Raw genomic sequence first — 69,397 nt, forward strand, 5'->3', positions numbered from 1 at the left:
AGGCTGGATGACATTCGGACTCACCAAAAAGCACACAAAGTACTCGTTGCCCAAGACAAGCTCCACTCTTTGGAGAAAGATTACCTTTTCCTGACTTAAAACAGTTGCCAATTTGAGGCTGGTGCTGTGGCATAATGGGCTAAGTCTCTGCCTGCATCCCATATGGGCTCCTTTTCTGATCCAGCTCTCTGCTGTGGCCTGGGAAAGCAGCAGAAGATGGCCAAGTCCTTGGGCCCTGGCACCCGCGTGGGAGACCTGGAAGAAGCTCCTGGCTCCAGATCTGCCCAGCTTCAGCCAGTGCTGCCATTTGGGGAGTAAACCAATGGATGGAAGACCTCTCTCTTTTTCTCTCTCCCCCTCTCTCTGTAACTCTACCTCTCAAATAAATAAGTAAAATCTTTAAGAAAAGAAGTTGCCATTTTTCCTATTCAAAAGGTAATATCAGGGCCAGTGCTATGGTGTAGCCAGTAAAGCTACCTCTGCGACACCAGTATCCCCTATGGGCACCAGTTTGAGACTCGGCTGCTCTACTTTGGGTCCAGCTCCCTGTTACTGCACCTGGGAAAGCAGAGGAAGATGGTCCAAGTGCTTGGGCTCCCACACCCACATAGGAGACCGAGAAGAAGCTCCTGACTCCTGGCTTTGGCCTGGCCCAGCTGCAGCCATTGCAGCCATTTGAGTCATGAATCAATGGGTGAAAGATCTTTCTCTCTGTGTCTCTTCATCTGTCTGTATAACTCTGATTCTCAAATAAATACATAAATCTTTTTTTAAAAAAAGGTAATATCTCTGTATTATAGAATTCACTATGGGACTTTTCAAAAACACAAATATATACAAAGGGAGAGAAGCTCCTCCGATCCCACTACAGAGGTCTCCACTTGTTACAATTAAATAAAATTGGGGTTTTATTGTAACTGCAATTTTGTATCCTACATGGTGAGCATTTTCCCATGTGATTGTTTAATACATGGAAGGAGGCGGGATTCCGGTATGTAAATTTGTTGCAATTTGTTAACCAGTATCTTAAGGTTGGACATTGGGGCCAAGGCTGTGGTGCAGTAGGTTAATCCTCCACCTGTGGCACCAGCATCCCATATGGGTGCCAGTTCTAGTCCTGGCTGCTGATTCAGCTCTCTGCTATGGCCTGGGAAAGCAGTAGACGGACCAAGTGCTTGGACCCCTGCACCCGCGTGGGAGACCCAGAAGAAGCTCCTTGCTCCTGGCTTCGGATTGGCTCAGCTCCAGCCGTTGCTGCCATCTGGGGAGTTAACCAGCAGATGGAAGACCTCTCTCTCTGTCTCTCCCTCTCGCTGTCTGTAACTCAACCTCTCAAACAAATAAATTTAAAAAAAAAAAGTTGAACATTTATTTTTGGTTTCTTGGTATTTATCTCGGGATTTTTGGCTGTTAGCGCTACAATTAACATCTTTGTTACAAAAATCTTTACGCAGATCCTTGATTCTGTCTGGAGTGGAATTGCTGGGCCAAAGTGTATTTGATATATATTGCCAGTTTGTCTTCTAAGAGCGATTTCAGCCACTTACACTTCTACGGGCAATTTCACAGGCCTTAATGGAATTGTTGGTGTCATTAACTGCCAAATACCTAACTAGAACTGCCGGCACCGCCTCTGGTCTTCACTTTTTCCCGCCCACTCCTCACAACCCGCCGGGAGGGCCACGAGCACCTTCCTAACTCCCGCACCGATTTTGCCCAATCAGAAGTAATCTTCCTCAGTAGCGCCACACGGTTGGTAAGAGGAAATGTCCGTCGCGCTTAGGGGCGGGCAGGGTGAGCTGACAGACACGGCGGCCGACCAGTGTGAGCGGAGGGCGGGGCGTGCGTGGCGTGCGTGGCGCGCTGGCCTGGCAGCTCTGGAGCTGTGAAGAGTGCGGGCTTGTGGCAGTGAGAGACTTCGGCAGACATGGCTCCCAGCGTGCCAGCAGGCGAACCCGAGCACCCTAAAGGCATCCGGGCCGTGCTGCTGGGGCCGCCCGGGGCTGGCAAAGGTACCCAGGTGAGCAGCAGGACTGGGCTTGTCGGCAGAGCCCGCGGAACTCCAAGGTCAGGGCGTCCGGGGGTCCGGAAGCGCTCTTCCCGCGCGGGAGCGAGGCCTTGGGGCGCCCGGCCAGGGTCTCAGGTTCTGGTGAGGCGTGTACGGGAGGGTCCAGATTGGAGGTCGGGGCAGTTTGCGGTAGTATTGGAGTGTTTGAGGGACACGGGCTTGAGGTGTAGCGTTGGGGGCGGGGGAGAGGATCGAGGGGCTCATCTCTTTAAGAGGTTGCAGACAAAGATTTGAGCGGTAGGGTGAGCCTTCTGGGTTCCAGGCTGAACGGAGGCAAGAAGCGTTAAAGCCCAGATTTCCTGCGAGTGGGAGCGCATTGCCCAGAGTCAAGGTTACCTTCCAGGCGCTAGGGTTAAGACTTTTTTTTTTTTTTTAATAATGATTGATGGCTGGGGGTAGAGGAGCACCTGCAACACGTGGGAGCAGAGTGGGCGCTGACCCGTGCTGATCAGGGGGGACTGCCAAGAGAAGTGGGGTGTGACCTGTGGGAGCCATGGAAGAAATCCCAGGGTCCTCCGCGTTCCTCTGAAAGCTGGGGATGGGTGTGTAGAACTGGGGAGCCTGCTCAGGGCCCCGAGTCCTTTGAGTAGAGCACACATTAAAGACTAGAAATGCTCGCAGGGTCCCTGCTTCCGGTGGGGTCTGAGGTCGCTGAGGGGTCGGCAGCTCAGGTGGCTCAGTCGACTTTTTAGATGGAAAGGGAAATCGAATTTTAATTTCCTTCATCAGCAAGTAAGAAAATAGGCCCGAGAGGTCAGGTGCTGACCCAAGGTGGTGAGATTGGTTTCGTGGCGCCTAGGCCTCCAGGGGAGTGGAGGCTGAGGTTGCCTCCTGCCCTGGGGAGCTGCGGGGCTGCTGTGTTTGGCCTCTGGCCCCCCTCCAGATATGGAACATAACAGGGCCATAGATCAGGGTTGGGATTTATTTCTTCCAGGGTGTGGAAGTTCATGGATTGCATGGTGCAAGTCCTGTTCCTGCCCGGGGTCTGACATTGCCCACCACCACCCCCCCAGCCCCGGGTCTTCTGCTCTTGCTTGTTGTTAGGCTCTGAAGAGGAAGTTCCTGGAAGACCACGTTCCCAAGCGAACGGGGAACTGAAGACTGGCTTGTGCCCACCTTTTTCTTCCTAGCATTCGCCAGGTTTAAGAAGGCCGCATACTCGGACCTGAGATACTGTGGCACCCAGAGTGTTATTGGCACGTGTTGGGGCATTGGGAATGAATGAATGACACAGGTGATGTGGGTGATTAGGAACCAGGAGGTCTGGAAGACTCCTTCGTTCCTGTGACTTAGCTTTCTGCCCCTGAGCGCTAGGTCAGCAAGGACCGCTTTCCCTTTTCTCTCCTTAGCCTGACCTGATCCTTCCTTGGAATTCGCCAGCACCCAGCCCCTTGTCCTCAGTGGCATTGACATCTCTCTCCAGTTGCTGCCACCCTCAGTTATGAGGTAACCTGCAGCCTGGGGACGCTTAATTCCCAGACTCTGCAGATTTTTGCTGCCAGCGACCAAACATGAGCAGAATAGCTCAAATGTGCCAATTTTTTTTTTTTCCTCAGCTCATATTGAAGTTAATGATTTCCATAGTTGTGCAATGGACAGCCCATCCCAGTGCTGAGGTGAGGGCCTCATGGTCAGCAAGCTATGTAACTTCTGAGCCTCAGGGTTTCACCTGAAAAGTGGGAATAATACTTACTTTACTCATTCAGCATTTCATGAGCACTTAACATGGGAGATAAGGCAGTGAGCCAGACCGATAAGGTACTTGCCCACCATGTAGTCTAAATATTCACAAGGATCCTGGACGACGAGTGTTACATATGTGTATAAACCATCTGCAAGGACCTGCGTGACAGCCTGGCATATAGTAGGTGCTCAATAATTATTATCTCCTTATCTTTCTTCCTTTTTTTATTTTTTGCCAGGCAGAGTTAGAGAGAGTTATAGACAGTGATGGAGAGACAGAAAGGTCTTCCTTCTGTTGGTTCACTCCCCTAATGGCCGCCATGGCTGGCGCTGCGCCGATCTGAAGCCAGGAGCCAGGTGCTTCTTCCTGGTCTCCCATGCATGTGCAGGGCCCAAGCACCTGGGCCATCCTCCACTGCCTTCCCGGGCCACAGCAGAGAGCTGGCCTGGAAGAGGGGCAACCGGTACAGAATCCGGCGCCCCGACCGGGACTAGAACCCGGTGTGCCGGCGCCGCAGGCGGAGGATTAGCCTAGTGAGCCGTGGCGCCTGCCTCTCTGTTATCTTTCTAAAACCTCTTCCTTTCCCCAACTCCGGCTTCTTTCAGTGTAAATGATTGTTTGGGAAGTTTTGGAGAAAATTGATGCCTGAGCTGACCGATAAGGTACACGCGTGATTGGAGCTGGGGAGAGAAGGCCTTGTGGAGTGAAGGGCACGGGTGGAGCTGGGACTGCAGGACTCCTGTCAGATCAGAACAGTCTCAACCTTTTCCACAGCTGGAAACAGCAGCATTGGCTATTGCTGCTTTTATGAGGTAAAAAATGTGCATAAATCAGGCTGCCAAGCAGCAGTACTTAGCCAGTGGCATTTAGCCTACAGACACACCCCACACACCCTAACTTTTTATTATGAAGAGTTTTAAATACATAAGCAGGATGGTATAATAAACCCCCTTGTACCCACTCGCCACTCCAACAACCGCCAGCTGGTGCCGTTCCTGCCATCCACTCTCCCTTCTCAGAGAATTAAAATGCATTCCCCAGGGGCCAGTGCTGTGGTATAGCGGGTAAAGCCGCCACTTCCAGTGCTGGCGTCCCATAGGGGCGCTGGTTCATAAATCTTTAAAAAAAAATGCATTCTCCAAGTGTCAAAACACTTTATTTATAAATATTTCAATGTGTGTATATAAAAGGTAAATATTGGCTGGCGCCGTGGCTCACTAGGCTAATCCTCCGCCTTGCGACGCCGGCACACTGGGTTCTAGTCCCGGTCGGGGCGCCGGATTCTGTCCCGGTTGCCCCTCTTCCAGGCCAGCTCTCTGCTGTGGCCCGGGAGGGCAATGGAGGATGGCCCAAATGCTTGGGCCCTGCACCCCATGGGAGACCAGGAGAAGCACCTGGCTCCTGCCTTCTGATAGGCGCGGTGTGCCGGCCGCAGCGCGCTGGCCGCGGCGGCCATTGGAGGGTGAACCAACAGCAAAGGAAGACCTTTCTCTCTGTCTCTCTCTCTCACTGTCCACTCTGCCTGTCAAAAAATAAAAATAAAAAAAGGTAAATATTAAAACAAAGTAATAACAGTTTTTTGTTTTTTTTGTTTTTGGACAGGCAGATTGGACAGTGAGAGACAGAGACAGAGAGAAAGGTCTTCCTTTTGCCGTTGGTTCACCCTCCAATGGCCACTGCGCTGATCCGATGGCAGGAGCCAGGTGCTTCTCCTGGTCTCCCATGGGGTGCAGGGCCCAAGCACTTGGGCCATCCTCCACTGCACTCTCTGGCCACAGCAGAGAGCTGGCCTGGAAGAGGGGCAACCGGGACAGAATCCGGCACCCCGACCAGGACTAGAACCTGGTGTGCCGGCGCTGCAAGGTGGAGGATTAGCCTAGTGAGCCGCGGCGCCGGCCTTGTAATAACAGTTTTTAATAGCAGTGTTCAAATTTCCATTTGTGTCTCAAGTGTAGTTTTTTTTTTTTTTTTTTTTTTTTTTTTTTTTTTTTAAGATTTTTCTTTTAAATTTACTTGAAAGGCAGAGATCCAGAGAGAGGAGGAGAGACAGAAAGGGGGAGAAAGGTCTTCTAGCCACTAGTTCACCCCCCAACTGGGCCCAACAGCTGGGGCTGGGCCATGCCAAAGCCAGGAGCCTGGACTGTCTTCCAGGTCTCCCATGTGGGTGCAGGGGCCCAAGCACTTGAACTGTTTTCCCCTGCTTTCCCAGGCACTCATTAGCAGGGAGCTGGATCAGAAGTGGAGTAGCTGGGACTCAAACCAGCGCCCACATGGGATGCTGGTGTTGCAGGTGGAGGCTTAACCTGCTCCACCACAACACCAACCTCTCAAATGTAGCAGTTTTGTCTCTTAATTTATAGGTTCCCCTTCTCTTTCCGCTCCACCCCTTTTTCTGTTGTTTTTGTTTTTTTTTTTTTTTTTTTTTTTGCAGTTTTATGGAAGAAACTGGGTTCCTTTTTTTAAAAAAAAGATTTATTTATTTACTTGAAAGTCAGAGTTAGAAAGAGAGGAGAGGCAGAGAGAGAGAGAGGTTTTCCTTCCACTGGTTCACTCCACAGATGGCTACAACGGCCAGAGCTGCGCCAATCTGAAGCCAGAAGCCAGGAGCTTCTTCCGGGTCTCCCATGCGGGTGCAGGAGCCCAAGGACTTGGGCCATCTTCCACTGCTTTCCCAGGCCATAGCAGAGAGCTGGATCGGAAGTGGAGCAGCCGGGACTCAAACCAGTGCCCATATAGGATGCCGGCAGTGCACGTAGTGGCTTTATCCACTATGCCACTTCACTGCCCGGAAACTGGGTTCTTTATACTGGGAGTATTATCCCTCATTTTGGACATTTTTGTATTTGCCATCTTCCTCCGTCCTGTTTCTTTCGTTACTTGGGGACACTTAATCAGATTCTGGTTTAATGTATTGAGCCGACTACTTCACAGGTGGTGCTGTGTTCTTCATTAGGTGTGTGTGATGTCTGCCGTCTCTGTGGTGCTTGTAGACCAGGGATGGGGAATGTCTAGCCCCACCAAGGCAACTGCAACTTTTTTTTTTTTAAGATTTATTTATTATTTGAATGGCAGAGATACAGAGAGAGAAAATCTTTAATCCATTGGTTTGCTCACCAGATGGCCACAACGGGCTGGGCCAGGCTGAGGCCAGGAGCTTCTTTCAGGTCTCCCACGTGAATGCAGGGGCCCAAGTACTTGGGTCATCTTTCACTGCCTTCCCAAGTGCATTAGCAGGTAGCTGGATCTGAAGTGGAGCAACCAGGTCTCAAACCAGCACCCATATGGGATGCTGGCACTGCAGGCAGAAGCTTAACCTCCTATACCACTGTGCCAGCCCACGTTAACTTTTGTTTTATTTTGTTTTTAAGGATTTGTTTATTTGAAAGATTTACAGAGAGGTAGAGAGAGAGCAGAAGAGATCTTCCATCCTCTGGTTCATTCCCCTGATGGCTGCAATGGCCAGGGCTGGGCAGGCTGAAGCCTGGAGCTTCATCTGGATCTCCTACGTGGGTGGCAGGGATGCAACCACTTGGGCCATCTTCTGCTGTTACCAGGCCATTAGGAGGGAGCTGAATTGGAAGCAGAGCAGCCAGGACACAAACTGGCACCCATATGGGATGCTGCATCTCGGGCAGCAGTTGCAGCAGGCTAATTTTTAAGTTCATAATGCTGTGTGGCCCATGAATGAAGTTATAAATATTCAAATGGCCCTTGGCAGAAAAAAAGCTTCCCCACCCTGGGTGTAGACCTTGCTGTTCAGGGCCTGGGCACAGTGATTCATCTTGGATGGCAGTATGGTGTTCTAATTATATCATTCCTTTTTTCACTTATTAGCTGGAATATTCCTAAAATGAAACACTTACCCTCATTTAGATTACCTGGTGGTGTGTTGTGTATAGAAAAGGCAGAATAAATGGTTGGTTTGTTCCCTTTGTCAGCTTTCAAAATAAAGTTGACCACTGGGTATTTTCAGTTGTGAAATTTCCCTTGAAAAGCCAGAGTTCCAGTTTCTCTTGAGAAATCAGATTTGGCAGCAGCCGCATGCAGCTGAGAGGCATTGCCACTCTGGGTGGTCCGTGCACTCTCCTGTCCCCTGCACTGTCCCCTCTGCTGGCTGTGGCTTACATTTGACTCCACATACATTTACATTGCCTGCCGGTCCCCTAATTGGCAGATACTTGCAATCTTTGATGTCAAATCCCTAACCTGGGATCAGTGCCTGGTATCTACTTTGCAATGTTTTCTTCCCACTACTACTTCCTGTTACACCTGCATAACTCATACTTTATGTGGATATGACTGAACCTTCCTTTTAAAACTTTACACATTTAACTAGTTAGACATTTGAAAAGTACCTACTTTTGCATAAGCATAGTATTTTAAAGAACATCTAGAATGTTTGTGTTTGTTATTTTAAATAACTTTATTTCCCTGTTTCCTTTTTGAGGTTGGATGTTCCTGCAGTATATCCAAAACCTAAGGTGTGGTTTTTGTTTTTGTGTCTGCCAGCCCCTCCTCATTTCTCTCTCTCTTCTTCAGTTTATTTATTTATTTGAAAGGTAAAGCAACAGATAGAAAGAGATCTTCCATCCACTGGTTTACTCCCCAAATACCTGCAGCAGCCAGGATTGGGCCAGGCCAAAGTCAAGATCTCCATTCAGGTCGTCCACGTAGATGGCAGGGACTCAAGTACTTGAGCCGTCGTGCACTGCCTCGCTGGGAGTGTGCGTTAGCAGGAAGCTGGATTGGAAGCAGAGGTGGCATTCAGTCCCAGCCACTCCAGCATGGGATGCAGGCCTCCCGCATGGCAGCTTAACCTGCTCACTACAACGCCTTCCCATGTTTCTTTCTCTTTTTTTAAGATAGTTTTAAAAATTTATTCATTTAAAAGGCAGAGGAACAGAGCTCCCATCCACTGCTTCACTCCTCACATACCCACAATGGTCAGGGTTAGGCCAGGGCCAGAGCCAGAACCAGAACCAGGACTTGAAATGCTGTCCAGTTCTCTGATGTGAGTAAGCAGGAGCCTAGCTGCTCGATGTTTCACTGTTGCTGCCCAGCGTCTGCATTAACAGGAAACGAATCAGGAGCCAGAGGCAGGTGTCAAAGCCAGGCACTCCAGTATGGTACGTGGATGTTCTAGCATCTCAACTGCGAGGCCAAATGTAGGCCCCACTCACTTCTTCTGTGTGTCCAACTTTTACCAGTTCTTTGTGGTCAGGTACACTTAATGCACTCAGTTGCTGTCTTCTAGGTCAGGCCCATCAGTATGAGTGCAGCGACACAACTCCGTGAGACCCACGGTCTTATTCCCTCTTTCTCAGTTGGAGAAACTGAAGTCCAAATAACTTGTTCTCTAGGCCACATGGCAAGTACTTGGCACAGGTTGCATCTGAATGACTTTCAAACCCACAGCTCTTTCTGCTGCTATCTACTGCCTCAGGTTAGATTTTTCTCCTACTCTGTGCCTATCAGGAAGTTACAGTAATTATGTCATAGCCACTTTTTGCTCAGTTTGTGTGACAGAACCCAAGCTGAAGACTTTATGTGCATCATCTGATCCAATCCTACAGGACTGGGAAGTAGGTCCTGGTGTTATCCACACCTTCTTCCTGAATAGGAAACTGAGGCCTAGGGGCTGTATTGTGCCCCAGGAAACAAATATGGTAGCAGAGGCAGGATTTGAACTCATGTCTGTCTGAGTCATCAGACAGACTTTACACGGTTGCTGTGTAATGTAGTTGGAGAGACAGAAATGAATAGGCCTACAAAAAATGCTAGTGCAAGATGCCACGTGAGACACACCAGATGAGTGACTTGTTAAGTGTTGGGTTAGTTCAGGGGTAGAACAAGAACTATAATTTGTTGAAGGTCTCCCATTCATCCTTCTACCTTCCCAGTAAGGTTAGAATAGTATCCCTGATAAGTTAGGAGGCAGAGCTAAAAGTCTGACTGTGATTTCTATGATTTAAAACAAAAACAAAAAAACCCTTAGTTGAAGTATAACATACGTAGAGAAATGTGGAAAAACCGTAAGCAAGCATCTCGATGCATGGTGAACAACTTGTGTAGTTTGCACTCATGAAGAACCCACACCTGCAGCACTGCGCAGTCTGCTCGTGCTGCCTCCTGTAAGGATAGGCACCACGGCTCCCTGGGTCGTCTGGGGTAGGGCTGCCTCCTGTCACGGCTGAGAGCTAGAGCTTGACCGCCTTGGGGCCCATTGCCGACTCTGCTTTTACCCCCATGGGATCTTGGGTAACTTCTGAATTTCATCTGTAAAATGCAGATGAAAAAAATAGCTCCTACCTTGTGGGTTTGTTACGTGGTATGCATTCTAAATACTATGAAACAATGCATGGAAAATTGCTTGTAGTTACCTGATATTGATAGGATTCCTCAGAGAAAGAAGGGATAGTTGGGAAGATTTTTTTGATGGCCCAAAAGTTTTGAGAATTTGACTAGAGAGAAGGGTAAGGCTTAGGCCAGTAGGGGAAAGGGAGTGGGTGTTCTCTGGGGTGACGAGCTTGAGCTGAGGTCCTTGGAGAGGCTTCTGGGTTACAGACTCTGGAACTCCGGGTAAGAGCATTTGTCCCCAGTGCTGCAGCGCAGACTTCCATGGCCTTGCAGAGTAAATACGGAGTGCCTGCAGGTGTAGGGGTTGATTGTGGAGAGCATCGAGTGCAATCTCAGATGTTTAGTCTTCTCTCCTCATGAACTGGGGAGAAGTTGAAGGCTTCTGAATGGTATGGGTAGCACTTCCAGCAGTATTTTAGGATATGATTCTGGTGGCATGTGCAGTAGTTGAGGAGGTAGTAGGAGTGGGAAAGATGACAGCAAAGTGAGAAAACAGGTGGGCTTGAGATTACATCAGTTCTCAAGAACTAGGAGTTTGCCTTTATTTCCTGGTTCCAGGCACAATGCTGAGTGTTTTCTACATACACTTGTTGAGTCCCTACAACTGCCCTCTGTTAAATAGACATTGTTACCTATACTCTCTGGTTGAAGAATCAGGCCTGGGGCAGGAGTTTAAGACACCTGTGCTGTGTATCAGATACCTAAGTTCAGTATCTACCTCCAGTCCTGGCTTCAGCTCTCTGCTACTGCAGGTCCTGGGAGGCACAGTGATGGCTCCTGACACCCAGGTGGGAGACCTGGATTGAGTTCACAGCTCTAGGCTATGGTCCAGCTCTGTCTCAGCCATTGCAGGCATTTGGGAAGTGAGCCATTAGATGGGGGAGCATCTCTCTCTATCTCCATCTACCTCTCCCTTCCCTGCAAATAAATATTTTAATTTAAAAACAAAAAAAAAAGAAACTGAAGCCTCAGGAAAGTAATATAACTTGTTCAAGGTGAAACTGAACAAAGAGTAGTGTCTGTGCCATGACAAAACCCAGTGTCTTGCCACTACCCCAGAGCTTCACAAATTGTATGTGTCAGAATCCCAGAGTGCTACCTGAGAACCACTCAGTCATAACTTTCAAGGGTAAGCCTGGCATTTGTATTTGAAGCAAGCGCTTCGCTGACAGATAACACAGATGCTCTTCATCTTCCATTGGGATTGTGTCCTGATAACCCCATTGTAAGTTGAAAATACCATAAATCAAAAATACATTTGATGGGCCGGCACCATGGCTCACTTGACTAATCCTCCACCTGTGGCGCTGGCACCCCGGGTTCTAGTCCCAGTTGGGGCGCCAGGTTCTAGTCCCGGTTGCTCCTCTTCCAGTCCAGCTCTCTGCGCTGGCCTAGGAGCGGAGGATGGTCCAAGTGCTTGGGTCCCTACACCCTCATGGGAGACCGGGAGGAAGTACCCGGCTCCTGGCTTCGGATTGGCGCAGTGCTGGCCGTAGCGACCATTAGGGGAGTGAACCAACAGATGGAAGACCTTTCTCTCTGTCTCTCTCTCACTGTCTATAACTCTCTCTCTAACTCTGCTTAACAAAAAAAAAAAAAAAAAAAAAAAATTTGATGACCTACCAGACACCCTAGCTTAGCAACACAGCACACTGTAGAGTGTCAGTCGTTTCTGCTGTGACCATGTAGGTAACTGGGAGCAACAGCTGGCTACTGCTGCCCAGCATTTCAAAAGAGTACCATGCAACATACCACTATTCCAGGAAAAGATCAAAATCAAAATTTGAAGAACACTTTCTACAGAATGCATGTTGCTCGTATACCTTCCTTTTTTTTTTTTTTTTTTAAGATTTATTTATTTGAAAGAGGGAGGGGCCGGCGCCGTGGCTCACTTGGTTAATCCTCTGCCTGCAGCGCCGGCATCCCATATGGGCGCCAGGTTCTAGTCCCAGTTACTCCTCTTCCAGTCCAGCTCTCTGCTGTGGCCTGGGAAAGCAGTAGAAGATGGCCCAAGTCCTTGGGCCCCTGCACCCCAGTGGGAGACCTGGAAGAAGCTCCTGGCTTCGGATCAGCACAGCTCCGGCTGTTGCAGCCATCTGGGAAGTGAACCATTGGATGGAAGACCACTCTCTCTCTCTCTGCCTCTCCTCTCTCTGTGTAACTCTGACTTTTGAATAAATAAATAAATCTTAAAAAAAAAAAATAAAAAGATCTACAAGAGGGGACAGAGTTGTGGTATAGGTTAAGCTGCTGCCTGTGGTACCAGCATCCCACGTGAGCACCAGTTCAAGTCATGGTTGCCCTACTTCCAATCCAGCTCCCTGCTAATGTGCCTAGGAAAGCAGTGGAAGATGGCCCAAGTCCCTGGGCCCCTGCCACATATGTAGGAGACCCAGATGAAGCCCCTGGCTTTGACCTGGCCCAGGCCCAGTCATTGAGGCTATTTGGAGTGTTACTGCTGGCCACAGACTACTGCTGAACCTGAGGAACAGGCTGATTGTGAGAACTCAGAGGGGGGAAGTGGGTAGAAATGGCTAAACACACTAGAGAGGCAGCATGGGGTTTCCCAGTCTTCCCCATTGGGGTGTGTGCTTCACAACAGCTATAGAATCCAATCGCCCATAACAGTGCCCGAGAGTCTTGCAGTGGGAGTGATGAAAATAGAATGGCTGTGTACTGTGCTAACAGCTCCTCTCTGGTATTTTGGTCAGCCTTTCCCCTTGGGCAAGCTTGACCTCCTAATTGTTTAGCCATGTCAGTTTCAACAACCAGGAGGAAGATGGCAGAAAGTGCTCTTCTCTGAGTGTATGGCCACAGTGCTAGCCTGCTTTTCCATTGCCAAGGGGCTTGGCCTTCACTGGTTTTCCACAGTTCATAGTTTTTAATGCCTTCCCATCTGGGTTCCATTTTGCAGTGAAGTCCTTTCTTTGCTTGAACTGAATCGTTCCGTGATCACAGGCCGGAATTTCCTTACTTGAGCCCCATCTGTTTCCCTTTATTGTGTGCACTTAAACATGCATTTAAGAAAACGCCCAGGGAACTTGTTTGAACAGGGATCCAAACCCACTTACGTTATAAAACAATTGAACCAGAAAGCTAAGTATTGAGCTCTTCATACTGATTCTATTCCCTGTGAATTTTTTTTAACCACTATAGAACCAGTGCTGAACTGTGCAGCGTCTCTCTCTCTCTCTTTTTTTTTTTTTTTTTTTTTTTTTTTTTTTTTTTACGGAGTGGATAGTGAGAGAGACAGAAAGGTCTTCCTTTTGCCGTTTGTTCACCCTCCAATGGCCGCCACCGCTGGCGCGCTGCGGCGGGCGCACTGCGCTGATCCAAAGGCAGGAGCCAGGTGCTTCTCCTGGTCTCCCATGGGGTGCAGGGCCCAAGCACTTGGGCCATCCTCCACTGCACTCCCTGGCCACAGCAGAGAGCTGGCCTGGAAGAGGGGCAATCGGGACAGAATCCGGCACCCCAACCGGGACTAGAACCCGGTGTGCCAGCGCCACTAGGTGGAGGATTAGCCTGTTGAGCCGCGGCGCCGGCCGCAGCGTCTCTTCTATTCTAATTCTACATTTTGACTTATAGTCCACCAAACTCTGACTCTTTGAGAATGGGGTCTGTGTCTCCCATTCATTTGTTTCCCTGGCTTCCAACAGGGTTCTTGGAAGAGGCATGAGTAATTGTTGTCTTTCTGTATGAATGAGTGTAGAATTAGGGCAGGCCTTATGGGAATAGCTAATGTTCACTGAGCCCTTCCTGTGTGCAAGGCCCTGCACAGGCCAAATTCTATATAATCTAATCAACCCAGTGATACAGGTGGTATTACTATTACCATCTCCACTTCACTTAGAGGAAAAGTTAAAACCTGGTAAGGTGAAATAACTTATCAGACTCTATGTGTAGTGATTGGTGACCTGGAGTCTAAAACCTAAGGAGTTTGAATTTCAAGCCCATGCTCTTAACCACCTTAGCTAAAACATGTAAATGCTTACCATTGCCAGGTGCTCTGCAAATACATCTCATGCTATCCTCACAGCCACCTTCTGACATGAAGCTGCTTTTGCCTTCATTTTAAACAGATAAGGAAGCTGAGCCTGTGAGAAGTTGAGTGACTTGGCTAAGATAATGCAGCTGCCTAGTGACAGGGAGGGGGAGCACCCCATGCTAGCCGGGGGCGAGCCCATGTTCTCACCCTTCACCCAGCGGATACGTTACATGATGATAGCACGTTCTTCTTGTGGCACGTACTCATTCTGCACATTAGCATCCTGCCAAGTTGATCTCGTTTAAACTTCACAACAGCCATGTGAGTGTTGGCTTTGCTGTATTTATGTATTCTTGTTTATAATGGGGAGCATGAGGCCCATGTGTCTAGTGGAAGCAGTGAGACTAGTTAATATTTGTGATGACTTCTGGCAGGCAGGTTGTACTGTTTTAAGTACTTTACATGTATTATCTCATGTAATTTCTGCTGTGACTCTGTAGTCATTGTATTAGATAAATGTAAGTTACTTTTATCCCTGTTACAGGAAGAAGGCATTTGCCTAAGTTTACTCAACCAACAAATGGCAGGACCGAGTTCACACCTAGGCAGTCTGATTCCAGGACCAGCAGTGTTAACTGTATCTTGTTTTTTGTCTTCTCCACAGGCACCCAGATTGGCTGAAAATTTCTGTGTCTGCCATTTGGCCACTGGGGACATGCTGAGGGCCATGGTAGCTTCTGGCTCAGAGCTGGGAAAAAAGCTAAAGGCAACTATGGATGCTGGGAAACTGGTAAGTTTATTAATACCAGTAAGGGTTGGTATTCCTCAGAGTCTAGATCTGTACTTCCAGTACGGTAGCCACCTACACATGTTGCTATTTTAATTTAAGATCCACGTGTTTGGTGCAGTGGTTAAAGGTACTGCCTGGGATGCCCACGTCCTATATTGAACTGCCTAGGTTTGAGTCCCAGCTCTGCCTCTGATTCCAACTTCCTGCTAATGCGCTCTCCGGGAGGTGGCAGATGATGGTTCAAGTTCTTAGCTCCCTGCTACCCATATGGAAGACTTGGATTGAGTTCCAGGCTCCTGACCTTGGCATGGCCCAATTACAGTTGTGGGCACTTAGGGAGTGAACTAGTAGATGAAATAACTCTGTCTTTGTCTCTCTGCCTTTCAAGTAAATATTTAAGTTTTCTGTTAAAATAAATAAATTCAGCACCTCAGTTGCAGTAGCCACATTCCAAGTTGTTCACCAGCCAATGTATTCAGCGAGCGTTTCCATTTTCATAGAAAGTTCAGTTGGGCAGCCCTGTGCTACAGAATGTTTTAGCAAACTGATAGATTAGGTGAACTTTTAGAGTCGCAGCTTACTGGGTTTGTTCTGATTTTATGACACTTAATTTATTGACAGTATTCTTGAGATTCCTTTGTGCTGATTTTTTTAATATGCTCAAATTTTAGAGCCAAAAATGGAATTTCCACCTGTAGGCCAAAACTTAAATATATTCAAGAAAGGTCTTAGGAAGTTACAGAAGTGTTTCTTGGGGGCCGGCACTGTGGCATAGCGGGTAAACCTGCTTTCTGCAGTGCCGGCATCCCATATGGGTTCTGATCCGAGACCTGGCTGTTCTACTTTGATCCAGCTCTCTGCTATGGCCTGGGAAAGCAGTAGAAGATGGTCCAAGTCCTTGGGCCCCTGTACCCATGTGGGAGACCTGGAAGAAGCTCCTGGCTCCTGGCTTTGGATCTGCACAGCTCTGGCCATTGTGGCCATCTGGGGAGTGAACCAGTGCATGGAAGACTCTCTCTTTCTCTCTCTGCCTTTGCCTCTCTGTAACTCTGCCTTTCAAATAAACAAATCTTTTTTTTTTTTAAGTATTTTTTAACCTATGTTTATGTGTTTGTCTAGTTGTTTTTGTTTTTCCTTTATTTATTTGAGAGAGAGGGAGCACTCCTATCCACTGGTTCATTCCCCAAATATCCATGTTACGCTACCCCTGCCCAGGACCAAAGCTGGGTGCCAGGAACTCAATCCAGATCTTCCACGTGAATGGCAGGAATCCAGTTCTTTGAGTCATTATTACCACCTCCCATATAGGGTCTACATTAGCAGGAAGCTTGGAAGCAGGAATAATAGGCATCAGAGTCTGGAGTCAAACCCAGGCACTCCTGGATGTGGGTGCCCTAACTGGCGTCTTAACCACTAGGCCAAGCACCAGCCCCTACAGCTGTGTGTTCTGTGTCCCTAACTTGGCAATAGACAGAAAGGTAATCCTTCCTGTCTGAGGATGTGATAGCATTTTCTCTGGGTTTTAGGTGAGTTGGCATGATTAGTTCCAGAGCTTAATTATAACAAGTGGTTCTGGAACTTGACCTCTGGGAATCACCTTTGGAAGTCATTTTGTGCTTGGCCTTCTGATCTTTTTCTGTCTAAGAATGTTGATTGGAGAAGGTGCTGGGCTTTGCTTTCAGCCCCAAGTTACCAAAGTCTTTGAAATTCTGTACCTACATCACATGGTACCTCTGCCAGCCAACCTGCCTGCCCTTTTCTTTCTAGTTTTCCCTTCCTGTTAGTGGGATCTTGCCTCAAGCCAGAAAACTAGATACTTTGCACATTGGTTCTTTTCAGGAGACTATGTACAGCAAGAATTTGGGATGTGGCAGTGAGATTGCTTATCTCCGGCTTTCACTTAGTTGCAGCCTTTATACTTTGTCCCCCAGTTTCAGCTGGTCCTGAAAGATAAGAGCATCACAGTTGCCCAGATGAGCAGCCCTCACTGTAGTCCTGGATGGGGACTTTTCTTTCTATAAAGGCCTGGGAGAAAAACCAGTTTTTGAAAGTTAGGGTGGCAGCGGGGTGTGTGTGTGTGTGTGTCCTTTATTAGGGTTTTTAGGGAGGCTCAGAGCTGTGTTGGGTTGGCTCTTCAGTTTCTTCTGGCCCAGTCTTGCCAACTCCGTGAACTTCTCTGTTCCCCTTCAAGACCAGAATGACACAGGTGCGTAACCCAGTGTAACCTCAGTTGGGTTACCATCAGCCTAGTCAAAATCATGCATCAGAGAAAGTTGTTGCCTTCATGCAGTCCGATCAGCCTGCGCTCTCTCCTGGAGCTCTCCTCAGGTGATCTCTCAGCCATGAGCCCTCACCTTTCCTGGGCCTTGAGGGCCGTCCACTGCTGCTGGGCTGCTGAGCTAACCTGATGGTTAGGCCTGTGAGTCTAGTGGCAGGAGAGGCCTTCAGGACCTGCGACATGGACCCCTCCTGGTGGAGTGACAGCAGAGGAATCCCTCTTCCCTTCCCAGGTTATTGGGACTCAGGGGAAGAGAATGTGTTTTGTGGCAACAACAGAAATAAGCATGATACTGAGCCTTCCAGATGGAGCCACTCCACATTTGCTCTGATTTTTGCTTCTTTGGGGTAAAGACAACCCGCTGTTTAGTCACCTGGGGTTGGGCTGTCCGCTAGTTAACTGATTGAAGGCCAAGGCTGTTTTGTTCTTCACTTCCAGGTGAGTGACGAAATGGTCGTGGAGCTTATTGAGAAGAACCTAGAGACCCCTTCGTGCAAGAATGGTTTTCTTCTGGATGGCTTCCCTCGCACTGTGAGGCAGGCAGAAATGGTGGGTGGTCTCATCTTTCTACCCTCACTGCATGGACGCAAACTCTGGCCCTTAAGCTCGTAATTCCTCTGAAGGAGACGGGTCTGACCGAGTTCTGACAGCTTAGGTGGGTCACACACTCTTTTGCAGCTTGACAACCTCATGGAGAAGCGGAAAGAGAAGCTTGATTCTGTGATTGAATTCAGTATCCCAGATTCCCTGCTGATCCGGAGAATCACAGGAAGGTATTTGTGCCCTGAGAGTCCCTTCTTTTCGTGCTCCCTCCGAGTTCTGTGGACCTGTAGTTGCTGTTGTGTAATCCCAGCCATTTCGACATGGATTGATCTTGTTTGGTGACATCCACCAAAGTGGTGACATGAGATGGGGACATGCAAATGGAGCAAGAGACTGAGTAAGCAGCACAGTCCTGTCCCTCCTCTGACCTGGATGTCTTCCTTATCCTCCCTAAGACTTCTCCTCTTCGTAGAATAAGAACACCGATACCTGCTTTGAGGAGCTGTTATTCACGGCAGATAACACGAAGTGCCTACTTGAGAGTCCTGCTCGTAGTAGCTGCTTCAGAAATGTCCGATTCCTTCCATATGTAGCTCCATGTTAGTGTTTTCCAAATCTGGTTTCAGCTGGAGTTGCTAAGCTTTATTGTAGGCTTTTTATTGATTATAAAATTATGACTATCTGTACAAAATTTAGAAAGTAGAGGGGGAAACGTATTCATAGTACAGCCACACTGTTCTTTCTCTGTGTTTTTAGCCTGTTTCTCTGTAATAGTTGACTTTTAACACAGAAATGCTTCTGAACAACTTTGTTCTAAAAAAGTAGCTGCGGCTGTGGCGACAGTTTCCTTGACTCTCACTAATCTCTCTGCCATCTGCTCTGTGCCTTCCAGAAATAACCACTAGTGGACCCTCCATTCTCTTCTTTACTGTGGGCTGTGGGTTTTTATGTTTATTTTGGTGGAGTCTCAGGAAGGTGGTCACCTCATCACTGTAGGTGAACTGTCACTTATTCCCTTATTGCTGTACATTTGTGTTTCTTCTGATTGGCCACTGTTCAGTTTGGTTCATGACCATCACGTAATGCATGTAAATTTTTGGATTTAATTAGGAAGAAAAGGTTTTCTTGTTTCAAATTTTATTGCTGTGATTTCCTAACAGAGTAGAATGCTTTCATGTGTCTATAATGGGTACCTTCAAGGAGAGAGGTAGCCATGAGACAGACAGCAAGGTGGTTTATAGAGACTATGAGCAATACAAGGGGGTCTACCTGATACTCATTTTCTTGTCGCTTTGCATCCCTGTTGTGCACAGAGTAGACAAAGCTGATGTAGGCCAGGAAGTGGTAAGGGACAGCCCCTGGCCTGGAGTTCCTGAGGTGTGCATTGTATATTAACAGAACCAGGTGACAGTGGGAGCCTGACTTGACGGGCCCTACTGCCTGAGGCCCTCCTTCCTGTATACTGTGGTACGCGGGATGGAAGAACACCTGCAACAACATCTTCATTGTCTTCGCCATTGTCTTCATCATCACTCGACTCGTCATCCTGCCCTTCTGGATCCTGCACTGCACACTGGTGTACCCACTGGAGCTCTAGCCGGCCTTCTTTGGCTATTCTTCAACTTCATGGTGGGGCTGAACAGGAGAGGCTCTAGAAGAACAATGCGTGGTGACATCTCTGACTTCAGGGAGCCATTTAGTGCAGAAGGGATGCGAAGGGAAGGCTCCTAGGACAGGCGTGTCATCAGCTCAGCCCTCCTGGATGAGGAGCATTTCAGGGAGGCTTTGCCAGAGGGGAGCAGAGGCAGGAACAGGTATGGGCTAGGGGAGGGGCTCTAACCTGGGCTAGTAGGAGACTTGTCTGCTCAGAGTTGGAGGAGTGGCCTGGGCCAGTAGAATGAGCACTATTGGAAAGATAAGACTGCAGCTGTTTAGCCCAGAGTCCAGGAGTCATGAACTGTCCTTGTTCAGAAGCTCTGGTGCAAGAGACTTTGATGAGGAAAGCAGGCATCAGTTAAATAAGCAAACACTTGGTGAACAGGGAATTGAGAAACCACACAACCCAAGCACGCTGTAGCTGTGGAGCAAGAGTTAGGCCTGCCTCTGTGCCTTCTTGGGTTTCTGGACTCCTGTGGTGTGGCCATCCTCAGTCGGGAACGTGGGCTTGTTCCCGAGGAGACTAGCACAGTTGCAGCCGCCAGCTATGTGGTTGTTCTTGGTCCCCATTCCACAACTTGTCTAGCATATCATTTTTCCTGGTGGCTTGAGTGTCGCCTGTGAAGGTTAGGCTGTCTTGTCTGTGTGATCGCTGTGCTGCGTTGCCTGGTGATGTTTGTGTCTGTGGGACATGTTTTTCCTCCTAGTACCTTTCTGGCTTTGTGATCAAACTAAGAGACGGGGGCTTTAATTTCTCTGTCTTTGGCTCCCTCTAGTACTTTGTACAAATCTCTGTTAAAGGATTATCACATTTGTTGAAGCTATTTCCACATTTTTCTCTGCTTCTAGGCACTGCTTGTGAGCAGGGATCCCTACTCATTACTTTGCAGTCCCTGAGTTCAGCTTAAACCCTGGTTGGGACTAGGTGTTAGTGTTCGGTTCAGTGAACAGGTGAATAGAATGAGTGACGTTGTGAGACCAGCACAGAGTTCCTTCTCTGGAGTCGTAAATTAGGTAGTTAGGCAGCAGTTTGCCTCTTTAGCCAGACACTCATTATAATGTTTGGTTAAAACACAAAACATACTCACTCTGCCATTGGCACGAACCCAGTTATTTTCCTGACAAGCCAGTTATTTTCCTGAACAAGCCAGTTATTTTCCTAAGCAAGAGATGCCTACAGCTGGGCTCTCTGCTGGGTAAAAGCCTTGCATCCAGCTTCTGTCCCTGCTTGTCATTCCAGAGATGCCTGGGGCTCAGAGCAGTACTTTCAGGTAACTGACTCATGTTTACTTGCTGTCTTGCAGGCTGATTCACCCCACAAGTGGACGTTCCTACCACGAGGAGTTCAATCCCCCAAAGGAACCCATGAAAGATGACGTATGTAAACTCAGGACAGGAAATTTCCTTTTCTATTCCTTTTTTGCTTCACTGTTGGCTTTTTTCCCCATTGTTCTGTCCGTCTTCCCTTTGTATCCCAATGTTACTAACTTAACCATGAACACTATCACTGTAAAGTAGATCAGACTGGCCCATGGCGGACCCATACGTCGTCTCCCCAGCAGGTTTCTTGCTTGACTGAGGTAGCTAGCAGGGCCGGCTGCTGCCAGTGCCCGGCTTGTGCCTGTCTTCTGTCTGGAGCAGCCCCTCTGGCGTCACGCCCATGGAACTGCTCAGCTCATCAGAAGGCTGCCTGGATGTGCAGCATTGGCTGGGGAAGGACAGTGCTGAAGAGAAGTTTGCTACCAGTTCTGCCCCAGGAGAATACCTGCTTTCACTGTGACCACTCTTCTGTGCCTGGACGTCCTGGGTTGCCATAAGGAGCCCGCTTGTAGTCTGTTTTAGATCACGGAGGCAACAGTAGGAATTTTGCGATTTATCTTTGTCATATGAGACAAGTTCACCAGATCATCCAGGTTCTAGAAATACAGGTTCCAAAACCATGAGGTCCACTAGTCCTATTCACACAGTTGGTAATTCTACGTCACAGAGTTCTTACTTTACTGGCCACTTTTAGTATGTTGGTGGGTGACACCCCAGTAAATATGCTAAATGTTTAGGCAACTTAGATTACAGCTGTAACGCATCTATGAGTTTGATGTATCCTGGTCTTAGGGGCTCTGTCATCCTTGCTTCTAACTACAAATAGGTGCATCTTGGAAGCTGGACAGCCTGAGCACAAAGCTGCCAGGGGAAGGCAGTGACCATCTCCCTCTCGTGAGCCTTGTTCCTCGTGGTCAGTGTTTCTGACAGGCTCCCTGGCTTCTCTGGACCAGCTGGTCTGCTGCTGGGAGTAGCAGGAGTCTTTGTCAGAGTCTAGATTGTCTGTGTTTCTGATAGACTTTGGGATCTGCATCTTAGGCAGAATCGGCCGCATCTGGCATAGCATAAGAAAACCTGGTCTTCACTGTCCCCTTCCTGTTCGCAGATCACTGGAGAACCCTTGATCCGTCGATCAGATGATAACGAGAAAGCCTTGAAAATCCGCCTGGAGGCCTACCACACTCAGACCACCCCGCTTGTGGAGTACTACAGGAAACGGGGCATCCACGCTGCCGTCGATGCGTCCCAGACCCCGGATGTCGTGTTTGCGTGCATCCTCGCAGCCTTCTCCAAAGCCACATGTAAAGACCTGGTTATGTTTATATAATGTTGGGTCCAAGGAGGAATTTCTTCTTCCTCTTCCTGTCAGGGAGTTGGTGGGAAGGACAGGGCAGGAGGAGGGAAGCTTCCCAGGCTAGCAAGAATGTCATTGGATGAATTGATTAAAAAAGGATTCACCTGATGTATCTTTGGCAATGTGCACCTCTCATCTGTGTGTGTGCGCGCGCGCGCGTGCTCTGCGTGTGAGTATGTTCCCTCTCCTACTTTCTAAATCTTGTCTAGGTTGCTTTACCACTTGTTTACTTCATTAGCTGTACTTTTGATTTTATTTTTCTAGCCAAAATAAACCAACTAGATATCTGCCAGGCATCCCAGCTCCAAAACTTATTAGTATTTACTCCATCTCCAGCAGCTGATTAGAAGTCCACATTGTTGGCAGAGGATTCCACTTGTTTCTGGCCCACAATAAAAAGCCCTATGAGTCAGGGATCATTATTTTTTTTCCCTAAATGGAAGGAAAAAAAAGGCACTTACATTACCGATTCCAGAAACTACAGAGAAAGAATATCACCATAGAAAGAGCCGGGCCAAGTTATTATTTTTGCAGTCTGCACCATGGTGCTGTGAAGTAGGGGTCATTTGGGACTTATATTTGAACATGAAATTGTTGCCAAAGAATCAAGCGAGCTGAGAGATCCTTTAGAATTCAGATTGTGTTCTGAGCAGCCAAATCCACTTCCCCAACGAGCTACCAGGGCAGGTTCTTCTGCTTTCATGTTTAATGTTTGCCTCAGTTTCCAAGTGTGAATAAGATAGTGATTTAGGGGTGATCTATTCTTGGATTCATTTTGGTTAGAATTTAGTCAAACCTACATTCTCTCCAGCACATGAAGCCCAAATCAAATGTGTCCCTGTTAGACCTAAGCCTTCTCCCTCCTAGATCCAATCCTTTCCCACTATTTCATGTCAGCAGTCCCCATAGACTCCCCAAGAACAGATCACCCAGAACTAGCATTACCCGTGACAGTAACCAGCTTTTAACTATAACCTTAGATCCCCAGCTATTAAATGTTTCCTAAGGTCCATGCTGTGTGTTTTGGTCTTCTGTTTGATCTATGGCAAATAGCTGAATTAGTAGGCTACTGGAAGAGACCATAAAAACGGCATCTTCTGGAAAAATCATTAGAAAGTCAGCAGCAGGTCCAGTAAGTAATGCTGCCTGTCTCAGCGTGATCTGTGCTGACTCAGTGCAGTGGACCCCAGAGTGCCCAGTCCCATCTGACCTGAGCCTTCCTGCTGTCTGTGCCACTACTGGGGGTCTGGTCCTCTGTCCACATGGAAACTGGGCATGGGTGTGTGGCCGTCTTCCCTCTGCCTGGTCCAAGTGAGTGCTGCCTCTGCTGTGCCTTGTTTCCCTGGCTCTAAACTAACTCCACCCACCCTTACCGGAAGCCCTGGCTGGCTTTGTGTGTTTCTGGGAAGCACATGACTTTCTGAGAAGGGGCAAGGAAGAGGAGTGAAACCAACACTATGAACTGTGCCTGTATGAGCCTGGGCTCTCTGAGGGAGCGTGGCCCCATGGATCTTAGAATTGACCTCCCTTTGGGGACAGTTGCAGGCACTTGCTCTCAAAGTTGAGGTCCTTGAGTGTTAACTGAATGTGCATGAGCCCTGTCCAAATACTTGCCATCCCTCCCACACATCCACATGTGGGTGCACACATATATGCATGTGAAGTGTGGGCTGCCAGGGATGTACATGCCCTTCTCACGTGGTCAGGGCCATATTCGCTTCATTTAACTCCAGTCTTCACCTCAGCAGGCATGAGAGCTTTCACCCTGCAGAGAAACATCCAGTGGTTAATGCATTTGGTTGCTGGGGCGTGCATGCCATCCTTTGCTGATATGTACTTGGTTTTTAAAAACCCATTTTGTTCTCTCTTGTTTCCTTTCTGTTTCAGCATAGTAACAGAAGGCCAGGCGAGACCGCACCACTGCTCATCACCCGCCACGTGATCCCTGCTCTTAGGTGCTGGGCAGAGGGGAAGGGTGGTCGGGGAAGGATGGAGAGGGGGGACTGGTGAGGGGCTCGAGGATTTGGAAGAGCAGCAGTGTTCTCGTAGGGAGGCAGCTTCTTTTACACACAGGTGGGCGTTTTAAAGGGGGAAGATTAATTAAAAAACACTGTGATCAGAGAGAGGGATTGGGTACAAATAGGGAGGCAGTCGTATTTTAAAGGAATCGAGTTTTCATTTACTTGAACTGGTGGTGATATTTTTTAAAGCCCATGCCCTGAGACCTCAGCTTTTATCTCAGAACCTCATGCGTTGCCAGGCCACGAATACAGGAAATTGAACTGAGATCTGTGTGTCCTGTAGCGTGGGACAGGAAGCATTTTGGGTACTGACCTTGGTTCCCCACACCATCAGATCAGAAAGTCATCTCCATGTCTGAGAGACCTGGGAGGTCGTGCACACAGGTGGTAGCTCAGCAAATCAAGTTTACTGGAGTCACAGGGAGGCTGGACTCGGTCCCTCCCTCTGACCTCCCGCTGATCTTGCCAGTCCACCTGCCCTCCTGGCTAAGTTCTCAGCAGCCACCCGACACACGTCTCAATGCTACACTCTTGCCTTATTCATCCGTGGTGTGTGAAGGGTCCTTGAATCAACGAGCAAGTGTCCTACGCTGTATCATCCAAAGACTGTCCTTTCCACCCTCAAATCCTGTGAATGGGATCCTCAACAGCACTATGATGAATTGTCTTCAATGAGGTGCCTTTCTTAATTGACCAAATGCTGCCTTGTTTGACCCTTAAGTCAATAAAGTATATGAAAAATTTGTATCCCCTGTTGTGGCATTTGTTAAGGAAATCTGGGCTAGAAAAATTATGTTGACATCTGGACCTGGCCTGGAAGCCCTTTCTTGTGGTCCCTGACAGCCGTGTGATCAGAAGGTCCAAGTGTGTGCTCCTAGAGGGGGCCTCCACCCTCTTGACCTTCACTTCTTAGGCAGGCTTTTCTTGAGCCCAGAGACAAGGCAGCTTGGTCTAGTATAGACAGCGCTGTGCTTGGGGTTCAAGGGACCTACAACAAATGCCAGGCAGTCATTCACTCTCCTGTTTCCTCTGAAAAAAGGGCTGGGAATGCCACCTTCACAGGCTGTGTCTGGCACACAGTGAACACTGGATAAATATTAGCTGGATCCAGACATACACAGAGAAATACCCACTTCCTGTCCGGCTGTGTGATTGTTGAATAGTCAGTTGTCCACGACCTGCAAAGCCAGCACTTCTGATCCCTAAGCCAGATCTTTGGCTGCCCTTTCAGCTGCTTCTGTAACACCCTGAGGAAATCACGGCCGAGAGAAGCTGCTCTGTGTGTCCTAGTTTAAATCCATTTTCTCCCCAGCGAAGGTGAGCTTCAATCATTTGTCCAGACTGAAACTCTCATGCTCTTGGAAGGACTGCCTTTGCCAGGGAGGCTTCTGAGAAGTGACTGCTGTTCCCAGAAGCAGAGGGAGCTGGGCCGGAAGCGCTGTTTTGTTCGGGCCTCTTACTGCTGGGAGAGAAGCAGAGTGCTGTCCCCTGAGCCAGCTCCTCTCCCGCCCGTGGTGCACTTCACCTCTGCAGAGGCATGCTCTGGTGTCCAGGGGACTCATGTGCTCTGGTCTTTTCTTGCCCTGAGCTAAAGGCCCCATGAAAACTATCTCCCCTTCCTTGATCATCGTACATCCAACCGGGAGTTTAGTCCGACCAGCCTGGGAAGCGGCGTGGGATAGTTGACTACACCAGAAGACTTGGTGAGCTGTTACCCATCTGCTTCACTGGGCCTTGAGTTTTCTCATCTGCTGGGGTAAGACTTCGCCGCCACTCCGGGGAGACTGACGCCAGATTCTGCTCAAAGGCTTCACACCCTCGGCCCCACGGAACCTCACGGAGCGCCATGCACTTGTAGCCGCCTCCTGTTTTACGGGAGAGGTGAAGGAAGATTCCTGCGGCAGGGCAGGGACTCGGGTTCAGTCCCTGGTACCGTCTGTCCCCTTGACCTTGCTGCTGAAGTGGTCTAGTGATGGGCAAATCTGCAGGCAGGAGGCGCCTCTGAGTAGGAGCCCTTCCCGGAAACACTCGCTCTGCCAGCCTGGAGCGCCCAGCTCTGTGTCTCCGGACCTGGTGTGTGCAGAGTGACTGGTAGGAGGAGCAGCCTCCGCGGGTGCCGCAGAAGAGAGGCGTCAGCAGCCGCTGCTCCGCGTGTCCGGAGAACGGGCACAATCCCTGCCTCAGGTGTGCTGGCGGCCGGGCGCTCCTGTGCTCAGACGAGGCCCTCGGCAAACGCTGGCCGAGAGAAGCTCGGCGTTGGTGAGAGCTGTTGTCCTCCTGTCAGGAACCAACCTAAGGATTCTTTTATTTTTTTTTTTTTAAGATTTATTTATTTATTTATTTGAAAGGGAGAGAGGTAGAGACAGAGAGAGGTCTTCCATCCACTGGTTCACTCCCCAAATGGCCAGAATAGCCAGAGCCAAGCCAGTCCAAAGCCAGGAGCTTCTTCCAGGCCTCCCACATGGGTGCAGGGGCCCAAGGATTTGGGCCATCTTCTACTGCTTTCCCAGGCTCATCAGCAGGGAGCTAGATTGGAAGTAGAGCAGCCAGGACTCGAACCAGCACCCATATGGGATGCCAGGGCTTGAACCCACTGCGCCGTGCGCTGGCCTCCAACCTCAGGATCCTTAACCCTCGGCTTCTCTCTGCACGGAGAGTTGTGTTGCTGCATTGTCATGGTAACAGTTTGGCTCTGCATAGGCTGTGTCACTCTTAGAACCCTGTGGAGGGGAGTACTGTCTCCTTGCTTTATCTCTGGACTTCGAGGTTCGTACATCTGGCAAGGGCAGAACCAGAGTGGGAGCCCGGGTCTGCGGCTCTGCACCCCAGCCTGTGACCTCTGGGCCAGTTGCTGGGGGAGGGGAAAGGTTCTCGTGATACAGAAAAGGCTACAAGCCGTGCGTCTAAAGAAAGGAGGAATTCAAGCAGGTTTGCTGTGTCTCGGTGAAGGACCTGGGGGGAGCGCAGCCCTGGGTGAAAGTTTGTTCTGTTCTGTCCTCTGCTGCTTCCTTACTGGTGGAGCCAAGGCTCTGATGAGCTGGGTTTGGAAAGCTTGTGACACCACCCTCACTGCAGAAGGGCTGGGGGACGAGCTCCTCCCGCTCCGCCCCGCCTGGTTCTGGGAAGGGTGGCAGCAAGGTGGGTGTGTACACTGGCTCCACAGTCCTCTCAGGCCGCGGCTCCGTGTGGCGGATGGCGTTGCATTATTCATAACTCCAGAGGGAGCGCCGGCTTCCTGATCCCTGGGGAGTGCGGCAGCTCAGCGCTCCCAGTCTCCGGCAGGGTGACGAGGCGATGCGATGCTCTGTTCCCGCAGGGCCCTTCCCCAGGCTGGTCCCCAGTGAGATGTCTCCAGCAGAGAGCAGACAGGGAAAAGACAAGGCATCTGTGATCCTGGCAGATAACCCAAACAGATCTGCACATTTAGGGTAGAGTTGCTATGGGGAGAATTACTGTATGCTGTCCCTTAGATCCAGACTTTTAGGACAAATTCCTCCGAGCTTAGAGCTAGGAGATGGGTTTCCTGTTTAGCTGATCTGCTTTCTCCTGATGGGTAAGAACACTTGATTTTCTCCTGTGCTGTCCTTTTTGCCCTGGCGAACGAAGGAAACAAAGCCTTGGGTTCAGTGGCCACCTCTGCCAGGGTTTCTTAATAAAATTCTTAGCCCATCCCAATCTGTTGTTTTTGTTTAGTGTTGCTGTGCTCTGTGTGTGTGTGTGTGTGTGTAGTATTGCTGTGGGTGTGTGTATTGTTGTGCTGTGTGTGTAATATTGCTGTGCTCTGTGTGTGTGTAGTATTGCTCTGTGTGTGTGTGCGTTTGTATGTAGTATTGCTGTCTGTGTAGTATTGCTGTGCTGTGTGCGTAGTGTGCTGCGTGTGTGTGTAGTATTGCTGTGTGTGTGTATGTGTAGTATTGCTGTGCTGTGTGTGTGTGTAGTATCGTGCTGTGTGTGTGTAGTATTGCTCTGTGTGTGTATTGTTGTGTATGTGTAATATTGCTATGCTGTGTGTGTAATATTGCTGTGCTCTGTGTGTGTGTAGTATTGCTGTGCTGTGTGTGTGCGTTTGTATGTAGTATTGCTGTCTGTGTAGTATTGCTGTGCTGCGTGTGTGTGTAGTATTGCTGTGTGTGTGTAGTATTGCTGTGTGTGTATAGTAAGCTTGCTGTGTGTGTATGTATAGTATTGCTGTGTGTGTGTATGTGTAGTATTGCTGTGTGTGTATAGTAAGCTTGCTGTGTGTGTATGTGTAGTATTGCTGTGTGTGTATAGTAAGCTTGTTCTGTGTGTGTATGTGTAGTATTGCTGTGTGTGTGTATAGTAAGCTTGCTGTGTGTGTGTATGTGTAGTATTGCTGTGTGTGTGTATAGTAAGCTTGTTGTGTGTGTGTATGTGTAGTATTGCTGTGTGTGTATAGTAAGCTTGCTGTGTGTGTATGTGTAGTATTGCTGTGTGTGTATAGTAAGCTTGTTCTGTGTGTGTATGTGTAGTATTGCTGTGCTGTGTGTGTATGTATAGTATTGTTGTGTGTGTGTGTGTGTGTGTGTGTTTTAAATGAGCCTACCTGGGGGGAGAGGCAGGTAGTAAAGGAGGGAGGTGGGGTCTGGATGGCTCCAAGCCGGGAGGGGTGTGAGTGGGTTTCAGGAAGGAGTGGAAGCCAGCAGAAGGCACAGAGACCCCTGGGGCTCGGGGCCTTGTGGCTGTGAGGAGCACATTGCCTGACAGCCTGAGTAGACTCAGCACCTGGGGTGGAGGGGGCGGACATTTGGCAGCCAAGGAAAGACCCCAGCGAAAAGCAGCCCATTCTGGTTTGGGCCAGGGTCCCTGGGGCTGGAGGAATGGTAGGGCACAGCACGGAAATAGGTGGAGATCGTTGTTCCGAAATACCTGAAGAGCATGGGAAAAGGAGATAGAATCATTGACTGGGTGGCTGTTTTTCTATGTATGTGAATTTCACCAACCTTCTAGATGGGTGCTGTGGATCCTCTTTTATTTCTAGATTTATTTATTTATTTGAAAGGGTTACACAGAGAAGAGAGACAGAGAGAGTGGTCTTCCATCCATTGGTTCACTCCTCAGATGGCCGCAACGGCCAGAGTTGTGCCAATCCAAAGCCAGCAGCTTCTTCCAGGTCTCCCACATGGGTGCAGGGGCCCAAGGACTTGGGCCATCTTCCACTGCTTCCCCAGGCCATAGCAGAGAGCTGGATCGGAAGTGGAGCAGCAGGACTCAAAATGGTCTCCATATGGAATGCCAGCGCTGCAGACAGCGGCCTTACCCACTACGCCACAGTGCCGGCCCCATGATCCTCATTTTAGACATGAGCTCGTTGTGGCTTAGAGGGGGGAAGTCGCTCCCAAGGCATTCAGTGAACCACTGTCAGTGCCCAGACCAACCACAGGTTATCTGTCATTCCCAGAACCCATGCACCAGGCACATGCTGGGAACAGGACGGACAGAGCCCTCCCCCGCCCCCACCCACAGCAAAGGTCGCCTGATTCATGGTCAAAACACAGGTGTGCCAGCCAGGAGGGAGGACAAGGGCCCAGCCTAAAGTGGGCCATCTGTTCTGTGTGTACAAATCCTGGTCTTCTAGGGCCTTGATGGTTTTCATTGTCAAGAAAGTACCATTGTCCCTGGTACTTTGAAAAACACTTTTCCAGCCAGATGGAGATTTTCCAAGACTCTAGGGGTTCCTGGCAGCCACCAAGCCCAAAGCTCAATGAGGAACATTCTGCAGTTGGAGAGGAGGCAACTGGAGCTGGTATTGAAACCACACCTAGGCCAGCAGTGCCTGCGCAGGTTCCACAGACCCACTGCGATGGCCGCCTGCGGGAACCGCCCCACTGCGGTCAGAACGGAAGCCCGGGACAGCCTGATGAGATCTGTGTGCTGTGCTTGCACCCGACACAGAAAGCCGCAGAATTTGTTGGCTCACATTTTGAAAACCTTTAAATGCTCCTGGCGTGTGGGCGGGGTGAGTCCGTGTCTGTCAGGTGCCTGGCATGGTGACACTGCAGGGCTCAGCGATCCCTCGCTAGCAGCTCTGGTTCAGCAATTCCAGCTTGTTCACGCATCCTAAGGAAATGACTAAGGGTGCACAGAGAGCATTTTTTTTGTACCATGTTAAGAATTGGAAACAACCTAAATTTCCAACATGAGGGGAGACTATGATTCATGTATAGGGTGGAGTAGTACACTATCATGAAATCATTTCAAGACAAAAACTACCTAATAAATTATTGGGTGAATAAACAGGTTATAAAACAATAGCAAATGGGTCCATATTTAAAAGTGAACTTACGTTGGGATAATTCTAAGTTTACAGAAAAGTTCCAGAGATAGTACAGAGAGTTCTGTGTACACTTACCCTAGAATCCCCTGACGTTAACATCTTATGTAAGCACGAAACATTTGTCAAAATATAAAAGATTTTTTTTTTTTTGACAGGCAGAGCAGACAGTGAGAGAGAGACAGAGAGAAAGGTCTTCCTTTGCCGTTGGTTCACCCCACAATGGCCGCTGCAGCTGGCGCACTGAGGCCGGCACACCACGCCGATCCAAAGCCAGGAGCCAGGTGCTTCTCCTGGTCTCCCATGGGGTGCAGGGCCCAAGCACTTGGGCCATCCTCCACTGCACTCCCGGGCCACAGCAGAGAGCTGGACTGGAAGAGGGGCAACCGGGACAGAATCCAGCATCCCAACCGGGACTAGAACCTGGGGTGCCGGCACCGCAGGTGGAGGATTAGCCTAGTGAGCCATGGTGCCGGCCAAAATCTAAAAGATTTAACATCGGTACGTAGTAGACTCTCTGGCTTTTTTTTTTTTTTTTTAAGATTTATTTATTTATTTGAAAGGCAGAGTTACAGAGGCAGAGAGAGGGAGAGAGAGAGAGGTCTTCCTTCCACTGGTTCACTCTCCAGATGGCCATAACAGCCAGAACTGTGCTGATCCAAAGCCAGGAGCTTCCAGATCTCCCATGTGGGTGCTGGAGCCCAAGGACCTGGGCCACCTTCTACTGCTTTCCCAGGCCTTAGCAGAGAGAGGATAGGAAGTGAAGCAGCCAGGTCTCGAACTGGCGCCCGTATGGGATGCTGGCACTGCAGGCTGCAGCCTAACCTGCTCTGCCATAGCACCCAACCCCTCTGTTTGGCTTTCACCAGTTTTGCCACTAATGTCCTTTTTTCTTATTCCAAGATTGAGCCATTTATGCATGTTTTACAGTGAGCTTTTAAAAAGTGTTTACGCCTAGAAAAGTATCAGAAGGTTATGATGAAAATCTTAACTATGATCATGAGTGGTGGGGATCATGGAGATTTTTATTTAAAATAATGTGTCATCCAGTTTTTCCATGTTCCATGTGTCACTTCATTTTTAAAATTTTTGAAAGGCAGAGCTCTCGATCTTCTGGTTTACTCCATAAATACCTGCAATGGCTGCCTGGGACTCGGTCTTCCACGTGACCGGCAGGAGCCCAGGTTCTTGGGCCATCACCATGCCCCCCCACCCAGGGTCTTGCGTTAACAGGAAGCTTGAGTCAAGAGCCATAGCCAGGAATCAGACCCAGGCACTCCAATCTGGGACACAAACGTCTGAACCTCTAGGCCAAACACCTGCTCCCTGTGCTGCATAACTTAAAAGCAGCAAAGCTGACGCCTCCAGGGTCACTAGGTACCCTCTGATCACTCCTAGAGTGCCTGTACTTACTCATTTGTCTTCCTCTGTAGACTGAGCTCAAAAGGAAGGACCGTGAGTCTCTAACTGAAAAAGATTTGCTAATGCAGTTTAGTCTCTTTCATCTCTCTTTCCTCATCAACAGAGGAGAGAGAGACTGACAATGCCTGGTTAAATGAATGGTCATGTCAGAGAAGTGTATTGCTACCAACGCTGAGATTAGCTCACATTAGCATTCTTGTTCAGCTCACAGACACACGAGGCTTATGTTTCCCACCCGGTTACCACAGCGCGAAGACAGGACCTTCCAAGCTTGTAGTCTCGGGGCTGAATGAGTCGCTGGAGCGACTCCATTGGCCACGCATAGGTTAACTGACCAGGCCTTTGGACGGCTTCCCAAGGAAAAGGCAGTGTTCTGCTGTCCAAAGGAACAAGGATGGGAGCTCAGCAGGTTGGTTTTTTGTTTTTTGTTTTTTGTTTTTCGAGGTTGATTTATTTGAGAGTGAGAGTTACAGGCAGAGGGAGAGACAGAGAGGTCTTCCATCTGCTGGTTCACTCCCCAGATAGCTGCAATGGTGAGAGCTGGGCCAAACTGAAGCTAGGAGACAAGAGCTTCTTCCTGGTCTCCCCTGTGGATGCAGAGGCCCAAGCACTTGGGCCATCTTCTACTGCTTTCCCAGGCTATTAGTAGAGAGATGGATCAGAAGTGGAGTGGCTCAGCCTAGACTCGAACTGGCTCCCCCATGGGATGCTGGCACCGCAGGAGGAAGCTTAGCCTGCTATGCCACAGCACCAGCCCTGAAGCTTAGCAGTTCAAATACAACTCCAGAGCTAGCCCCCAAAGCAGGCATTTCAACCCCTAATTCTCTTCACAGTAAGCTCCCTGATGAGAGTAAGACCGTAATAGTACCTTTCACTGCTAAACCCTTAGCACCCAACAGAGTGCTTGGCCTGTAGCATGGGCCCAACCAATAGATATGTGAAGAAATCTATCTCTTGGTAAGCCAAACAAAATCATTCAACTTCTCTCTTAGAATCGGGCGTACAGAGCAGAGGGGCTGGGCATAGGTAAATCAGCTTCCCTGGAACTACATGGTTTCCGTTTGGGAACTGAGGCTTTGGGGAGGCGGGAAGCAGCCTGGATCCTGGGCAGGTGACTGATAGGATGCGGCTCAGTGAGCACACTGAGAGCCCAGCGCTGCAGGAGTTCGGAGGAGCACCAAGGGCCTGCAGCAGGCAGAAAAGCAGCTTAGGAGAGACAGCCAACCGCGAGAAGTGAGGGATCTGGGCAGTGGGGAGATGGAGAGGAGGGAAGGACATCTCTCGGAGAGGCACTGAGCCTTTCCCAGGCGCCAGACCTCGTGCTGACCCCTCCCCATGCATCGTCTCAACCCTTTAACCACCTGCAAGGCCCTGTCATCCTCAGCCTCGTTTCACAGATGAGAAACCGAAACCCAGGGCTCACACGGCAAACGCTGCAGTCAGGACTTGCGCCCACCCTGTCTGGCTCTGGAGCCATGATGCTGGTGCGTGCAGTGGGCCGTGGTGAGGTGTGCGTGGCCCAGCCTCCGCCAAGCATCACGGAGGTAGGGAGGCCCGCGAAGCCAGGGGCCAGTCTCCCCTCTCAGCCTTTGTTCCTTCTCTCTATCCTGAATTCCCTCTCCACCCCAGCTGTCCAAATCCTGCCTCCCCACGGCACGGGTAACGCCAAGCTGCTCGGGCGTGAGGACGGCACTGTCTCCCCACTGGATTTCTCCTCACAAGAACCGAACTTCAACGTTCTGTCTTCAGGGCTGGGTGACAGAGCAGGTCCCTTGGTGGCTGCCTTGGGGAGCCCTGGGCGACGAGGACATCTTAGACTGCTAGGGCCCTCAGATTTTCCCGAGCGAATCTCTCGCTGCACACGGGAAGAAACAGGCCCAGGGAGGTTGGGAGAAACCCACGGAAGCAGCTGGGTTCAGAACCCGGAAGTCTGGACTCCCACAATGATGTGGCTAAAAGAACACTGTTGGCTCTGGAGCCAGACGGAGCTCAGACCCCAGCTTCTGTGTGACCTGGGCAAAGTCGCCGCCTCTCTGAACTCCATTTGCCTCATCCGTGGAATGGGCAGTTACAGTGCCTGCCTCTCAGGGCCCTTGGTGGAGCTCCAGCACAGGGCAGAGCCACAAGGCTTGGTCTGTGCACACAGGGGGCCCTCACTGGATCTGTGGGCTGGGAGGCGGCGCTGCCTGCAGGCCCAGCAGGCCCTCGGGGTCTCCTCTCCCACCCCAGTGCACACTGCTTCCCTTCAGAACAGCCGAGAGACAAAAAGAAATGGAAGTTGCCGTGACCTTGGGTTGGAGGTGGCGAGAGTCCCTCTTGGTCAGGGTGCTGCCGGCTCCCTCTCGCTCTCCCTGACGCCCGGGGCCACTGTATCTCCCCAGTTTCTGCCTCAGGCTGGCATGGGAGTGGGCTTGGCTGGAGCCACGTCAGAGCTCGTTCACATGCTCCGGGCAAGAGCAGGAGAGCAACGGGAATGACAGGCTGCCCTGGGCCCACGCGGCCCTCCATCTGGCAGAGGACACAGTCCTGGGACGCGGCTCCCTAGGCCTATCCAAAAGCCACACCAGATCTCCCATCCCCCACCCCCTGCTCCCTTTGCTTACTTGAAAGCCAGAGGGACAGCGTGAGAGGATGCACATGCATCAGCTGGTTCACTCTCCAAATGGCTACAAGATCCGGGACTGGGCCACCTGGAGCCAAGAGCTAGGAACTCCACCCAGGTCTTCCATGTGGACGGCAGGAACCCAAACACTTTGGCCATAATCCGCTGTCTCCCAGGCACATAAGCAGGAAGCTGGACTGGCAGCAGAGTAGCTGGGACTCCGACCAGGCACTCTGACGTGGGAACGTGGGCATTCTGAGCAGCGGCACACCCCGCTGCACCACAGCAGCCGGCCCAGGTCTTCCCTTGACTGGAGTTCAGATCCTGGCCTGCTTCTCCTCGACTGGGAAGTGATGGACAAGTCCCTTCTGTGAGTTTCGGCTTCCTGTGTTGCACGGAGGGGAATAATGGTGCCACCGTCAAAGATTAAACATGGCCCCCAGTGTGACAACGCCCTGTGCTGGGACGTCACTCCGTGGCTGCTCTCTGTGTGTTTGCCTTCCTCAGCTGTGCGGGGCAGCGGGGCTCAGAACTGAAGCACAATTCCTTTGTGTCCCAGGCTCTGCCCTTGGCCAGCTGAAACCGTGTGCCTTCCCTGCCCAGCACATGGCGTCCCTCAACCTGGCCTCGCTCCCGCGGCTGCCCCTTAAAAGGCAGCCTTAAAGTACCCCTCAGACCCTGGTGTGTGTGTTTGCCCCTTTGCAAAATAGACGCGATCATACCTGCCACATTCGTGGACTCAACAAGTTCACAGTTGTCTTTGATGAACGGGGCAGTGCCCGTGCCCGGGACCTCCCCGTCTAGCTGGGGAGACAGACGTACAATTTGACAGACACACGGAGAGCAGTAGGCGCAGAGCAGTGAGTGGGCAGCTTAGCTCGGGAAGCTTAGCTGAGGGAAGGCCCCTGGCTAGGGCACACCTGGCCACACCCTGGAGGATGAGTTGTCTCTGCCAGGCAGCAGGCAGGGGCGCAAGTGTTGCGGGAATCAGATAAGCCGTGTCAAATAATTAACTGTGTCTCATCTGGGCCGCCTCTCCGTGCTACGTTTGTACCTAAGCCCACACTGCTCCCAGGGGAAACAAAGAGGTTGCCCTGAAACCACCCCCACCAGGCCAAGTGCAGGGGACCGCAGAGGGCCTTCGCGACACCCTAGTCTAAGCTCCCCAGCCTGCCGCCCGGGGCCTATTTGCTTCTCTTCTTCCTTACGTTTTACACCCTGGGAAAACAGAGCCACCCGGGGGTCTCAGAAGTCAGTTCCAGCTGCTTCTTCCTCTCCACACCCGCCTGGCAACCCTTACCTTGTCTCCTGGCGACGTGATTGGCCTGCAACTCTTTTCCATTTGTAAAGGGGCAGACTCCTATCTCCCAAGCCACCAGGAGGTCTCATCTCCTAGGCCTCCCCCACCACTTCCCAGTGCCCAGCAGGGGGACTGAGCAGAGCTGTGGCTCTGCAGAGGAAGTTTGGGCTCTACTTCTGCAGACACCGAGTCTCTGCCACAGGGCTGCTGGTGTCAAGTCAGACACAGAGGATATCAGAATCGTGGGGGAGGGGCTGGCGCTGTGGTGTAGTGGGTTAAACCACCACATATGACACCAGCATCCCATATGGACGCCACTTCAAGTCCAGGCTGCTTCACTTCCAATCCAGCTCTCTGCTACGGCCTGGGAAAGCAGCGGAAGATGGCCTGAGTGTTTGGGCCCCTGACACCCAAAAGAAGATCCTGGTTCCTGGCTTTGGCCTGGCCCAGCCCTGGCTGCTGTGGCCATTTAGGGAGTGAACCAGTGGATGGAACACCTCTCTCTCCGCCCCCCTCTCCCTCTCTCTCTGTAACTCTGCCTTTCAAATTAATAAAATCTAAAAACAGCAGCAGCAGCATGGGGAACAGCCCAATCCTGGAAGCATCGTGCCCAGAGTTCACATGTGAGCAGCTCATTGCAGTGTGGGATGCATGCTGGGATGCAAGGACCCAGAGAGAGCGAGAGCGGCTCCACTCGGCCCCCCTTTAACTGAGCAGGGACTGCTCCAAGTCCCCCAGGGGATACCTGAAACCCCGGATAATAGCGAGCCCTCCCCCCAGTATGTATATGCCAAAGAAGTTTAGCTTATTAATTAGGAAGAGTAAGATATTAATAGCAAATAGTAATTGACAACTTCAATAATAAAACAGAACAATATAACAATGTACCACATGAAAGTTACTTAAGACTTATGACTTGAATGTTTCTGGAATTTTCCATTTAATATTTTCCAAGCTTGGTTGGCCTCAGGGAATTGAGACTTCAGACAAGGGGCGACTACTAGGCTGAGCCTTGCCGGGCAGCGGGGCGAAGCTGCTGGTTGAGATCTGAGTGCCTGGTTTGAGTCCGGCTGCTCCGCTCTGATCCTCTCTCCATTCCATGACAAGCACTAACCGATCACATCACCCTTCCCTGCTTGGAAAGCTTCAGTACTTAGCTCGAGAACACGTGCACACTCCTTAGCATAAGGCTAGGGTCTGCTTTCGCCTCCCCAGCCCTTCTCTCGGCCACCAGCCACTCCTCTCCTGTTCCAGCCGCACGCAGGTGCCTTGTGCCTGGCACGTGCTCTGCTTCTCCACGCTCCGTGCCCTGCAGGAGCTGGTGCCATTCCCTCTTTCACCACCCACAAATTCTTGCTCAGCTTCCCCCATGTCCCCTCCTGCTTTAAAAAATGCTTATATATTTATTTTTTATCTACTTGAAGAGCAGAGAGAGAGAAAGCTCCCATCTGCTGGTTCACTCCCTAAATGCCCACAACAGCCAGGATTGAGCCAGGTTGAAGCCAGGAGCCCAGGACTCAATCAGGATATCCCATGTAGGTGGCAGGTACCCAAGTATTCAGACCATCCCCTGCTGCCTCCCAATTGCATATCTTTTTAGATTTATTTATTTATTTGAAGGGCAGAGTTACAGAGAAGTGGGGGTGGGGGGGTCTTCCATCCGCTGGTTCAATCCCCAGATGACTACAATGGCTGGAGCTGATCCAAAGCCAGGAGCCAGTAGCTTCCTCCGGGTCTCCCCCATGGGCGCAGAGGTCCAAGCACTTGGGCCATCTTATACCGCTTTCCCAGGCCATAGCAGAGAGCTGGATCCGAAGTGGAGCAGCCAGGACTCGAACCAGCACCCGTATGGGATGCAGGTACTGCAGGTGGCAACTTTACCCATCACAGCAACAGCCCCCTCCCCCTGTTGCACATTAACAGGAAGCTGGATGGGAAGGGGAGCCAGGACGCAAACCTGGAGATTCCAATGTGGGATGCTGGCATCCCAAGCAGTGTCTTAACTGATGCGTCAAATGCCCACCCCTTTATAAAAATTAACATATTTATTTGAAAGCAGTGAAAGGCCCAGGGAGAGAGCTCCTGTTTACTGGCTTACTCCCCAAATGTGCACATCAGCCAGGGCTGGGCCAAGCCAAAGTCAGGAGTAAGGAACTCAATCCAGGTCACCCAAATGGGTGGCAAGGACCCACTTGAGCCAGCACCACTGCCTCCCAGGGTTTGCACCAGCAGGAAGCTGGAATTAGGAGCTGGAGCTGGGAATTGAACCCAGGTACTCCTACTCTCATTTGGGACACTGGCACCTTAACCACTGTGCTAAATTCCTGCTCCCTCTTTTTAAAGATACAAAACAGGGGCCGGCACTGTGGCATAGCGAGTTAAGCCATTGCCTGCACTGCCGGCATTCCACATGCCGGCCCTGGCTACTCCACTTCTGATCGAGCTCCCTGCCAATGCACCTACAAAGGCAGCAAAAGATGGTCTAAGTACTCGAGCCCCTGCACCCATGTGGGACACCTGGATGGAACTCCTGGCTCCTGGCTTTGGCCTCACCCAGTTCTGACTGTTGCGGCCATTTGGGGAGTGACCCAGCAGATGGTAGATCTCTCTGTCTCTCTCCTCTCTCTCTATAACTCTGCCTTTCAGATAAATAAAATAAATATTTTTTAAAAAATATTTTAAAAGCGTGCGTAACTTGGTAAGTGATGCAGCCTGAATGTGTCTTATTGACACCCGCAGGGTCAGTGCGTTCAGCCACTGAACTGTGTGGGCTTTCCTCTGCATCACAGTAGCAATAACGGTGCTATGCGGATGCCCGTTCATTGAGCACATATCCCACGCTGGGCTCTGCTCCGTGCACTCCAGACTGTTAACCTCAAGTCTAATCAGGTTCTAATCTGGTTGTCAAGGAGGGCGCTGTCTGTCTGGAGACTGTCCCCAGAGCCCATGGTCTTGTGCAGGCTCTGCTCCAAGTCTTGCTGGGTCTCAGCTGCCCACAGGGAAGTGGCCTGGTCACCTCCCCCAGACTGCTGACAGCACAACCTTTGGCAGGGGCAGCCTGAGCCTCATGCTGCTGTTGGCTGAGAGCCCGGCCAGAGGGACTGAACCAGGCTGCAGTGAGCAGTGGCAGGCCCTGGGCTCCTGCAGCCTCTCGGCCCTGGCTTCATGTGCTGGGGACCAGGCATCAGGACCCCTGGTGACTGACGTGCTGTAGGACCTTGGGCAGATCCCTACCTCTTCGTGGGCCTCCGTTTCCTGGAAGGTAAATAAATAAGATCAGCCCTGTCCTTGACCTTCCTCTTAAACGTTGCCTAAGCCAGGCTGATCATCTGAGATACAACCGAATAGCGTCTCCTGCCCAGAACCCGGGTGCCAGGTTATGCAAGATCTCTCCTTGGAGCCAGGCCCTGCTGGACACTGGGGCCACAGAGAGGAACTGAGTGGATCCCCGCCTTCCAGAAGCTTCTGGTTGGCTATGGCCGAGGGGAACAAAGGAAAAGCAGCACAGCCTCTGAGTGTGGTCAGTCCACCACTGCGTGGAGAGAAGGATGTCCAGGGGCCGCAGGGCTCCAAGCAGGGGCCTGGGAGGCTTCCCAGGAGGAAGAATGTGCAGCTCAGTTGAGTCCTGCATTTTCCTGGTAGAAAAGGGGATGTGCCTTCCGAGAGAGGGCACGCCCCGTGCAGAGGCCGGCAGGCAGGGAAGACTCAGGCTGTCGAGGGAAGCGTGAGCTCCCTGTGGCAGGTGTGGGGAGGAGAGTGTGCGAGCGCCAGGAGATGGAAGCGAAGGGGCAGGCGGGAGGCGGCAGAGGCTGACTTCAACACCGGTTCCTGAGCTACACTACAGGCTCCAAGGGGGAGCGCGTGGGGCCAGTGCTCCGACAGTGGATTAAGCTACCACAAATGTTCAGGTCGGAATCCTGGCTGCTCCGCTTCTGATCCTGCTCCCTGCTAATGCACCTGGGATGCGGCAGTGATGGCCCAAGTGCTTGGGCCCTTGCCACCCACATGGGAGACCCGGATGGAGTTCTAGGCTGCTGGCTTTGGTCTGTTTCAGCATTGGCTGTTCCAGCCAGTGAACCAGCAAGTGGAAGGCCAGTCTCTCTCTCTCTCTCTCGCCCTCTCTCTCTGATACTCTGCCTTTCAAATAAACAAATAAAAAAAAGGAAGAAAGAAAGAAAGAGTGGCAGTGCCCAGCACGGGGAAGGCCCCTAGCTTCTGGAGTTCCAGCTTGACCCACACCACTTCCTCCATCCCCTGGAGGCCAAAGTTCATGCTGGACCGTCTTGGTCAGGGCATTCCACTCCTGCAGTCTGAGATGAAGCTGTTCCCAGAGCAGTCCATTCATCCAACCCCTCACACCTGCAGGCCACGGCTTCTATCTTCTAGGCTCCCCCAGGAGCCTGGTGAGCAGCTGGCACTCAGAGAACCTACAAGATGGTAGCAAAACTGCTACTGAGCGCCTCTGAGCCAGCCTCCCCCCCCCCCCCCCGCCTCGGCCTCTGAGGAAGGGCCAGTCCTGACTTCCGCTGGGGAGACACGGCCAGGCCACACCAATTGTTACTATGGTGTTACCTGTTTAGGAAAATTCAGGTAGCTGGAGAAGGCTGTAACAGGAAGTTGGCCTTCCTGGGCAGACAGGGAGGGTATCCCCCAAAAAGTGATGCTTTCCCTGGGGACGCGGGGTTCCCGCTACCTGAAACAGCAGTGGGGAAAATGTCACAGTCACGATGACTGTGAGTTCTGTCCTCAGTGAGGGGAACCCAGGGCCACTTCCCTGCTCTGCCTCAACTCCAGCCCCCCCACCGCACAGTCCCTCCCACCAGTGTTCTCATTCTCATCATTGAAATGTCAACAGCAACGAAAATCCATATCTCTGATCCTGCGGAATCCTCTGTGTGGCAGAGCCCACTGGCCCCACTCTTTGGCAAACCGAAACGTAAAGTGAAATACAGAAGTCTTAGCCATTCATCCATGTGCACACAGACCGTCAGAGCCAGGCCAAGAACCCTCCTCTCTGGGCTCGGAGATCGCCCGGGGAGAACAGGAAGGTGGCTGCTGTCTTTCCCGTCTCTGCCTTGGGTCAGGCCGATCTGGGAATGACAGAGATCCGAGGGACTTTCCTGGGATGCAGCTTCCTGGAGAGAGAAGAGAAGAGCTTCAGAGAAAGCTTCCACTTGGGGACAGCCCTGTCTTGAGCATGTGGGTACCCCGGGGTCCCAAACAGCTGATTTCCCAGTGCCGGCAGCCCAGAGCTCACAGCAGGCACTCGGCCCGTGGTTCCCTCTGCCCTTGAGGGGCTGTGTTTGCACGGAGCGGAGCCCGAGCCCCAGCCGGGGCAGGCAGTGTGGGCCTCTCCTCTGTGCTGTCTAGGGGGTGTGGGTGCCATCACCAGAGAGACTGTAAGCTGTGGAAAAGCACCAAGCCCTCCAATTGGAGGAAGCATCTTTGGACCCTAAGCGGGTATCGACCCAGTTCGAGGTCCTCTAGGTCTCAGTGGGGGGACCTCTAGGCCTTTAGGGAGAGGATCTTTGGGTACCCTTGAAGAGTTTGGGGACACTCTGGATTCAGACAAAAGGGTTCTAGTATTAGCAAGCCCCTTGTCAAAAAGGTTGAACTGGCCGAGTGTATCTGGAGACACAACTTGATTTGCTGTCAGTTTCTTCGGTCTCTCTCCCTCATCCCTTCATTGGCTCGAGCATCCCACTGACCCTCAGAGCTACTTTCTATAAGAGCTGAGAGATGGAGGAGAAATGAAGCTGCCCAGGGCCACGGAGGGAAGGACCCTTTCCTGCCCACTCAAGACCTGAGCCCTTCCTATGCCCGCCCCCTGCCCCTGCAGCCTCTGCCAAGCCCGATGGCCCAACGACCCGCAGCTCTGACTGAGTTGGAGGCCACAGAAGCTAAAAACCCACCCTGCCCCTGCCCAGAGTTGACTTTTCTGAACAAGCCCTCTCCAGGGAGGTGGAATGGGACATGGCAGCCCCAACCCTGGCTCAGCCTGCTGGCCTTGCTGTGTCGCTGAGACCGTGGACGTGGGCCTGAAAGCCCTCTGCTGGGAAACCCTGCAGCAGCAGAGAGAAGGGGGAAGCCCCCCACTCTGTGGTCCTGGTGTACAGACATGAGTGAGTCAGGGGGCTTCAGGGGACTCCCAGCCCGGGGGACAGGGGAGGCAGACACACAGCCCCACAACCACAGCGCGGCATGAATAACGCAGAAGCCAAGGAGGGTGCCCAGCCTTGTGAAGGCACAGCCGGCTCCTGGGGGAGTCCGGGAAGGCCCCTGAGGGGTGCGTGAGAGTTTACAGGTGGAGGAAGAAGGAACAGCTCATGCGAAGGCTTGGGGGTGGGGAGGAGCGGCATCAGCTGAGTGTACAGTCGGTAATGGGGGAAATGAGTCTTCGCAAGGCTGGCCAGGGCAGCCAGGGAATCACCCTGCAAAGCTACAAAGAAAAGGCGGAGTTGCTCTTGGTGAATTCTGGGAATGCCAGAGCAGGGAAATAGCACTTGTGCTAAGAATTACTGCTTACACTTCTTACAGATTTCAAAATAGAAGCTCAGCAAATTTCCCAAGGTCTCTGTATTAGTCAGGGAAACAGAACCAGCACACAACACGCAATTACAGAGGCCAGCGAGTCCCGTGATGGATCGGCAGGGTGAATCGGCAAGCTGCGACCCAGGGTACCCACAGTGTCTTCATGCCGGTCCGTGTCTGAAGTTATCTGGGATCTCTGTGACCCAGTCAGGTGCAGCCCTCACAGCCTCACAGCTAACAAAGTGGCAGAGCTGGGAATCGAATCCAGGTCTGTCTGCAGCAGCTGCCACCGGGCAGAGACCCAGGGCTCTCCTTCCGCAGCCCGGCCTCTGGGGCTGTGCCAGCTGGACAGCAGCAGCCAGTCCCCAGCCAGGGTAGGCCAGGGGCCAGCCAGATAAGCCAGAGGGCTTGGGGAAGGTGCTAAGCAGCCTGTTGGAGGTGACATCTCACAAAAGGCTTTGCACCCTCTTGGGAGGAGAGAAGCAAGCAAGGGGCTGAGCTTTTGAAGGAACGGGCCATGCAGGCGGCCTGGGCAGGAGCAGGACCTCCGGCCCTCAGGCAGGCAACTGAGCAGCTGTGCCTCTGTCTCCCCTCTCCACCTGCTCCCTCACCTACCTACCAATGTTTCTAAGACTCTTGGAACTAGAGTAGCCTCCAACCCTCCCTTCCTCAGGTCAAGTCCACACCATTATGCAGGTGGCGAAACAGAGGCTCGGAGAGGGAAAGGGCTTCCTGCAGTCACTCAGCCCCGTTCTCCTTCAGCCATGTTTCTAGGCCTTACTAGGTGCTACTGTGTAGGGGCTGAAGATGTAAGGGAAGGGGCACAGCAGGGTAAGCCACCAGTGGGACACCCACGTCCCGTAACATTGGGCCTGGTTCAAGTCCCATCCGCTCTTCTTCCGATCCAGCTTCCTGCTAATACACAGCCCAAGGAGCCACAGATGATGGTTCAAGTACTTGGGTCCCTGCCCACCCATGTAGGAAACCCTATGGGGTTCTTGGCTCCTGGTTCCAGCCTGGCCCAGCTCCAGCTGTTGTGGGCATTTGGGGAGGGAGTGAACCAGCAGACAGAAGCTCTTTGTCTCTTCCTCTCTATCACTCTTCCTTTCAAATAACAAATAAAACAACAGTTGGGAAATAGAAGAGTCGGACTTTAAAAACAAAAGCTGTGAAGAAAGTGAGGAGACACGTCCAGGTCGTGGGTCGTGACCCCCTCCTCCCAGCCGGCCTGGGAGTCAGCAGGCCTGCAGATCCAGGGTCAGCAGAGGGCCTACCTAGAGCAGATGAGTGGCCATTCACAACCATCCCTGCTTGTTCCACCAGGTCCTAGGGCACACGGGAGGCAGACGGAAGACAGAGTCTCAGAGAACAGGATCTTCGTGACTTACGGCTCCTTCGAATGCGGGCGCTGACAGAAGAGGGGCTGCGGATCCAGGTGCCGGGTGTCAGCTCCCTGGTACACGGAGGGTGTCCGACGTGGAGAACAGTGCAAGGGGAACACGTCTGCCGGGGAGACGACAACCACAGCCGGGACCTTGAACTCAGGAGTAAAAAGTACAAGATTCGTCTGAGGACGGTTCTTGGCCTGTGTTAGAGAGCAAAGAAGGGGCAGAGGGTTTTGAGGGGAGGGCAGGATACACCACACTCCTCGAGGAGCCGGGGAAGATGAGGCCGCACCACGCCCATGTCTGTGTTGACTTTCCTTCTCGTCCAAAATTCTTCTGTGCTGATCCCTGCTGTGTGAGCTCAGCAGCGCCGAGGAAGGGTACGGCACCCACTTTCAGATGGGAAAACCTCAATGCCAAGAGGTGGAGCAGCTTGCTCACGGTCGGCGCTGGCCAGCAGAATCATGGGCCCAGAGCCCCCAAAGCTCACCCGCACTCCCCTCACACAGAGAAGGAAAGATTGGCCCTAACCCAGTGCTGAGGAAGTGGGAGCACAGGAGCCTTGGTCTCCTCCTAGCGGCTCCGTGAGCAGTGAGCGAGCCCTCCAAGCAGCCTGTGTGTTTTTCAGCCCTCCACAGGGCCTCTCTACCAACAGCCCAGAGTTTATAAAATGCATGGCTGTGGGCCGGCATAGAGGGTAAAGGTGCCACCTGCGGTGCCGGCATCCCATATGGGTGCTGGTTCAAGTCCAGGCTGCTGCACGTCTGATCCAGCTCTCTGCTATGGCCTGGGAAAGCAGTGGAAGATGGCCCAAGTCCTTGGGCCCCTGCACCCGTGTGGGAGACCCGGAAGAAGCTCCTGGCTCCTGGCTTCAGATCAGCACAGCTCCGGCCATTGTAGCCATTTGGGAAGTGACCCAACGGATGGAAGACCTCTCTCTCTCTCTGTCTCTGCCTTTAGAATAAATAAGTAAATATAAGAAAGAAAGAAAGAAAGAAAGAAAGAAAGAAAGAAAGAAAGAAAGAAAGAAAGAAAGAAAGAAAGAAAGAAAGAAAGAAAGAAAGAAAGAAAGAAAGAGAAAGAAAGAGAAAGAAAGAGAAAGAAAGAGAAAGAAAGAAAGAAAGAGAGAGAGAGAAAGAAAGAAAGAAAGAAAGAAAGAAAGAAAGAAAGAAAGAAAGAAAGAAAGAAAGAAACTAACTCATGGCTGGGCCACAGTGTCTTGTGTTCAAGATCACATCACTGCAGAGTCAGATCGCTCGAATTGGGAAAAGGCTCTCCTCTGTCACCTGCACGTCAGGAGCTGGCGTCCAGGCTACTCAACCCCCTCATCTGTTCCCCTGCCGCCCAGGCCTGATTGGTGGGCCCAGCCTTGGGGTGCCCCTGGTACCTGCTCCAGGGAGAGGGAGGTTCTGAGGCCCAGGGACAGGATGGCAAGCAGCTGATGGGAGGTTTCAGCTGTGTGGCTGCAGCGTGCGATGAACAGCAGGTGCCCTCTGGAGGAGAGAGTGGCTGGGCGGGACCGCAGTGTCCCCCGCCCCGCGTCCCCCCATGGGAACGCACCAGGAGCCAGGGGCTTTCCGCCCAGATCCCCGAGAAGTTGCTCCATCATTCTGTCTCACCACAAGCATTTCCTTCTCTAAAAACTCCCTTCCCCAGGCCCCTACACCAGCCAGCTTCCCAGCAGAGTTTTCTCACAGGGGCTCCTGGAGCTCTGGACACGCCAGGCTCAGGAATGTCCCAGGAGCCCCTCCCATCTCAGCCGCAGCCACAGATGGGGGGGGGCTGTTGGGTTCTGGAAGGGCTGGGCCTGAAGCTAGGCCTCTGAGAGGGAGAGTGACTTGCTCCCAAGCCCTGCCAGGCACTTTGCATACAACAGCTGGCCGAAGCCTCAGAGGGGCCGGGAGGTTGGAGATGCTGAGTACCAGCGCCTTGTTTTCCGGGTACAGAAACTGAAGACTGGGCTGGGAACAGCTTTTCTCTCTCTGAGCCTTCGGCGCCACATGAGGGGCTGCTCAGTGGACTCAGAAAGGTACTGGATTTCAGGGTTTCGTTTTTGCTTCGCCTTCGCAGACTTTTTTGGAGGTTGCCTGGGAGGCAGTTAAGACTTCTTCCAATCGCGGGAAACTGAGGCTGCAGGAGGAGACCGGTGCTGGCCAAGGTCACACAGCAAGCAGCTAAACAGCTGGGGTCAGGTCTGGCTGCAGGAGCACCTGCCAGGAAGGGACCTGGACTCAGCTGCATGCCGGCTGCTGCCTCCGCGAGAGGGCCGCTGGCTGAGGGAGCCAAGTTTGTGCAACCATAGCTGGAAACCAGCTTAGCTGAGTGGGGGTCGGGATCCCGGCCTAGGGGGCAAGCCTGCAACCCCTCCCGCTCTGCCCCAGCACCTGAGGCTCCCTTCACCCTAGGTCTCGAAAAGCCCCGCCCCCAGACGCTCCGGAAGTAAGGAGTGGGGCCTCTGGACCCAGCTCGATCACGCAGGAGCCCCGCCCCCATGCCCGATAAGGCGCTGGAAGAGGCCTGGGCTGGCAGGCGACGGCTGCTTTATCGACCGGCTCACACACGTACATCCCTGCAAGCATTCAGTCTCACCGAGGTTTGCTCATTCATTCCTTCAACAAATTCTTATCCAGCTGCCGACTCTGGCTCTCACTCTACAATCCTACAACCACATAAGGTCACACCGTACGTGTCCACCGCGCTAAGCAAGGTGGAGCTTAGAGTGTAGTGGGGCCCAGCAGTGTGTGTCTGATGATGTGGTAGAAAGACGGGCAGGGCAGGTGCTGCGGCGCAGGGGTAAGCTGAAGGTAATGGAGCGCCCGGTTCCTGTTCCAGCTCCTCTGCTTCCAACCCAGCATCTGCCGACATGCACCTGGGGAGGTAGTGGGTGATGGCTCAAGTACTCAGGTGGCTGCCACCCACGTGGGAGACCTGGATGAGGTTGTGGGCTCTTGGCTTCATCCTGGCCCAGCCCTGGCTGTTGCAGGCATTGGAGGAGTAAGATCAGAAAACTCGTTGGTTGAAAGATCTGCCTCTCTTTCTCACTGCCTTTCAAATAAAATGAAAATAAATAAAGACAAACCTAAAAACAAGACAATGCTTACTGTAAAATCCCAAGAGCTATACCCAAAACATTGACTGTGGAAGTCTCTGGGGCATGAGCTCATGTTGTGATTTTGACCTCTGAATTACCAGACAAGAGGTACCATATATGTTAGAATTCACAATTATCCTTAGTGTACATTGTTTTGCTTTCTCTTATTCGTTTCTACTCCCAGAAATAGAAATTGCTGCTTGTGGGTTTTCTTCTTGAGTACAGAAATGTAGGATCATTTTTGAAATCAATTTTTAAATTACCATTACAGTGAGTGAGCTTTTTCTCTTTTTGTTTTCCAAACTTACTGTATCAAGTATGTATCACCAAAAAAAAAAAAAAAAAAAAAAAAGCTTGTATCACTTTTATAATTTGAAAGTAATGTTATTTTTAAGAAATGAGTCCTACACGTCAAGGCCTGGGGTGACCCGCCCAACCAGAGCACCCAGCAGTTCCTGAGAAAAAGGCCTGGGGCTTTTGGTTGACCTCAGACCAGAGTGAGTCAGCAGGGGCGGCTGCCAAAACACCAGGCAAACAAGTTGAAACACAGCCTCCACTTAGAGAAGGAACCCTCCCTGCTGGTCAGGCCTCACCCGAGGCTCAGGCATACAGGAGAACTGTCCTGAAGCTTGGGAGAGACCTAAACTACACACAGCGGGGGGCTGGTGGAGCAGAGGCCCCTGGGGAAGGCCCTACCAGTGCATGCACGGCTGGCACAAGGGCATGGGCAGGACTTGACCTGGGGCTTAACCTGCCAGGACAGACAGTGAGCTCCCAACTTCTAGAAGATTCTGCCTCATTAAAGGGCAGATGGGTGGATGGGAGACGGCGTTAGCAGACCATCCTAATACATACAGCATTTGTAGGACATGAGGGAGGAAAGATACTATCCAACTCAAGGGGAATGTGCTAGAACAAACAACAATGATGACAGCTAAAACCACTTGTTGAGTGCTTATTGTGTATCAGGCTCTAACTCCAGCACATTACAACCACACCAGGGGTTTCCAGAATTCCCTGGCAGGTGTGTTGTAACATGTCCCTGGGGCATGATTCAAGATTTTGAGGGTGGGACTAATTCACAGGTAGTTAATACTATTGGTCTGGAGACCACATTTTGAGAACCACAATATATATTACCTAACTGATTTGTCACAACCACAATCAAATCTTTAAAGATTTATTTATTTTTATTTATGTGAAAGAGTGACAGAGAGAGAGGGAGAGACAGAGAAAAAGAGATCTTTCATCCACTGGTTTACTCCCAAATGTCCACAACAACCTGGGCTGAACCAAGCCAAAGCCAGGAGCCAGGAACTCCACCCTGGTCTCCCACATGGGTGGCAGGGGCTCAAGTCCTTAGGCCATCATCCGCTGCCTTCCCAGATGCATCAGCAGGAAGCTGGGTTAGAAGTGCAAGACCCAGGATTCTCAAGCAATGACCTAAACCATGACAGCACAACACCTGCCCCCAATTTTTATTTATCTATTATTTATTTTTCTGTCTATTGATTCACCTCCTAAATGCCTGCAACAGGCAAGGCTCAGTCAGTCCAAAGCCAGGAGCATAGAACTCTGCCCAGGTCCCACGGATGTGCGGCAGGAACCCAGACATTTGAGCCATCACCTGCTGACTCTCGGGAGCACATCGGCAGGAAGCTGCACTGAAAGCAGAGGCGCTGGGGCTTGAACCAGGCCCTCTGATGTGGGGTGCTGAGCTGAGGTCCCAACCAGCATCTCAACTGCTGCCCCACCCCCTCCTGCTCCCACCCACCCACCCATGACAACCACCTTACAATAGAAGTTCTGTTGCCATCTCGGTTTTACAAACCAAAAATAAGCAAACCAGGAAAAAACATCATCTGAGGTGCCTCACAGAGGTAAAAATTACTGTTTACAGCTAAGTGGCAGAGCTCTGCTTTTCAAATAAATGAATGAATTTTTTTATTTATTTATTTGAAAGTCAGAATTACACAGAGAGAAGAGAGGCAAAGAGAGAGGTCTTCCATCTGAATGGTTCATTCCTCAATAGCCTGCAATGGTCGGAGCTGCGCTGATCTGAAGCCAGGAGCCAGGAGCCAGGAGCTTCCTCCAGGTCTCCCACATGGGTGCAGGGGCCCAAGTACCTGGGCCATCTTCTACTGCTTTCCCAGGCCATAGCAGAGAGCTGGATTGGAAGAGGAGCAGCCGGGACTAGAACCAGCGCCCATATGGGATGCCTGTGGGTATTAACCCACTGCGCCACAGCGCCAGCCCCATATGAATGAATCTTAAAAAAAAAAAAAAAAAAGGCAAAATGACAGAGCCAAGGTTTGGATGCAAGTCTTTCTGACTCTAGAGTTCATACTTAACCAAAACCATTCTTTTCCTCAGTTCACTGGTAAGTAGAAATCAAAATTGGTAAATTGGTAACGATAAAACTTGCAAATGTGTCTTCAGACATAAAATCAGAATAAAACAGTTTGGTCTCTGAATAAGACTGGGGCAGGAGTTTCTGTAACCTTAATGAATCCATTTTCTTCTCCCTTGTCATCTTTTTTTTAAAATATTTATTTGTTTATTTACTTATTTGTTTGAAAGGCAGAGAGAGAGAGAGAGAGAGAAAGAAAGAGGAAGAAGGAAGGGAGGGAGGGAGGGAGGGAGGAAAGAAGGAAAGAAAAAGAATCGTCCATTTGCTTGTTCATTCCCAAAATGGCCATGGCAGCCAGAGCTTAGGCCAAAGCCAGGAGGCTAGAACTCTCCCACATGGGCGGTAGGGGCCCAAGGACGTGGTCCATCTTCTGCTGCTTTCCCAAGTGCATTATCACGGAGCTGGATCAGAAGTGGAACAGCCCAGACTTGAACTGGCATTCCAATCTGGGATGCCAGAGTTGCAAACCGAGGCTTCACTCACTGTGCCACAAAGCCGACCCCTCTTCACATTCTGATTAGCAAAAACTAATTGCTGATCTTGTGACTAATCAGAATTTTTAGTTTAATTCAACACACAAATAACACTTGCTTAAAAATTCCAGGCAGGGGCCGGCGCCGCGGCTCACTAGGCTAATCCTCCGCCTAGCGGCGCCGGCACACCGGGTTCTAGTCCCGGTCGGGGCGCCGGATTCTGTCCCGGTTGCCCCTCTTCCAGGCCAGCTCTCTGCTGTGGCCAGGGAATGCAGTGGAGGATGGCCCAGGTGCTTGGGCCCTGCACCCCATGGGAGACCAGGAAAAGCACCTGGCTCCTGGCTCCTGCCATCGGATCAACGCGGTGCGCTGGCCGCAGCGCGCCGGCCGCGGCGGCCATTGGAGGGTGAACCAACGGCAAAGGAAGACCTTTCTGTCTCTCTCTCTCTCTCACTGTCCACTCTGCCTGTCAAAAAAAAAAAAAAATTCCAGGGAGGGACCAGTTCCAGTTGTGGTACTGCGGGTTAAGCCACTGTTTGCAACTCTGGCATCCCGTATCAGAGTGCCAGTTTAAGTCCTGTCTGCTAGACTTCTGACCTAGCCCCCTACTATGTGCCTGGGAAGACAGTGGAAGATGGCCCAAGTGCTTGGACCCCGCCATCCATATGGGAGACCCAGATGGAGTTCTGGGCTCCTGGCTTAAACTGACTCAGCCCTGTCTGTTGTAGCCATTTGAAGAGTGAACCATCAGATGGAAGATTGATGTCTCTCGCTCTCGCTCTCTCGCTCTCGCTCTGTCTTTCAAATAAATAAGTAAATCTTTTTTAAAAATTCCAAGGCCTAATGCCTGTAGCACAGTGGTTAAGATCATTCTGGATTATTAACTGGGAGACTTGATGGAATCACAAGCATCCTTGCAACAGAGAAGACAGCATGTGAAGACAGAGCAGAGGGATTCAAGGATGCCACACTGCTGGCTTTGAAGATGGAGGAGAGGACCAGGAGCCAAGGAAGGCAGCTCTAAGAACTGGAAAAGTCACAGAAACAGATCCTCCCCGCCTCTCCACGGGCATGCAGCCCAGAGCATGTCTTGATTTTAGGCCTCAGACTTCAGAAACACGAGCTGTCAGATCCCAAAACTGTGTTGTGCTACACCAGCAAGTTTGTGGCAGTTTGTGGAACTGATACAGATGCGATGGCCAAAAATAGAAAGTGGTCTCTTGTTTTCACACAGTGTGTGAGTAAATAAATACACGCCCATCCACGTGCGCATCCACGCTGCTTCTGGCCTTGGGCACGCAGGGAGCAGGTGCAGAGGAAGTGAATCTGTGGCTTCTAGTCTCTGAGAGTGAGAGCACCTGTAGCCACTGGGACCCACAGAGACCACTTCTGGTCTTAATTGCACAAGGAAACCCTGTGATTTATTCCTTCAACAAACACCGAGTACCTGCTCTCTGCCTGGCACGGGGCTGGGTGTGGATATAGAGATGTGCCAGGTTCTCATGGCTTCCAGTGGGGGAAGGCGGATAGTGTACAGGAGTGTATATTATTTCACGTTCATAATCATAGCAAGGTATCTCTGTGGGGGTTAGTCTTAAACTCAGCAGTCAGGAGGGAGTGAAGAAGCTGCCTGGGACACCCACATCCCACATCACTGTGCCCGGGCCCGAGTCCTGGCTCTACTCCCAATCCAGCTTCCTGCTAAACGTGCATCTTTTGCAGGCAGCAGGTGATGGCTCAGGTCCTTGGGTCCCTGCCACCCAGATGGAGTTCCAGGCTCCCAGCTTCGGTCTGGCCCAGCCCCAGCTGTGTGGGCATTTAGGGAGTAAACCAACAGATGACAGATCTCTCTCTCTCTCTCCCTTCCTCTGCCTTTCAAATACATAAAGGGAAATAAAATAAGTCAACCGGTGGAAAGGTCATATTATTCAAAATACAGTCAAAGCCGTTACATACTGCACAATAATTCTTTTACATTCTAAGAACTAATGACCTAGAGTGAAAGAATGTACTCAAGGAAAGGCTGTCTTGAGATATCTGGGCATTGAGGCTGCTCTAGGACAAATTGAAGCTGGTCCGAGAGTGTACCGGGGTGACTTCTGAATGCTTTTATATCAACCATTTATTGATTAGCGCTTGTTGAAAGCCTGATTTCATTTCTGTGATGATAATATCACATTCTGGGAATTCCGGGGTGCCATCTTTGGGGGTGAGCAGGTGGAAGATAAGTTATTTGAAAAAAAGATTTATTTCATGTATTTGGAAGGCAGAGTCACAGAGAGAGAATGAGAGACAGAGAGAGAGAGTCTTCCATCTGCTGGTTTACTTCCCAAATGGCCACAACAGCCAGGACTGGGCCAGGCTGAAGCCAGGAGCCAGGAGCTTCTTCTGGATCTCCCACATGGGTACAGGGGCCCAAGGACTTGGGTCATCTTTCACTGCTTTCCCAGGCCATCAGCAGGGAGCTGGAGCGGAAGTGGAGCAGTCAGGACTTGAACCATTACCCACAGGGGATGCTGGCATTGCAGGCGGCAGCTTCACCTGCTACACCACAGCACCGGCCCTGAGGGTAAATTCTAAAGCTGCTGTTTAAACAACGTGCCTCTGAGAGGTGTCCGTGGAGCAAGCAGTGTCAGGGCCACTGTGGAAAAGAGCTGGGGCTGTGAGAATCTACGGTGGGGAGAACTCGTAAATACCTTCCCAGGGGAAGTGACATTGAACTGACACCGGAGAACTGGTGGGGCTTAGCCAAGAGGACACCTGAGAGAGAGGACTTGACACCCCACCAAGTGGCTGGAGTTGAGGCCCAAGGGTGACGTGTGCAGCCCCGAGGACCTCTGGGGCATCCTTGTCTGTGAGCCCTATGCACTATTCCACTTCTTAAGAAATGCTGGGGATTTCGTAAGACGGGGTTTCTTGTTCATCCCCCGCTTCTGCCTGGGGAACTTTTGTTGTCTGGAATGGCGTGGTGGAACTTCCGGGGGAACGGTCCCAGAATCTGCTCTGCCATTGACCTGCTCTGTGACCCGGGCCAGCCACGTCTTCTCTCTGGCTCAACTTGTCTGTGACCTGGGGGCCGGGAACATGCTGAGCCTCTCCAGCTAGGATATTTATTCTCTGATGGGACTGTGGGGAAGCAACCCACTGTTGTGGTTACAACCAAGGCTGTGACCTGGGTGTGAGTCCTGCCTCCCCCGGCTCCTGAGATCTTGGGCGAATCACTTCTCCTCTCTGGGGCTCTCTCTTCTCATTTGCACAATAGTGGCCTTCATCCCCGTCTGTCTGGATCAAACGGGGATTAAATGAGCTCATGGACATAAAGGATGTGGTGCTGCGCTAGGCCCAGCCAGGGGCAGCTGCTGTCATTACAGTCTGCGATGGATGTGAAATGGGACGTGTCAACACTGCTGATGGCTTCGGAACACCCACCACCATCCCCAGCAGCAGCCTCAGGGGTTACCCTCAGTCAGTCTCCACAGACAGCGTCAGAAGATCCTCTGATGGGTGTCCAGGGGAACACCCACAGCTGGGTGGCTTGACTGGAGCAGGAACTAGGGAAACTTCCCCCAGGAAAGAGGCTGTGGGGTAGGCGGTGGCTGCACTGACTTGTGGGTATGAGGACAATTCCCGGAATGTGGGCTGCAAGAGTGGGCCTGGGGTGGACTCTGGGTGGCCCCAGTTAGCTTAGGGTGGGAAAGGAAATGTCCCTGGTCCTTAGCGCGTAAGCATGGGACCAGGGTAAGCCTAGAACACAAAGGACGGGAGGACTGGGCCTTCTGTCACCCGTGTGTCACCCATGACCTGCCTCCGGGCCTTTGTGCCCTGCTTCCACCCATCTTCTGACCCCCTGGTGTCTACTCACTCACGCCGTCCGATGGCTCTTGAGACAACAGATGGGAAACTGAGGCTGCAGATGACGCAGCAAACAAGAACCAGAGCTAACGTCTCCAGGCCTCAGACCCGCGCGACTCCGGCAATGGCAGACAGCCGGGTGTGTGAGTGGCTGGGCGTTGCCTGGCAACTGCAGCCAACCCAGATGTTTTCTATCTCTTCATTTCCATGGGAAACAGGCCACCCAGTGACAGCCGAGCCTAGACCTCGGTGACAAGATGTCTCTGATCTAAGAAACAGAAGGGAGGAGGGCTTCTGGTGAGGAAGCTGTGACCCTGGCAAGGTACTGCCAGTTCTCCCCTGGGTCCTGGCACTCTCCCAGGCAACCCAGACTGCTCTGTCATTGTGGCTTAGGGACCAGTGTCACGTGATTCTTTCTCTCCACACAGAACTAAGCCATGGTCCCTCACCACAGCCTGCAGCACTACTGGAGGAAAGACCTTTCAGTGACCATTGGGGAGGCACCTTGGGAGAGCAGTGTGGAATCACACTTGGGTGTGAACCCCGGCGCTGGCACTCACTGGCTGTGTGACCTTGGTCAGACTGCTCTGCCTCTCTCAGCTGGTTTCCTCATCTGAAAAATGGGGTTAAGGGGCTGGCACTGTGGCATAGCGGGTAAAGCCGCCGCCTGCAATGCTGGCATCCCATGTAGGCACTGGTTCAAGTCCTGGTTGCTCCACTTCTGAACCAGTTCTCTGCTATGGCCTGGGAAAGCAGTAGAAGATGGCCCAAGTCCTTGGGCCCCTGCACCCGTGTGGGAGACCCAGAAAATCTCCTGGCTCCGGGCTTCAGATCAGCCCCAGCTCCAGCTGTTGTGGCCAACTGGTCAGTGAACCAGCAGGTGGAAGACCTCTCTCCGTCTCTTTCTCTGTCTCTCTCTGCTTCTCCTTCTCTCTGTATATAACTCTCATTTTCAAGTAAATAAATAAATATTTTTAAAAAGGGGGTTAAGGCGCCTGCACCCCACACTGGAGTGTCTATCTTTGATACAAGGCTCCCACTCCTGAGCCTGGCTTCCTGCAAATGCAGACCCTGAGAAGCAGCGGATAATGGTTCAACTAGTGGGACCCTGACCCACGTGGAAGACCTCAGCAGATACCTGGAGAGCAACCAGGCCTTAGAGGCATTGGAGGTGATGCTGATGCGAGTGAGCTCCCCCTGCCCCCTCTCCCCTTTGAATGTGTGTGTGTGTGTATACACACCTGGCGCACTCCCTCACCTCCTCGGGGTTCTGTGTAAGCACCACCTTCTCAGGGAGACCCTCTCTGCACCGGATTTCGCTTCCCAGCCTCCCTCCTCCCCTCCCCGCCTCCTCACTCTTTCCCTTATCACTTAGTAATGTCATTTCTGCATGTTTACAATGCATCTGCTCCCATTTATAGACTGAGGGCCCCGCCAGAGAGCAGGCGTCTTTATTCTGTTCAGGCGAACAGTGTGTGGCATGGAGTAGGTGCTAAAAATATCTGCTGCATGAATGTAAATAGTTTCCCTGAGGACACAGAGCCGGGAAGCCGCGTGGCTGTGATTTGCAGCTAGTGTTATTGAGCCCCAGAGCCGCAGAACCTTCTTCCTAGGCTTGTTACAGGGCTCATGTGTGCTCCCCAGGTCAGCCGCGTAGCACCGTGCACGGTAGAAAGATCACTGCGCCATAAACATTAAATAACTGTCAGGTTCTTTTTTTTTAGGATTTATTCATTTATTTGAAAGAGTCACAGAGAAGGAGAGGCAGAGAGAGACAGAGAAAGAGACAGACAGAGAGAAAGAGAGATATCTTCCATCTGCTGGTTCACTCCTCAAATGGCCTCAATGGCCAGGGCTGGGCCGGGCCAAAGCCAGGAGCCAGGAGCTTCTTCCAGGTTCCCCACGTGGGTGCAGAGGCCCAAGTACTTGGGCCATCTGCTGCTGCTTTCCCAGGCCCATTAGCAGGGAGCTGGATCAGAAGTGGAGCAGCTGGGAGTCAAACCGGTGCCTACTTGGGATGCCAGTGTCACAGGCAGTGGTCTTGCGCGGTACACCACAGCACCGGCCCCACTTGTCAGTTATTATTATGAAGGGGACATCCCCTCCCCTCCTTGTGGGTTCTTTTTTAAAATTTTATTTTATTTGAAAGGCAGAGAAACAGAGATACCCCATGTGCTGGTTCATGCCCCAAATGTCCAAAACAGCCAGGACTGGGACAGCCAGAACTCACTCTAGGGCTTGCATGGGGGTGGCAGGGACACAACTGCTTAAACCATCACCTGCTGCCTCCCAGGATGTGCATCAGCAGGAAGTTGAAATCAGAAGTGGAGCTGAGGGGCCAGCGCTGTGGCATATGTAGCAGGCTAAGCCTGCTAAGTTCCAGTCCCAGCTGCTCCACTTCCCTTCCAGCTCCCTGATAATGGACCTGGGAAAGCAGCAGAAATGGCCAAGTGCTTGGGCCCTGCACCCATGTAAGAGACTTGGAAGAAGCTTCCAGGCTCCTGGCTTCGGATCAGCAGCCATCTGGGGAATGAACCAGTGGATGGAAGACTTTCTCTCTCTCTCTCTCTCTCTCTCTCTCTCTCTCTCTCTATCTCTATCTCTATCTCTGTCTCTATCTCTATCTCTATCTCCCACTCTCTAACTCTACCTTTCAAATAAATAAAATAAATATTTTTTAAAAAAAGTGGAGCTGAAGCCAGCATTGTGGTGTGGTAGGTTAACCCTCTGCCTGCAGTGCCGGCATCCTATATGGGTGCTGCTTTGAGGCCCAGCTCCCCCACTTCCAATCCAACTCCCTGCTGATAGCCTGGGAAAGCAGAGGAAGATGCCCCAAGTGCTTGGGCCCCTGCACCCATGTGGTGGGAGACCCAGAGGAAGCTCCTGGTTGCCGGCTTCCAATCGGCCCAGCTCCAGCCATTATGGAAGTGAACCAGCAGATGGAAGACCTGTCTCTTTGTCTCTCTCCCTTTTTCTGTAACGCTGCTTCTCAAATAAATAAATAAATAAATAAATCTTTAAAAAAAAAAAAAAAAAGAGTGGAGTTGAGACAGGAACCCAAGCATTCAGATGTGGGATACAGGCATCCTAATCAGTATCTTTTTTTTTTTTTAAATAGTTTTTTTTTTTTTTTTGAAGGCAGAGTGGACAGTGAGACAGAGAGAAAGGTCTTCCCTTGCTGTTGGTTCACCCTCCAATGGCCACTGCGGCTGGCGCACTGCGGCCGGCGCACCGTGCTGATCCGAAGCCAGGAGCCAGGTGCTTATCCTGGTCTCCCATGGGGTGCAGGGCCCAAGCACTCGGGCCATCCTCCACCACACTCCCTGGCCACAGAAGAGAGCTGGCCTGGAAGAGGGGCAACCGGGACAGAATCCGTTGCCCCGACTGGGGCTAGAACCCGGTGTGCCGGCGCCGCAAGGCGGAGGATTAGCCTAGTGAGCCACGGCGCCGGCCCCTAATCAGTATCTTAACCACTGCACTGAATACCCATTCTTTTGGGTTTGTTTTTCTAAATACCTAACAACGTAGCCAGCCCTTGGGGGTGGGACTTGGAGCCTGACTTGGCAGACACACAGACATGACCCTCAGCTAGGTGTGGTAGCACAGGTGGCAGGGAGCCCTGCCGTCTGTGGAACCCAATCCTCTATGTGGCCCCACCCACTTTATAACTGACCTCAAATTGTTCACCCACAAGCAGCACAGACTTCCGGTATCTTGCAAAAGGGGAAGTCCAGCCAGCAATTTACCTGAGTCATTTGTTTCGAGAAGGAAGCCTCACTAGTTGGCAGGAGGTAGCTGATGGAGGAGGGTTGCCCACAGAGAGAAAGTAGCCCTGGGTTGTAGAAGGAATGCACTGCCTCTCAGCTGGCTACACTGAGCAAGTCCTCTCTCTGGCCTTGATTTTCTCATCTGGAAAATGGGGCGATGCTCTTCACCTCGCTGAGTGGCCTAGATGGTTCCAGAATGCCTTTGTCTGACATGCTGGGAATCCATAAACACCTCATGACTGGAAGGGCCTTTAGGGCCAGAGGTTAAAAGTACTGACTATGCAGTGACTCAGATCTGGATTCAAATCCTGCCGCCTTCACTTTCTTTTCTTTTTAATTTTCATTTTAAAATTTTGATTTGAAAGGCAGACTAAGACAAAGACAGAAATCTTCCATCTATTGGTTCACTTCCCAAATGCCTGCAACAGCTATAGCTGAACTAGAATAAAGCCAGGAGCCCAGAACTCCATCTAGGTCTCCCACATGGATGGCAGGGACCCAATTTCTTGGGCCATCACCTGCTGCCTCCCAGGATATGCATTAGCAGGAAGCTGGAATGGGAAGGGGAGCCGAGGATTCAAGCCCAGGCACTTAGCTATAGGACGCGGGCGTCCAAGCAGCATCTTAGCTGTCCTGCTGAAAGCTCGTGTCACATCCCGCACTTGCTAGCTGTGTGTTCCTCAGCTAGTAATTGAACCTCTCTGTGTCTCACTTTCTTCATCTTGGTTTCCTCCTTGTGAAATAATAGCTTGTCTCGAGACCACCAACGCTGTGGCGTAGCGGGTGAAGCCACCACCTTCAGTGCCGGCGTCCCATATGGGCGGCTGCTCCACTTCCAATCCAGCTCTCTGCTATGGCCTGGGAAAGCAGTAGAAGATGACCCAAGTCCTTGGGCCCTTGTACCCGCATAGGAGACCCAGAAGATGCTCCTGGCTCCTGGCTTCGGGTTGGCGCAGCTACGGCCATTGGGCCATTTAGCGAGTGAACCAGCGGATGGAAGACTTCTCTTTTTGCTTCTGCTTCTCTATAACTCTGCCTTTCAAAGAAATAAATAAATCTTTTTTAAAAAAATAGCTTGTCTCCTAAATTAGTCTGGAAGATTAACAGAGATGTGCCCAAGTACCAGCAAAGGGCGAGGAAGGAGCTGGGCTCAGAGCAACCCCCAACCCCAGAAAGGGTGACTCGTTCTCAATCTCAGTGACCTCTCTGGAACCGACCATGCCCAAGACACAGCCCCCTCTGCCACCGCTTCTGATGGACCTCCTGCCACACCTGCAGGGCCGCTGACAAGCATCAAAATCGAGAATGATGCACTGGCTTCCTCACTCTTACTGATTACAAAGGTGATACGTCTATGGTAGGGGAAAAACCATTTAAACAAATAAGTAAAAAGAACAAAACAGAGATTACACATCACTTCACCACCCAGTTGTGCTCACTCTCCTTTCGGATGTCTTTTTCACACAGATGCCACAGGCTGTTACATGCCCGGTGTCAGTCATCTTGGCTTTGGGGCTTTGGCGCCCAGAGCCCAGAAGACCACCAGATTCCAACCAAGGTAGAGCACCCAGGCTTGGGGGGAGTGCAGGCGTAGGAGTGGATGAGAAACAGGCCCCACCAGCTTTCACCAGGAGATGGAGAGACAGAGAGACAGAGAGAGAGGCCAGTTGAGAGCTATTTCTTCTGTAGAGATTTTTTTTAACTAATAAAAACATAAAGTGTTTTTTTTTGTTTCTGTTCTTTAAATGACTTATTTGTTTAATTATTTGAGAGGCAGAGAACCCATCCACTTCCCAAACGCCAGGAGCTACTGAGACTGGGCCAAGCAGGAAGCTGGGACCGGGCAAGGCTGAGGCTGGGAGCCAGGAACTCAATCCGGGCTTCCTGTGTGGGTGGCAGGGATCCAACTGCTTGAGTCAACACCATTACCTCCCAGGGTCTGCATCAGCAGGAGGCTGGAATTAGGAGCTGGCGCCAGGGATGGAACCCAGGTGCTCTGGTATGGGACCTGGGCATCCCGACGGGTGCTGCGATAAATGCCCACCCAGAAGAGGGTTGTTGGTTGCTGTGTGGTCTCCACTGCGATTCTCCTTAACACCCCCAGGGTGGGGCAAGTGTATATCCTCCTCACTTTGGGGGAAGAGGACGTGAAGGGAAGCTCTTGGAGAGTTTGAGAGTCCATGGACCAAGGAGAAAGGCAAGTCCAAAGCAATGGCCCCCTCTGTGACCACTCACACTTCCCCCAGAAGAGCTTACCATGCCGAAATGGGAGTCCGCTGAGCTATCTGCCTCCCCAGCTCACAGGAAACATCTTTCACACAGAGTCTGGGCCTCATGTCCCCTGCCACTGTGGAAGGCCTGCCATCTACTTGATACTCGATAAATGGCTGGAGAATGAAGGGAAGACTGAAGAAAAAACAAACAAATAGAACCAGAGATCTCAGTTCAAATCCTGCCTCTGCCACTTTTATTTATTTATTTTCATTTTTATTTGAGAGTCACAAAAGAAAGAAAAAGAGAGAGAGAGAGAGATCTTCCATCAACTGATTCACTTCCCAAATGCCCACAACAGCCAGAACTGAGCCAGATCTCCCATGAGGGTGGCAGAGACTCAAGTACTTGAGCCATCACCTGCTACCCTCCAGGGTGCACATTAGCAAGAAGCTGGATTGGATGTAGAGGAGACAGGACTCGAACCAGGCACCCTGACATGGATGCAGGCATCCAAAGCAGAAACTTTAAAAAAAAAAGTATTTGTTTATCTATTTATTTAAAAAGCAGAGAGAAAAAGAGAGATCTTCCATCCATTGGTTCACTGTCTAAATGGCTGCAACAGCGAAGTTTGGGCTAAGCAAAAGCCAGGAGCCAGGAACTCTATCCTGATCTCCCAGATGGTGGCAGAAACCTAAGTTTTTAGGCCATCATCTGCTGCTTTCTTGAGCACATTAGCAGGGGACTGAATCAGAAGCAGAGCAGCTGGAATCAGAACTGGTGCTCTCATATAGGATGTCAGCATAATGAGTGGTGTTTTATTTATTTTTTAAAAGATTTATCTAGCTGGCGCCGCGGCTCACTAGGCTAATCCTCCGCCTTGCGGCGCCAGCACACCGAGTTCTAGTCCCAGTCGGGGCGCTGGATTCTGTCCCGGTTGCCCCTCTTCCAGGCCAGCTCTCTTCTGTGGCCAGGGAGTGCGGTGGAGGATGGCCCAAGTGCTTGGGCCCTGCACCCCACGGGAGACCAGGATAAGTACCTGGCTCCTGCCATCGGATCAGCGTGGTGCGCCAGCCGCAGCGCGCCGGCCGCGGCGGCCATTGGAGGGTGAACCAATGGCAAAGGAAGACCTTTATCTCTGTCTCTCTCTGTCTCACTGTCCACTCTGCCTGTCAAAAAAAAAAAAAGATTTATCTAGAGGCCGGCACTGTGGCGCAGAAGGTTAAGCCTCCAGCTGCGGTGCTGGCATCCCATATGGGTGCTGGTTCAAGTCCTGGCTGCTCCACTTCCAATCCAACTCCATGCTAATGCACTTGGGAAAGTGATTGGGCCCCTGCTACCCATGTGGGAGACCCTGAAGAAGCTCCTGACTCCTGACTTCAGCCTGGCCCAGCCCAGACCATTGCAGCTATTTGGGGAATGAACCAGCAGAAGGAAGATTCTCTCTCTCTCTCTCTCTCTCTCTCTCTCTCTCTCTTTCCTTTCCTCTCTGTGTCTTCCTTTCAAATAAATAAATACTAAAAAAAAAAAAATTTAAAGTCAGAGTTACAGAGACAGAGATAAAGAGAAGAGGGGGGAAATCTTCCATCCACTGGTTCATTCTCCAAGTAGCTGTAATGGCCAGGGCTGGACCAGGCTGAAGCCAGAAGCCAAGAGCTTCATCCAGATCTCCCACAGGGGCCCAAGCACTTGGGCCATCTTCTGTTGCTTTTACCAAGCCATTAGGAGAGAGCTGGATCGGAAGTGGAACAATCAGGACAGGAACTAGCACCCATGTGGGGTACAGGCATCTGGCAGCAGCTTTACCTGCTACACCACAACACCGGCCCTGTAAGTGGTATTTTAATTCACAGACAGCAATGCTGGTCCCCAAGCAACTTAACTGTTGCCCCAATGCCTACTCCCTCTACCACTTTCTTTTTTTTAACATTTTTTTAAAATTATTTTAGAGATAGGGTTACAGACAGTGAGAGAGAGAGACAGAGAGACAGAGACAGAGAAAGGTCTTCCATCCTCTGGTTCACTCCCCAGATGGTCACAACGGCCAGAGCTGTGCCGATCCAAAGCCAGGAGCCAGATGCTTCTTTCCGGTCTCCCATGTAGATATAGGGGCCCAAGCACCTGGGCCATCTTCTCCTGCTTTCCCAGGCTATAGCAGAGAGCTCGTTCGGAAGATGGGCAACCGGGACTAGAACCGGCGCCCATATGGGATGCCGGCTCTGCAGGTGGAGGATTAACCTACCGTGCCATGGAGCCGGCCCCCTTCTGCCACTTTCTAACTGGGAAAATCACATCATCTCTCTAGCCTCATTTTTCCCACTTGTAAAATGAGAAAAACCTGAGTGCTTCGCAGAGTTTTGAATGACGTGAGATCAAGCACTGATACACAGTAGGTGTTCATCCCATGAATGAATGAATGGAGAAGACACAGTTGTCTTGGAAACTCAGCACACTGGCTGGGCCCGCTGACAAGGCCCGTCTGAGTTGATAGGGTCTGAGAGTTTCAGATCCCGTTTCCTTTCCTGCTCCTTCCTCAGTCCCCATCCTCAGCAAACATCTGATTGCAGCAATAGCAGCTGTCATTTGTGTGGCAGATTACAGACATTCCCTGGCTTGGTCTCATGTGAGATCTATAACACGGTCTCAATTTCACAGATGGGAGAACAGACTCAGAGAGGGTAAACAACTTGCCCAAGGGTGCAAAGGTGTGCGACTTGAGAGTACCTCTTTTGGGCTTCCTAAAAGCATTGACTTAACATGTACTTGGCAACCGCTGAGCTGGCCACTTGCAATGGGTGGCTCCTGCCCCTTACAGAATAGCAGGGAGAACAGATATGCCAATCAGAATATGTAGGGCAAGTATTGAGGCGCAGCAGGTTAAGCTGCCACTTGTAATAGTGGCATATCAGAGCACCAGTTCAAGTCCTGGCTACTCCACTTCCCATTCAGCACCCTTGCCAATGTGCCTAAGGAAACAGAAGATCGCCCAAGTGCTAGGGCCCCTGCCACCTACATGGGAAACCAGGATGGCATTCCTGTCTCCTGGCTTTGGTGTGGCCTGGCCCTGGCTGTTGTGGCCCATTTGGGGAGTGAGTCAGCAGGTGGAAGAGCTCTCTCCCTATCTCTCTGCCACCACCTTTTAAATAAATAAATAAGTTAAAAAAAAAAAAAACCACAATATGTAAAAGCACATGGTTAATGTTGTGCCTGAGTGGGCAGAAAGCAGGATGAAAACCAGACACAACGACAGTTTCTTCTGCTGGGGACAGTCGGCAGGAGAGCAGGTCTTATCCGCTGTTTGCTCTCTCTGTGGCCTTGGGTGAGCCACTTCACCTTTCTGGGCCTCAGTTTCTTTATCTGTGAATTGGGGCTTTGATAATAGTGCTTCCCTCATACAGTTACTTTGAAGACAACAGAGCTAATTCACGCAAGGCATTTCTCTGCACAAGCAAGGATGCAGTAAGTTGCAGCCGGCCCTTCATTATCGCCGCCTCCATGTGTTTGAGGGATGGGCCCAAGCACTCAGTCCAAACCCTCTGCAGGATTACTGCCACTTTCTGGGGGTCTTCTATCTCCCAGTCCAGCCCCTGCTTCAGCTTGTGCCCTCTTCAGCTAGCACAATATCAAAACAATATCAAACGCCCCTGCAGCCATTTCCACAAACACCCTGGTCACGGCAGCCTCTCTGTGTCTGGGAGACTTTCCTAGAGGTTTCCAGGGATGGGAGACAGAGGAGATGGCAACATAGCTATGAAAAATCTCAGAGTGAGGGCCGGCGCCGCGGCTCACTAGGCTAATCCTCCGCCTAGCGGCGCCGGCAAACCGGGTTCTAGTCCCGGTCGGGGCGCCGGATTCTGTCCCGGTTGCCCCTCTTCCAGGCCAGCCCTCTGCTGTGGCCAGGGAGTGCAGTGGAGGATGGCCCAAGTGCTTGGGCCCTGCACCCCATGGGAGACCAGGAAAAGCACCTGGCTCCTGGCTCCTGCCATCGGATCAGCGCGGTGCGCCGGCCGCAGCGCGCTGGCCGCGGCGGCCATTGGAGGGTGAACCAACGGCAAAGGAAGACCTTTCTCTCTGTCTCTCTCTCTCACTGTCCACTCTGCCTGTCAAAAAAAAAAAAAAAATCTCAGAGTGAGCTAAAGATACTGTGATCCCCCAGACAGCCTCAGCTGGCTTCTCCGTTGCTGTCCACACCATCCTGAGCCCCTCAGCCATGCACCTTCCCCTGGGAATGGATATCTGCCATTGGCAGTTTAGCTATTCATTGTTCAATTTTTTAAGAGTTTTTTTTATTATTATTATTTCAGAGACAGAGTTACAGAAACAGAGAGAGGTTGTCTATCCGCTGGTTCACTCCCCAAATGGCCACAACAGCCAGGGCTGGGTCAAGCTGAAGCCAGGAGTCAGGGGCTTCTTCTGAGTCTCCTACATGGGTACAGGGGCCCAGGCACTTGACCCATCTGCTGCTGTCTTCCCAGGTGCACCAGCAGGGAGCTGGATAAGAAGTGGAGCAGTCAGGAATCCATATGGGATGCCAGTGATGCAGGTAGAGGCTTAACCTGCTACACCACAGTGCCAGCCTCAATGTTTAATTTTTTTAAAGGAATATGTTTACAGAATATTCATCGATGATGAGTTTGTGCTGCTGAAGGTGATTTATTTATTTGAAAGGTAGAGTTACAGAGAGAGAGAGAGATCTTCTACCCACTGATTCATTCCCCAGATGGCCAAAATGGCCAGGGCTGGGCCAGGCTGGAACCAGGAGCCAGGAGCTTCCTCCGGGTCTCCTACAGGGGTGCAGGGGCCCAAGGTCTTAGGCCATCTTTTGCTGCTTTCCCAGGTACATTATTTTTTTTCCACAGGCAGAGTTAGACAGTGAGAGAGAGAGAGAGAGAGAGAGAGAGAGAAAGTCTTCATCCTGTTGGTTCACCCCCCAAGCGCTGCTACGGCCAGCGCACTGTGCTGATCCTAAGCCAGGAGCCAGGTGCTTCCTCCTGGTCTCCCATACGGGTGCAGGGCCCAAGGACTTGGGCCATCCTCCACTGCCTTCCCGGGCCACAGCAGAGAGCTGGACTGGAAGCGGAGCAACTAGGACAGAACCGGCGCCCCGACTGGGACTAGAACCCGGGATGCGGGCACCATAGGCAGAGGATTAGCCTAGTGAGCTGTGGCGCCGACCCTCCCAGCCACATTAACAGGGAGCTGGATTGGAAGTGGAGCAGGTGGGACTCAAACTGGCACCTATATGGGATGCCAGCATTATAGGCCTTACCCCCTATGCCACAGTGCCGGCCTATATTGTTTAATTTTTATTTATTTGGAAGACAGAGAGTACTTCCCAAATGCCCACAACAAAGGGCTGGGCCAGGCCAAAGCCAGGAACCTGGAACTTAATCTGGGTTTCCCATGCAGGTGGCAGGCCCCCAAGGACTGGAGCCCATCATCTGCTCCCTCTCAAGGTGTGTGTTAGCAGGAAGCGGAGTCAGGAGTGAAGGTGCCACTCTGGTGTGAGTGTCCCAAGAGTAGTAGTAACCACTGTGCCAAGGGCCCACCTTATAAGTGCTCTTTCTGAGGGCTCCCTGAGTCCCCTTCCAGACACTGTCCCACTTTATAAAGCCTTGGAGACTAAAGGGGCTGACTTCCCCTCCCTCATTGCCACCACCATCATGTCAAAGGACGAGGGTCCCTCTCCGGGCTTCATGTGGCCACAATGAGGATGAGAAGAAACATCTGCTGCCATTCATGGCACATGATTCTGATGGGTAGACGGCCCCAGCCGGCTTCCTGCTGTCTGCTTCTACCTAGTCCCCTCACTTTCTGCTCATTTCCCAAACCAAGTCCTTAGACTCTGGTAGTTTATCCGAGTCCTCCTTGGCTTCTCAATATATTGACCTCAGAGTATGGGGCAAATGTTGTAGCTCAGCAGGTTAGGCTGCTGCTTGGGTCACCAGCATCTCATAGTCTGGAGCTCCGGTTTGAGTCCCTGCTGCTCCACTCTCAATCCAGCTTCTCGTTAATGCATTGTGGGAACCAGTAAATGACGGCTCAAGTGCTTAGTCACCCGTGTGGGAGACCCAGATTGAGTTCTAGGCTTCTGGCTTGGGCTGGCCCAACCCTGGCTGTTGTGGGAATTTGGGAAGTGAAACAGCAAGTGAAAGATCTCTGTCTCACTCTTGATCTCTGTCTCTTTCCCTGTCACTCTGCCTTTCCAGTAAATGGGGAAAAAATAAGCCCTAAAAATAAAAATCCAGGGGCCAGTGCTGTGGCTTAGTGAGTAAAGCCACTGCCTGTAGTGCTGCCATGCCATTTGGGTGCCAGTTCAAGTCCCAGCTGCTCCACTTCCGATCCAGCTCTCTGCTATGGCCTAGGAAAGCAGTGGAAGATGGCCCAAGTTTTTGGGCCCCTGCACCCGAATAGGAGACCCAGAAGAAGCTCCTGGCTCCTGGCTTCAGATCAGCACAGCTCTGGCCATTGCGCGTGCACGTGCTCACTCGCTTGCTCTCTCTCCCCCTCTCTGTAACTCTGCCTTTCAAATAAATAAATAAATCTTAAAAAAAAAAAATCCAGGGGCTGGCACTGTGGCGTAGCAGGTAAAGCCGCCGCCTGCAGTGCCAGCATCCCATATAGGCGTCAGTTTGAGTCCCGGCTGCTCCACTTCTGATCCAGCTCTCTGCTATGGCCTGGGAAAGCAGCAAAAGATGGCCCAAGTGCTTGGGCCCCTGCACCCATGTGGGAGACCCAAAAGAAGCTCCTGGCTGCTGGCTTTGGATCAACCCCACCCTGGCTGTTGCAGCCATTTGGGGAGTGAATCAGGTGCATTAGCAGGGAGCTGGACGGGAAGAGGAGCAGCCAGGACTTGAACCCACACTCACATGGGATACCATGGGATGCTGGCATAGCAGGCAATGGCCTGCTGCATACTGGGTCCCCAGACAGGTTTTCCTTATGCCTGTGCCCACTGATCTCATTTCTCTCTCCTGCCAGACCCCAGCATGCTCTCGACTTCAAAGCATTTTAGTGCCAGTTTCCAAGCTCTGCTGCATTATCAATGTCAAGTTGGGTCTGGGAATTTGCCAGGTTCACAGAGGGAGAAAGGACACCTTAGGCAGAGGCACAGCAACAGCAGTCGCTTAAGTATGCTGCCTTCCGGGAACAGCAAGGGAGCCAGAGGGCAGCGACCTCCAGTGCAAGGGGCGGTGGGGCAGGGGCCTGGCTAGGGCTTCAAGCAGGGCGACCTACCACGACCTGTGCATAAAGGAGGCTGGGAAGCTGCAGGGCGGATAGATCTAAACCCTTCCACACCCTTCTCCCGCAAAAGCTCAGCTGGAGCCAGGGCAGCGGTCCGGGGAGCGCCTGGGAGACTGGCAGCCGGCGCGTAGCAGAGGCGGTGGAGTGGCTCGGAGCACCTGCAAGGGAGGGATTTCGGAGGCAGCCGGGCCGAAGCGTGGCTCGGCTTGACCTTGACGGAAAGCAGCGGGGGCGCTGCGGCGGCTCGTCGCTCACCGCCTCCCCGGCGCTGCGGTGGACTGCGGTGGAATCCCGGCCCCCCGGCTGGGAGCGCCCTCCCGCGCGGCTGCGGCACGCGAGGGGCGGGGGCGGCAGGGATGCCCGTCTTCCCTGGAAGGCCCAGGAAGGGTGGGGAGGCTGTCACATGGCACCGCCACCAGGCGCAGCCCGATTGGCTGGTCCCGTGGCCGGGGTTTCCAGGCACTACGCGGCCCCCTGGCCCGGTGCGGGCTCCCCGGGCTGGGGGAGGGGAGTCCTGCCGCAGTGCCCACTGCAGTCAGAGGCGGTCTGAATATCCTCTGCATGACTACTGTCCCTCCTCCCTTCCTTCTCCTGCTTCCGAGCCCACCAGGAGGCCAGGGTTACTTGTGCACGCTGTAAGGAGGTTTCTGTCACCTGGCAGGCAATGCAAAGGTGAAAAGGCGCCTCAAGCCCCACACATCCAAACCTCATTACCTCATTGTCTTCCTCCAAACTGGTGTGCTCTGTTAGAGGGAGCTCCACCCTGCTGCCCCACCCCACCAAATCCCTAGCTAGCACCTATCAAACTTGCATCCAATATTTCTCAAGCCTCATGCCTAGTGTGTTCCCTCCTGCTCATGTGTCCTGGTTTGCCCCCCTGCACGTTTGTGTGAGTGTGTATGGGTTTTACCTCTTAGCTGCAAGCCCTAGGGGATCTGGGACATCTTTGACGGTGTTCATCCCTGTGTCACTCACACAGCACCAGGGACAGGGAAGTCTTAACTTTTCTCTCTTCCTTCTGAAGGCTCAATAATTTAACTCCAAGAAATGGACTGACAGTAGACAGATTAGCAGGAGAAACAAACAAAAATGTGTTAAGTGTCTAGGCATGGAGTCACATACAAAGTGTAAGATTGGAGGAAAGAGCCAGGGAGTTGAAGTTTGTATATTTCTATTATTACACAAAGGAACAGGGGCTTGGGGCTCCTGGATGGGGGAAGGTAGCCACAAAGCCATGGCAGAATCAGGAGAGAACTGCATGGCCATGCTTCCTAGGTAGCAGGCCTCAGAAGGCCTCCTGCACTCTGTGTGCTGTTAGACCCCCCAATCTCTCTTCTGTAAGAAGATCTTTTCTGGGCAGATATGAGGATCTCAGAGAGAAAGCCTCTGCTTGCACCCCTTGCTTACTTTACTCATGTAAGTAGGTGTAAATTTCTTTGTCAAAGGATGTTTGCAGAATTATGTGTCTACAGTTCTCTAAATATCTATGGCAAAATATGCCAGAGAAATATACTGGGGGGTGGGTAACACTGTGGTGCAGTGAGTTAAGCAGCTGCTGGAGTTGCCTGTGTCCCATATCAGAAGGCCAGTTGGAGTTACAGCTGTTCTGCTTCTGATCTAACTTCCTGCTAATGTGCATGGGAAGGCAACAGAAGATGGCCCACCTGCCAGTCATGTGGGAGACCCAGATGGAGTTCCAAGCTCCTGGCTTCAGCCTGGCCCAGACCCAGCTGTTGCAGCCATATGGAGAGTAAGGAAGCAGACAGATCTCCCTCTCTCTCTCCCTTCTTCCCTCCCTCCCTCCCTCCCTCTCTCTCTCTCTCTCTCCCTTCTTCCCTCCCTCCCTCCCTCCCTCCCTCTCTCTCTCTCTCCCTCTCTCTCTCTCTCCCTTCTTCCCTCCCTCCCTCTCTCTCTCTCTCTGCCTTTCATAGAAATAAATTCATATTTTTAAAAAGAAATATGTTTTGGGTAGCATGTTCTGTGGTCCCACCCAGATATATGGTAGGTATTAAATAAATGTTAACTGAATGAATGAATGGATGGATGGACAGACAGTAAGTCATGTACTAAGTAGAAGGGGAGAGGGGCACAGATTTTATGACAAAACACAGTGGCTGCCACTGTTGCATAGCAGGTAAAGCTGCCGCCTGCAGCGCCAGCATCCCATATCAGCACCGGTTCTAATCCCAGCTGCTTCACTTCTGAGTGGAGGATGATCCAAGTACTTGGGCCCCTGCACCCATGTGAGAGACCCTGAAGAAGCTCCTGGCTTCAGATCAGCGCAGCTCAGGCCATTGCGGCCTTCTGGAGAGTGAGCCAAAGGACTGAAGATCTCTCTGATTTCTCTCTCTCTCTCTGCCTCTCCTTCTCTTTTACTCGTTAAAATAAATACATAAATCTTTTTTTTTTTTTTTTGACAGGCAGAGTGGACAGTGAGAGAGACAGAGAGAAAGGTCTTCCTTTTCCATTGGTTCACCCCCCAATGGCTGCTGCGGCTGGCGTGCTGCAGCTGGCGCACTGCACTGATCTGAAGCCAGGAGCCAGGTGCTTCCTCCTGGTCTCCCATGTGGGTGCAGGGCCCAAGGACTTGGGCCATCCTCCACTGCACTCCCGGGCCACAGCAGAGAGCTGGCCTGGAAGAGGAGCAACTGGGACAGAATCCGGCGCCCCGACCGGGACTAGAATCCGGGGTGCCGGCGCTGCAGGCAGAGGGTTAGCCTAATGAGCCGTAGCCTCTTTTTTTTTTTTTTTTTTTTAAGA

General features: G+C 51.5%; 1 protein-coding gene and 3 long non-coding RNA genes across 10 annotated transcripts; 2 read left to right on the forward strand and 2 right to left on the reverse strand.

Annotated features, from left to right (window-relative positions):
- The first annotated feature begins 1,902 nt into the window (after positions 1 to 1,902).
- AK2 (adenylate kinase 2) lies at positions 1,903 to 24,803 on the forward strand. 6 transcript variants are annotated; one of them, XM_008273730.5, is made up of 7 exons: positions 1,903 to 2,020; positions 14,759 to 14,884; positions 17,601 to 17,711; positions 17,841 to 17,935; positions 20,666 to 20,738; positions 21,787 to 21,982; positions 23,923 to 24,803. In XM_008273730.5, the coding sequence occupies exons 1-7, from the start codon at positions 1,928 to 1,930 to the stop codon at positions 23,925 to 23,927; spliced, it is 699 nt and encodes a 232-aa protein (XP_008271952.1). In that variant the 5' UTR covers positions 1,903 to 1,927; the 3' UTR covers positions 23,928 to 24,803. The 6 variants fall into 6 exon arrangements, 5 of the variants coding, with proteins under 5 accessions (XP_008271952.1, XP_002720749.1, XP_017205737.1 ...); XM_089301048.1 differs by lacking the exon at positions 1,903 to 2,020 and adding an exon at positions 14,189 to 14,415; XR_011390790.2 differs by lacking the exon at positions 17,841 to 17,935.
- Positions 24,804 to 29,025: 4,222 nt separating this feature from the next.
- Positions 29,026 to 40,461, reverse strand: LOC149125760 (uncharacterized). The gene is made up of 2 exons (XR_016211126.1): positions 40,245 to 40,461; positions 29,026 to 40,099 (listed from the first exon to the last, which is right to left on the reverse strand). It is a non-coding gene; the product is annotated as an uncharacterized LOC149125760 (long non-coding RNA).
- Positions 40,462 to 40,500: 39 nt separating this feature from the next.
- On the reverse strand, positions 40,501 to 45,293 carry LOC103352120 (uncharacterized). Of its 2 annotated transcripts, none has more exons than XR_016211128.1 (3): positions 44,976 to 45,293; positions 43,592 to 43,788; positions 40,501 to 40,807 (listed from the first exon to the last, which is right to left on the reverse strand). It is a non-coding gene; the product is annotated as an uncharacterized LOC103352120 (long non-coding RNA). The 2 variants fall into 2 exon arrangements; XR_016211127.1 differs by having other exon boundaries at positions 43,478 to 43,788.
- A 79-nt stretch (positions 45,294 to 45,372) lies between these two features.
- On the forward strand, positions 45,373 to 58,252 carry LOC138850686 (uncharacterized). The gene is made up of 2 exons (XR_011390791.2): positions 45,373 to 45,617; positions 57,930 to 58,252. It is a non-coding gene; the product is annotated as an uncharacterized LOC138850686 (long non-coding RNA).
- Positions 58,253 to 69,397: the final 11,145 nt, after the last annotated feature.

Source organism: Oryctolagus cuniculus, chromosome 7, assembly GCF_051225735.1.
Source record: "Oryctolagus cuniculus isolate XC-2025 breed Fujian yellow rabbit chromosome 7, ASM5122573v1, whole genome shotgun sequence".
Taxonomy (NCBI): Eukaryota; Metazoa; Chordata; class Mammalia; order Lagomorpha; family Leporidae; genus Oryctolagus; species Oryctolagus cuniculus.

Excerpts from the sequence above, each read along its gene's own strand:
- AK2 (XM_002720703.6), top strand. The coding sequence starts at position 1,928 with ATGGCTCCCAGCGTGCCAGCAGGCGAACCCGAGCACCCTAAAGGCATC. Across the intron at positions 2,021-14,758 it reads GGGCTGGCAAAGGTACCCAG|GCACCCAGATTGGCTGAAAA; the intron begins GTGAGCAGCAGG and ends TCTTCTCCACAG. Across the intron at positions 17,936-20,665 it reads ATCCGGAGAATCACAGGAAG|GCTGATTCACCCCACAAGTG; the intron begins GTATTTGTGCCC and ends GCTGTCTTGCAG.